Source organism: Gossypium hirsutum, chromosome D13, assembly GCF_007990345.1.
Source record: "Gossypium hirsutum isolate 1008001.06 chromosome D13, Gossypium_hirsutum_v2.1, whole genome shotgun sequence".
NCBI classification, from domain to species: domain Eukaryota; kingdom Viridiplantae; phylum Streptophyta; class Magnoliopsida; order Malvales; family Malvaceae; genus Gossypium; species Gossypium hirsutum.
Genome location: NC_053449.1, coordinates 15,746,790 through 15,818,878, shown reverse-complemented (window position 1 = coordinate 15,818,878; position 72,089 = coordinate 15,746,790). Strand labels below are relative to the sequence as shown.

Genomic DNA, 72,089 nt, shown 5'->3' with positions numbered 1-72,089 from the left:
ATGAAAAAAGATAGAAAATTTCACACTACAAGGGTCACACGGCCATGTGACCAGACCGTGTCACTCACACGGCCACATGCCCATGTCTCAAGCCGTGTAACTATCAAAATAGGGACACACGGTTGTGTCCTAACCTATGTCCATGCCCGTGTAACTCTCTGACTTGGGTGACATGCTCGTGTGCCAGGCCGTGTGCTAGGCCGTGTAACTGCCTGACTTGCAACCCTTTGAAACCTACAGGGGACACACGGTTGTGTGTTACACACTGTTGAGACGCATGCCCTTGTCTTTGGCCGTGTGGACAAGAAATAGGCCAAATTCAAACCATTTCTTTGACCCTAATCAAGCACACACCCATAAGCCATTTGCACATACAATCAAGCCTTTAAAACATGCCTAAAACATGCATAATAAGACCAATTCAATAGGCCATTTATCCATACAACCAATATGCCAAAAGGCACCTCAATCGCAAATCATCAAATCAACCTAAACATAAACATATTTGTCCATAAATAAACTGTACACAACTACCTATTTCTGTACCAAAACTTACCACAATGATCCCATGCCCAATTACATACAAACAAACCAAATTGGTCATCCAAAACATGCCTTCAGTTGACCATTTCAACACCAACCATCAAAACATCAACATACCAAAGGTTCACCAACCATAATACCATATTTACAAGCCAAACATCATAATTGTTTCATCAAACACAATTCACCTATACATGCCATTATAACCATGACCTAAAACATCAAAATCTGCCAATATAGTCACTAGATAGTGTGATAGGTATCCAACGAGCTTCCAAACCGATCGAGCTTCCAATAATCTAAACAACATAGGAAAGAAAAATGATGTAAGCACACAATGCTTAATAAGTTCGTAAATTATGAACATAGCTTACCATTTCCATGCATAATTATAAAAATAGAGATGAACCAATTCAACATAGCTTGGCACAAGCCTAAGCATCATCAACAACACTAGTTAGTGATTAAACACATAACTTAGCAATATCATCACATGGTAAAGTATAGAACATGAGCATAACATTACTTAAATCATACTTTCCATGGTCATGAATAATCATAATTTGAATCATCAACAATTCATACCTTTTCATGAGCTCTTAACTTAGCTTTTGGTACACTTACCATTCTTTCCCCTTTCATACCCATTGAGCCACTTAGAATAATATCGGATACGTGGGAAGCTCACACAAAGTGTGTTAAACACATGGTCGAAACCATTCCTTTCCTTTCCTTTACATAGATGCTCACTCGAGCCATAAATAGGTTTGCTCACACAAGCTGATGATCGAAATATAGCTACACGATGCCGCTCACACAAGCTGTCGAGTATTCACAACAAATTTCAAAACTCAGCCATCGGTAGAATATTTAGGACCATCACCCGAAACATGGTAACCGTAATGACATGTCATTTGTATCCTACATATTTCTAAGGTTCAAACGGGGCTCGATAGTCGTCATAACGTTGTTGGATTTCCATTGTAAAATAATATGATGAATAAAATAATAGCATTTAAATCAACAACATTAAAATGCTATTTAAACATACAACTTACCTCAATCACAAAAATGACGAAATATGATAGACTAATCCGATACTTTATATTTCCCTCGATATAGATCCGTACGAGGCTTAACTTGAACTAAATAAGAAAATTCAATCCATTCAATATTCATTCTATTCAATTCAGTTCAAAATACATACTTTTGCAAATTTACACTTTAACCCCTAATATTTTAACTTCTTTATAATTTAGTCCTTAAGCTCATAAATTGAAATTCATGCAATTTCATCCACATACTAAGCTAGAAAAATTCACTATAATCCCATGGAAATTCATACAAATCATTATTTCACAATTTCAGCATGAACTTTACATATTTTACAAATAAATCCCTAATTGAAATTTTCAACAAAAATCACTTTACAAAAGTTGTTTATATAACATTAAAGATTCATTTCCCTCCATCAAACATCAAGAATCATATGAACACATTCATGGAAAAACCTTAACCGTTTAACAATATTTTAAATTAGTCCCTGGGCTAGCTAGATTAAGCTACAACGACTTCAAAAACATAAAAATCATTAAAAACAGGATGAAAATTCACTCACACGCACAAGGAAGACTTGGTTGAACCTTCAAGCACTCTCTAATGGTGTTTTACACCCTAATTTTTGGTGGAAGATGGACAAAACAAAGATGATACCTTTTGGCTAAATTATTTTTACTTAAATAATTTATTAAATTACTTTTTTCACCTTTGTTTAATAATTTAAACTTCACCCATTTAATGTCCATCTTTGTCCACTATTTAACTTAATGGTCTAATTTCCATATAAATCCCTTAACCATTTAATTTCATGGCCATTTGGTACTTTTAACTTATAGAACTCTAATTTTGCATCTTTTATGATTTAGTCTTTTTCACAAAATTAAATATGCAAATGATAAAATTTCTTAACGAAATTTTTATACGAACTTGCTAACATTTCGTAGACACTAAAATAATAATAAAATAAAATTCTCACATCAGATTTGTGGTCCCAAAACCACTGTTCTGATTTCACTAAAAATGAGTTGTTACAATGATGCTTTTGTGATATGTTATGGTTGTGGGATTGTGGTGTTTAATCAAGGTTTTAAATTGATAAAGTGTGAATTTATGGTTGCCATTAATGATAGGTGTTGATCTAAGCATATAAAATTTATGTTTTTGGTCACACGGTTGACCACATGGTCGTGTGTCATACACAGGTTAGTGACACGATTGTATACCTCTTATATTTAGGAATTATTAAGTTGACACGATTTTAGATTGTTTCATGCGCTGGCTACAAGCCCATGTGAATACTGAAATTTTGGTATGCTAGTATGTTACACGGTCATAGTTGGTTACACGGCCCATTCATACAATCGTGTGACATTTGTTTTATTTTTGCACTTTGATCCACATGGTCTCAACTTGTCCCACGGCCATGTGGCCCTTGTTTTGCACTTTTGCCTCTCTTTTCTGAAATGTTTCAATTTCATCCTTGATTGATTCCGAGTTGATTTTAGAGCTTTCGTAAGCTCGATTTAAGCCTGACCTTGTTTGCAAAGCATGATTGGTGTGAATGTATGAGATTTAAAGATTGTTTTAATCAATTTTTTATTTAAAATCTCATGTTCATGTTCTGTTAATTACTGTAGATTCCTGTAACTCGATTTTAGTTACGGGGACGGGTGAGGGGTGTTACACGAAAATAATAGAAAATCAATTCACTCTCAATTATTCGACATGACGAGGTTTGGATGCCTTTTATTAGAACCGTAAAACTCTTATATAAAACTTAATAAAATAAGATATATCATGTCATATCATCAAGAATAAAAAACCAGATACAAAACCATGCCCAAATCCATTGATATGTTGAAATCTTCAAGTCTTATGGTTTTGATATTTCAAATTAACATACAAGTATTTTAGAGGAGGTAACTCTCTCTTTTCTGCAAATGGGGTGTTGAAAAACTTACGTATCTATAATATATAACTTTTTCCCATTAATTTGAATTCTTAATCAGTCCATCATCAATGAAACCCAATAAACCTTAACCATATTATATCGCCTCTAGTTTGAGCTAACATTTTATGATAGTAAATAATAACAAGTAATTATTCTTATTATATATATGTGACATCCATATTATCCAACAGGGTACAATGATGGTTACATGTACACACACGTTACACATATTAGTAAGGAGAGTACTACATACACATTCAAGTTGTAATACCCCAAACCCAGTCTAGACATTATGGCCGAATCTGGCAATGTCACATGGAAAGAGATTTGAAGAAAAGATTGTCGAGTTAAAACTGTTACAGTAAGTTAGGTTTTATTTAATTCGAAAAAAAACTAGTTGATTTGCTTTAAAACTTGTCTATTAGCGGAAGCTTTTATAACCAATTAATTTAAGGAAAATTGTTTCTATTTACGAAAAACCTTAGTTTTTAGAAAAAAATCGTGTTTTGTGGAGATTTAAAAAAATTCTATAAAAACTGTATAAAGTCCCAAATTTAAAGCCAACCAGTCCATAGTCCAGAAGACACATTAAAAACCCCAAATAAGTAATAAATTCTAGGCATTAACGGAAAATAATATAAAATTTACGTGTGGCCACCGTCGAGTCCTCTGCTGCACCGACCTGTCAAGTCTGGGGATTACCTGTACAGATGAAACAGAGAAATGGTGAGTTTTCGTAAACTCAATGTGTAATCCCCACAGAAAACATGCATAAAGATATTCAACAGAATTCAGTTAGATAAAGTCTAGGGCCCGTGCCCGTCACAGAATCAATTTGGGCCTTAGCCTAATCAGATACAGTCTCAGAAATACATTAGGGCCTTGGGCCATGTCAGATATAGAATGCAGATACAGTAAATTAAAATCCTACCCACCAGCCTCTACACACCATTTCTATCTAACCCTACACACCATGTGAGGATTAAATCAACCCACTCATCCCTGCATACCATGCTGTACCGAAATGTGGCACATAATCAGAAAGTTGCAGCTAAGCTGCCAGATAACAGACTTAATAGCCTTTCAGACACTTTCTCCAAATATCATCAACCCACCCCGATGCAATGCAACATCCAAAATATATCATGCCATTATGTAATTAATAATACATACATTCACATATCATAAGTCATGCTCGGTATAGAAATCATACAGACAGATCACACATATAGGGGTCTAAGTAAAGCTTACCGACCCTACAGTAGGTCCACAGTCGACTTGGGCGACCCGTGCAACCTTACAGAACTTTTTAGAAAAATGGGCTCACACGCCCATGTGGCCCGCTCAACCCAAATTGGCCTTGACCACGTGATCCATTTTTAATGTAACCCGTACTAGTTAATTATTCATATATGTTTTCACTATTTACTTATATGTTCCTTCAAAGTTGTCTACTTGAGTCACTGTTACTAAATTATTTATATCTTCAGCTAAAGAATTCTGAATTAAGATCCGCTTGATTTATTTGAAATTAGACTCAAATACCTTTCTATTATAAAATTTTCAGAATTTTTGGTTTATCCAATAAGTACAGTAAAATCTTCAAACTTACCCCTGTTCTGCTGTCTAACAGCTTCGACCTTTCTTTGCTAAAAATTAATTATCTCTTAGTAAAAAATTTGGATGATGTTACCATTTGTTTCTATTGAATATATACTCATTAATAATTTAAACATGTAAATTTTAACCCCTAGTTATTTTTCTCCAATTTTTTATGATTTTCCAAAGCCAGAACAGGGAAACCCGAATTCATTCTGACATTGTCTCACAAAACTTATTATACCTCATGATTTATAATTCCATTACTTACATCGTTTCTTCTATAAGAAACTAAAATCAATAAACTTTAATTTCATATTTTTTTTATCCTGAATTCAATTTGCACAATTTATGGCAATTTTTCAAAGTTAGTCTACTGCTGTTGTCCAAACACCAAGCAATTTTGGCTTTTCACTGAGTCTCTTTTTTTGCGTTTCGGGTACACACCTGGTTTTGTTTGATGCTAAAATAGTCCCTGAGCACTCCAATTCCTTAATCAAGATACTCAACATCAATTTAACAGATTTACAAGTGAATTGACAACCAAGAATGAACAGAAACCCAACTTACCACCAACGATAACCCTCCATTTAACTATTGTTAAGAAGAGAACACTGAATTCACTAGTCTGAGCCTCCTAGAGAAAAAACATTACCACTTTAGTCGTTAAGAGATTCATGACAGAAATGAAGAGAAACACATATCGAAACTAAACGGGCACTAACCGCATGCGAAAATGAAGGAAAATAGATAGATTAAGGAAAAATCAAGAAGAAGAAAAAGAAGAGAAAGATGGAAAAACTTAGAGAATTTCGGTAAGAGCAGAAGGAGAATAATAGACGGCAGATTTTTTTTTTTGGAAAAGAGAGTCAAAATTAGGTTATGGGAAAAACATAAAAAAATCCCAATAACCCCCCAAAATCCCTTAATATTCACAATAACCCAATAACCGACCTGTCAAGCCTAGGGATTACCTGTACAGATTAAACAGAGGAAGGGTGAGTTTTCACAAACTCAATGTGTAATCCCCACAGAAAACATGCATACAGATAATCAATAAAATTCAGTTAGATACAGTCTGGGGCCCGTGCCCATCATAGAACTAGTTTGGGCCTTAGCCCATTCAGATACAGTCTCAGAAATACATTAGGGCCTTGGCCCATATCAGATATAGAATGCAGATACAGTAAATCAAAATCCTACCCACTAGCCCCTACACACCATCACCGTCCAACCCTACACACCATGTAGGGATTAAATCAACCCACCCATCCCTACACACCATGCTATACAGAAATGCGGCACATAATCAAAAGGTTGTAGCTGAGCTGCCAGATAACAGGCTTAATAGCCTTTTAAACACTTATGCAATTAAGGGTCTATTTGTTTGGTGGAAAATATTTTTCGGAAAACATTTTATGAAATTTCCGGTGTTTGTTTTGTGTAAAATGAATTCTCATAGGAAAACATTTTACAAACACGGGTAAAATCAAAAGCAAATTTTGGAAATTGTCTTACCGATTTCTAATCCGTAAGACATTTTCCCTCTTCTCTTCTAAGCAGTGGTTCGACCGTCGGTCTTACCTCTGTATTTTGAAGAAACCCTAAAAAATTAAGGTCCACAGTCGAGAAAAATTCATCTCTGATCTCCTCGAGGTATCTGCATATTTCTCTAATGTCCCATCTCTAATCGATTACTCTTATGTTTTCCTTCCTTTTCTCTCTATTTTTTGTTTCATGTAATACATAATTTTTTAAATAATAAAAAAGAAAAATCGAAGCCCTTCGTTTTTCAACTTTGTCCTAACCGATCAATTTGAGCTATAGTTTTGTGTTATGATGTGGATATTGAGTGTTGGGTTTAAATGATTGCTTGATCTTAGCTTAGACTCACACTAACTTTAGACGCAATTGTTAGTGTTTACTGGTTTACTGGTTTCATGTAAAGCATGGTTGTCTAGTAAACAAGAATCATGATGCTTATAGGTATATTTAACTTGTGCATCAGTGACTATAGCTTCTACAGATTTCTTGCCTTCACCTTGACTGAGTAGCTACAGTGGAATCTAAATCAGCATAGGTACTGTGCTCCCAAGATTCTGGTTTGCTAGTAGTCCTTTTTTATCCATTAACTCCAAAATTCTAGTGATATGCTCTTGATTTTCCATAAAGTTAGCATCTTTATGGTTGTTAGATTCCTTAAGTGTGTCCAGTTGAATCTAGAATGGGTATTGAGTCTAGTTCCTTCTGCCATTTCTTTGTATTTCTTGTGCTTTTCCAGCTTCTATGGCTAAATCTTGACTAGCTCTAAAACCAAATTTTTACTTAATCAATAATTGAGAAGAGAGGCCAGAGAAAAAAAATAAAATTTGAGTCTGTTCAGTCATAATCTCTTAATACAGAAACTATACATATATAATATCTAACAATAATTCCTTGCTAATAGTTGCCTGATTTCTGATTTGCTTGATGAGCTTGCCTACACAATTTTGCCACAGGTATTTGACTTTTTTGAGTTGGCATTTGTTGCAAGGTTAATAGTGTGCTTCAGAAATTGTCCTTCAACGCTATGTTTATACATTAGGAATCTGCCAGTTTTTCTATGTACGTCTTCTGTCCTAGCAATAGAATTGCTCTTCCTTAGAGAGTTAAGAGCAGATGACTTATATATGATGAAGGACAAGACCATGCTAGTTCAATTGGAAGTGTCAATAAAATTTTGGATATATGTTGCTGGCATTTTGTACAGGGATATGTTGGTCATTTCTTTTACTTCAATACTTTAACATTTGATCCTACATTTTATCATATTAAAGGGATAATGATGTGGAATATATCTTGCTTATTGAAGGATTATATTTTGGACATGTTTCATTAGTTTCATATTATATTTTATTGGGTTCAATTGTAAATTTCAGTATCAAGGAAACTTTTAGTGAATTTAGAGTTATAATTGGTGTTTGATTTTTATATTAAATATTAACGTTTAAGGTGAATCAGTATAGATACTGTGCTCCCAGGATTCTTGTTTGCTAGAAGTCTTTTTTTATCCATTAACTCCAAAATTCTACTGATATGCTCTTGATTTTCCACAAAGTTAGCATCTTTCTGGTTGTAGAATTTCCAACTGCACATTTCTTGCTATAGTTCTCAAATATCCAAATACATAATGGGTTTATTTTCTCATTAATTGCCTATTATCACATTAAATTCATATCCTCTATAGTAAATCTTTTGAACTAGGCCATTCCACTTTATGCACCTTTATTATGATTATTTCAAGTAGCAGATTTATGTGGGAAAAAGAAAGAAAGAGGCCACATTATTACTGATTTTGAATCTTTGTTGAAAAAAGGTTGAACAAAACCTATATGTTGTTGTTGGTCTATAATTGTAATAGTCCTAAAGCAATGGGTCGTCCCCTCATTCAATTTTTTAGCTCAATAAAACCATCCTCACTCCTTTAATTCTTCTTCCCTTTTTTTCCTTTTTCGACTACCCATCGAGTAAGTGAGGCTTTTCATAGAAATTGGACCCCAATTCCTTCATGGCAAATCATTAGACATGGTCAAACATTGGCTAGTATGAACATTCTTAGAAGGTTTTGTAGTTATTTTACAGGTACTAGAAAATGTGACACACGTAAATTAGTATCATGAATAAACAGTCGAGCATTAATTCAATTTTGAAATTACTAGAAAATTAAAAAATTGTTGTTTCTACAAAGCTATATTTTTTATGACATTTTAATTAAAGTTTCATTAATTCTTACATAAGTTTTTTCTATACACAATATGAGTGTATTATAATCTAACACTATTATACCTTTTTAATTGACTATGTGTTATGAGTTGATCCAACACTAATTTAATTAAACAAGGATTTAAAATCAAATAAATATTAAATTAACGGTTATCCATAAAAAATAAACTCTAAATAATAATTGTCATTTTTCAATTGAGTTGTTGTTAATTCCAGATAGTAATTTATTCTTAAATTTGAAAAGTATAAGTAGACAAATGAAATATGATTTTATAGCTGTACATTTCATGCTGTAGTTCCTTTCCTTACGTCCATCTCATCACTCTTGCTTCTACTAGTAGCCTCAGCTAATACTTTCATAACAGTTGAGTACCGACTGCTGACACTGAAAAATTTTGTCAAAAATAAATTTAAATGTTAACATATACAATCCTGTCGTTGATTGTGGCTCTTTTCCCATCAGCTTGATATGTATGTATGCAATTTAGTCATGGTAACTTTTATATGTGATCTTATGAAAATCTTGCATCTTTTTTATAGTGATCAAATATTTGTGTGGTATTATTTTGTGTAGATGGATCGTAATCAATATCAAAATGCAATTGTCAGAGTCGTGGCTTCAGTTTTAGCTTTTGGGGCTCTTTGGATTAAAAAATTAAAAACTATGAAGGAAATTGGTTCTCACCCTCGTGTGAATCAAGATTATGAAAGAGAAAATTATATTAATAGTAGTTGATATAGTGGTGACCAGCATTGTATTGATGTGATAAGGATGAGACCGATCACCTTTTTTAATTTGTGTGATATTCTTAGGAGGAATAAATTGATACAATCATCTAAACCTGTCAATATTAGGGAGCAAGTAGTTATATTTTTATATATAATTGGTCATAATGTAAGGTTTTGAGTGATTGGATCTAGATATTATAGATCAACTACGATAGTTCACCGTTACTTTAGCGTTGTATGGAGAGCTATTTTGAAATTGTATAAACTAGTTATTAGATTACCCGATGAGTCAACTTGTAGTGAAATCAGAAACAATCCAAGGTTTTATCCTTATTTTAAAGATTGTATTGGAGCATTAGATGGAACTCATATTCGTGCATCTGTTCCACTTAGCATTCAATGAAGATTTCGTAGCCGTAAAGGGAGGACGACACCAAATGTATTGGCTGCCATTACATTTGATTTGAAATTTTCTTATGTTCTAGCTGGTTAGGAAGGTAGTGCACATATTCTCGTATTTTAAGTGATGCACTTTCACGCCTAGGAGGATTAAGAATTCTAGACGGTAATAATTATCATTAAATACCAAATAGTTTTAGTAAGCTCATAATTTATTAGTATTAATTATGTTTTGTAAAATTGTAGGTAAATATTATCATATTGATGCTAGATATGGCATCTAAAATGGATATATTACCCCATATCATGGTGTCCGATATCATTTAAAAGAGTTTAGTGCTCAAGGGCCTGAAAATGCAAAGGAACTCTTTAATCTTCATCATTCATCATTCATCATTACGAATCACTGTTGAACGTGTTTTTGGGATTTTGAAGAAACAGTTTTGTGTATTAGATGTTGAACCATTTTGGAATATTCAAACTCAAGTAGATATAGTTTTGGCTTGTTGTATCATTCATAATCATATAATGGGAGTTGATCCTAGTGATTTACATAATCAAGGATTATACGAGGAGTCTGAGTCTGATTTGATAATATCAACTCTTACGGAGCGAGAAGAAAGAGAAGAAGCAAGAGAATGGTCTGGTAAGATAGAAGAAATTGCACAAACTATGTGGACTGATTATATGGCTAGAAATATTAGGTAGGTTTAGGGCTTAGGGTTATTGTTTCTATATTATGTATGTTTTAGTATTAAAATTGTCTTTTTTTTTGTTAATGTTGGTTGGATAATGATATTGAAATTTTAGTTTGTTGGATTTTGAAATTATTATGTCTTGAATTCGTTAGATATTGATTATGTTTTAAGCTTGTTAGATATTGAATTTATTATGTTTTAAGCTTGTTGGATATTGAAATGATTGACAATGACAATTATTAATGTAGAATGGGTAAGGGCAACAAAGAAGGGACCTCCAAGCAATTCAGGTGGACAAAACCAATGGAATATGTTTTTCTTGAAATTCTAGCAGAGGAGGCCTAGAAAGGAAATAAGCCTTCTAATACTTTCAAAGCAGTATCTATTAATCGAGTTGTCGAAGCTATTTCTGAAATATTCCAATTCCAATGCGATGCGAAGCATGTGGAAAATCATTTGAAGACTGTAAAAAACCAGTGGCAAATTATATGCAAAATTCGAGGTAAAAGTGGTTTTGGATGGGATGATAACATGAAAATGATCACGTGTGATAGAGTGACATATGATGCAGCAATAATGGTAATATATGTATATATATGTTAAGTATATTTCAATTGTTTTTTACTTGTTATTCTAATTGTGTATAATATCCAACAGGCACACAAGAAGTATGAACCATTTTTGAATAAAAGCATTGATCATTATGATGAAATGGCTTTGGCTGTTGGCAAAGATATGGCAACAGGGAGTTTTGCCAGAACATTTGCTGACATATATTTGGATGATAGTAACCAAGATTCAGTGCCTGTAGACTGCGACAATGAAGAGGCTGAAGAGGTAAGAACAAATGTATCTTCATCTAGCACATCCAAACGTAAAAGAAAAAATGTTCAAGATAGTGCCGTTGATGAACAAATTAAATTTGTGGGTGAACAACTTGGCAAAATTGCCCAATACTTTGGAACAATTTACTGCGGATAAGACACCACAGCTTTACCAACAAGTGATGTTGATGGAGGAAGAAGGATTTGATGATGACTTCTTGTGTTCTGTGTTTGATTATCTAGTGAGTCATGAATCCTAGGCCAAAGCTTTTTTAGTTAAAAGTAAGAAGCATAAAAAAATTTGGCTTCAAAAATTTTCTCAAGGTTGAAGATATTGATACTTTTATGTGGTGTAATATTAGTTATTCACTTGGACAATGTTCTTACTATGTGGTTTACTACTAATTATGCATTTGGATAATATTATTAATTTCTAGTATTAATTGTGGTTTGGAAGCTAATTTATAATTATTCAATCCTTGTTTTTTTTAACACAATTACAAATAATTTATTTGTCTTTGGTTGTTTTCAATTTATGACGGTTAATATTGTAGCTTAATTATTGAGTATTATTATATATTTAATTTGATTTATTTATAAATAAATCATTGCAATATATGTAAAAACAATTTAAAATATAAAAAATTATTAATATGTATATTAATATATGTAAAAAAAAACTTTTTCGAAAAATATTTTAAGGAAATCTGCCAAACAACAGAAAATATTTTACACAGATTCATTCAAATACCAGAAAATATTTACAGTAAATCAGTTTCCAGAAAAGTAAATCATTTTTCAAAAATTATTTTCCAGAAAATATTTTACTGGCAAACAAATATACCCTAATAGTACATACATTCAGATATCATAAGTCAGGCTCGGTATAGAAATCAAACAGACAGATCACACATACAGGGATCTAAATAAAGCTTACCGACCCTACAGTAGGGCCACAGTCGACTTGAGCGACCCGTGCAACCTTACAGAACTTTTAAGAAAAATGGGCTAACACACTTATGTAGCCCACTCGGCTCAAATTGGCCTTGGCCACGTGATCCATTTTTAATGTAATTCGTGCTAGTTAATTATTCATATATGTTTTCACTATTTACTTATATGTTCCTTCAAAGCGAGTCACTGTTACTAAATTATTTATATCTTCAGCTACAGAAATTTGAATTAAGATCTGCTTAATGTCTTTGAAACTAGACTAAAATACCTTTCTATCATAAAATTTTCAGAATTTTTGGTTTAGCCAATAAGTACAGCAAAATCTTCAAACTTACCCCTATTCTGTTGTTTGACAGCTTCGACCTTTCTTTGCTAAAAATTAATTATCTCTTAGTAAAAAATTTTAATGATATTAAAATTTATTTCTATTGAAAATAGACTCATTAATAATTTAAACATGTAAATTTTAACCCCTAATTATTTTTCTCCAATTTTTTATGATTTTCCAAAGCCAGAACAGGGAAACTCGAATTCATTCTGACCTTGTCTCACAAAACTTATTATACCTCACAATTTACAATTTCATTACTTACATACTTTCTTCTATAAGAAACTAGACCCAATAATCTTTAATTCCATATTTTTTTCATCTTCCAATTAGATTTCCACAATTTATGGCGATTTTTCAAAGTTAGCCTACTGCTGCTGTCCAAACACCAAGCAATTTCGACTTTTCGCCGAATCCTTTTTTTTTTGCGTTTCGGGTACACACCTGGTTTTGTTTGATGCTAAAACAGTTCCTGAGCACTCCAAATCCTATAATCAAGATACTCAACATTAATTTAATGGATTTACAAGCGAATTGACAACCAAGAACTAACAGAAACCCAACTTACCACCAACGATAACCCTCCGTTTAACTATTGTTAAGACAAGAACACTGAATTCACCAATCCGAGCCTCCCCCTATGCCTAAATCGTAGAGAAAAAACATTACCACTTCAATCGTTAAGAAATTTATGATAGAAACGAATAGAAACACTTACCGAAACTAAGCGAGCACTAACTGTATGCGAAAAAGAAGGAAAATAAATGGATTAAGGAAAAATCAAGAAGAAGAAAAAGAAGAGAAAGATGGAAAAACTTAGAGAATTTCGGCAAGAGAAGAGGGAGAAGAATAGACGGCATAATTTTTTTTTTGAAAAGAGAGTCAAAATTCAGTTATGGAAAAAAATAAAATAAAATCCCAATAACCCCCAAAATCCCTTAATCTTCTCTCCTAATTCCCACTACACATCCACTACTCAGAATCCCCCTATTACACAACTCTATCCTGAAATCTGAGCAAAAAAAAAATAATACCCTTGTCTGCATAAGAATTCAAACACTAGACCTCCACCATAATAACACACCATTTAACCACCAAACCAGCAGGCCCATTCTGATGTAATTTACCCAACAATCAAATAAAAGCCTACTAAACAAGAGTAAGGCCTAATTCATTCAAAATACCAAAATTTGCCCTAGCGAAAGCTTAAACTTAGGACCGCTCAAACACTCTCAAAACACAGAACCACTAAAGCTGACAGATATTCGTGTTATATTTTCAAAATAACGAAATTAGAAATTTTGGGGCGTTACACAAGTGCAAGTGCATTGTTTGTTCAATGAGGAGAGAAAAAGCAAGCACTTGTCTTTTAGAGAAAGCTTAAGAAGTGAACTTCTTAGCAGTATCCATATCTAAGCCTTAAATACTCTCTACGGCATCCAAATAGTATAGCAAACTCAAGAATCTTGTCAATCTTACGAAGTATAGCTCCATAGTCTTCCCAACCTGGAATGTTGTTCCCAAAGTTTTCTCCACAACCTTCCCAATATGAAATTTGTTCCTAATATTAACTCCACAACCTTCCCATTATGGAAGGTTGCTTTCATTGATAACTCCACAATATTTTCTTAGTTGTATATCCTTTCAATTATTCTTTAAGTAATCCATAGTACTGCATGCCAAGGAACACTTCATGTTAAACACTGCTTTGTCAAATAGTGTTGTTATGGAGGAGTGATCCTACAAGGAATGATATTTTCTAACACTCTATTAACAGAAGCGTGAATAACAAAATAAAAATGGCTAGAACTTTTCAGTGGCAGAGCATAATGGAGACCTATGCCCCCCTAAAATGGTAAATCTTTAATTTAGGCCCTTTATAATTTACAAAAGTTTAAATTAGTAATGTTAAAATTGCACTTTGACCCCCCCAAAATGATAAAAATTTGATTTAACCTTTTAAAAATTATAAAGATTTAGGCTATTAAAATGATGAAATTTTATTTTTACTATCGTAAAAATATACAATTTAATTTTGCCCCCCAAAAAAATTTCAAGCTCTGATAGTGGAACTTCTAATACCTTTTATATAAATTTTAACAATTTCCATAATTCATTTTTGTGAATTTTTTTTTCCAAACATACATATCATCTAGTAAAAATTGCTTATCTTTTTATAGAAAACTCAAAATTCTATTTTGTTAATCTTGTTAGAAAGTAAGCTCTAAAATATTTCCAATCATATGAGATTTAATAGGTTAATACAAATTATTTATTTGATTCAGAACGGTAGATTATACTTTTCCTTTAAAATAGAATTTATCATCTTGTTATTATATATTCATACAATTTAAAATTCTTCATCTATCAACCTTTAAATTCAATAAAGAATCATTCTTATTATTACCCCTTGATCGATGATAGGACAAATCCAATAACTTTACCAATCAATAAAGCACAATCATTAAAATTTCCATAATTTTTTTTATGTTCTATCATAAATAATTTTCACCCAAATTCTCTTAATTTATCAAAATAATTGCATTGAAAATAAAAAAAAATGAGATTTTTTTTATCTTACCCTATGTTTGGATTGAGATAGAATGAAGAAAGGAAAGTAAAACAAGGGAAAAGAATATCATTTCTCTTATTTGGATAGAGTTTTTAAGGGAAATCTAAGGAAGTTGAGTATCTCATAGCTTTCCTTCAAAATACTTTATTTATATTTACTCCAAATTGGAGGGCAAGTTAGGAAAAGGAAAGTAGATAATTTTTAAGATAAATTATTTTTTACATATCATTTTATGTAAATATTTATAAAAAAAATTATATTTGAAAAATGTTATGATTTCTATTAAGTGAATGTTGATTATAATCAACCTTTCATTTTCCTATTTATGTATTAGAAAATGAGGAGTTTAATCTTCCTAAATATATAGGAGTATGCTACTTGTATTGATGATGAAAAAGAAGAGAAATACAATAGAAATCCCCCTTATTCTCATATATTATTATTATGTTCTTTACATTATTATATAACACGTTATCGGCACGAGCTTGCTCGATAGTATTCAATATTTCGTTGGAGAATAAGTAATCTAGACGTACAATGTCCTTGTTGAAGCAACAATCCTAATATATGTGATTTTCTATGTGTACTTGAAAGATTTTGAGATTTCAATATTCTTAATGAAAAAAATTAAAAATGATGCTCTTTTTTTTTTTTCATTTAAGTATGAATTTATGTTTTATCTATTCCACGTTATGCTTGTTTATGATCTAAGACTCTGAATAAGATTGAAGTATCAACAATATTTTTGCTTAAATATGTACATATTTCATAACATATGTCATTGATATGATAACTACGTTACCTATTAGATTATTTCTAATAGAGTCATACATGATTTGTGAGTATAAACGAATTTGACTTTTTATATAGACAAAGCAAAACCATTATTTTTGTCCAACATTATCTACATGAAAGATTAAAAGTGGAATATCTAATTGCGAAAGATACTCTTCACTCTTGAATTGCGTAATAATTTGAAAGAATGATTTGACCATTAGAAAATGATAATACTTTTTAAAGATTGATATGATTGAAATATTTTATGTGCTCCTGTAGCAGCAGCAATATTGTGAAAAAGGGCTTTAAAGAGTATTTTAAAATGATCTCACCCATTCTAGTGAGAAAAGCCACATTCCCTGAAGTGAATGTAACAATACATAATAATTATGAAAAATCAAAATATAGAGATTGTGGTTGCTGTTGTAATTGAGAATATGGTTGGAGACGTACTAATAATTGATATCATGGTGGTTATAATAGTGGTACTTCTACCCACTAGAAAAAGAATAATAAGGAAAAAAATAAGAAAATGGTGGATAAAATATTCGAAGGTTATTGAAAATTCGTGTTACCAATGTGGTATGAAAATGCATTGGTCACGTACCTGTCGAATGTTTAAGCATCTAGTAAAATTTTATCAAAGCATCCATTAAGAAAAAGGGAAACAATATTGAGACAAATTTTGTTATCCCAAAAATGATAAATGGAGGATAATTTTTCGGCAAAAGATGAAAATTTTCAATATGATGCTAAAGCTCACCATGCATATAAGGATGATTAATATGTTCTTAGTTTGTGTCAAAATTTTGTTAGGATCCAAGCATTGAAGTTTAATTGCTTGATTTAAGAATCATTAGAATAAATGTCTACTTGATATTTGCTTAGGGATGATCTCTTTCTCTTCATTACAAAAGGATGCTTATAATCACTACTTCTCATCCATAGTAACCTAAGTCCGTCTAATCAACTTATTTTAATATTTGATTTGATTTCTATTAAAAATTTAATTCATATAATTATTTATTCGTAAATGTATTAATTTATAAAACTCTTCACGCATTTACGTGGAGATAAATGTTTTTACTTTTTTATTGGTTCATTTTTAATAGAATTGATTGGTTTAATTTTAATTTTGATTAAGATATATGATTATTGCGAAATGGGAGTAAAAGTATTTACTTGTCATGAACTTTGAGATTTCCACCCTGTCTGGATAGTTTCATGATTGAGGTAAAAGTTAGAAAATGACATTTATAGTTGTAAAAGTTAATTTAATCTGACCTTATAATATTTTGTATTTTGTTGTGTTATGATATATATAAAATATATATTATCTAACCATAGTGAATTTATTAATAACATGAATTTATTATTTATTATGTTTAATATATGTTTTATTTATATTTATTTATTTTATTTTTATGTGAATAAATAAAGTTTTTGAAGATCAGAACTTTCTATCATTCATGTTGAAAAGAAGTGCAAAAGTGTCTATTATTTTAAAATAAATTAAGCATTTATTAAGGTTATATAATAAAATGATTACATGCTCCTTAAGAGCTAATATTGCATCAAACTATAAAAAGCTCTTTAAGAGCTAATGTTTTACCTCCTTGTGATGAAAAATTTTGTAAAACATAATATTATTTTTCAGATAAAGAAGATATATATTAAAGGAAATCTTTATGTGTTTTACATTAAAACCATGGTTAGAAATAACATGAGATACTTATGTTTTTGTATTATAAATATTCTTCGAATGAATACATTACACATATATGATTGACATATGAGATAATGAAAAGAAGTTCATAGTGTTGGTATGACTGGTTAGACTATCCCGAGTCAATGATGATGCAAAATAATTTGATGAAAATTTATATGATTTTATTGAAGATTTAAAAGTTATATTTTAATAATTGTCATCAATACTAGTTCTTTAAAGAAAATATTAAACTAACACCAGCTAAAGTTAGAAGTCGTTTGCATTTTTAAATGATAACCAAATAATATACGAGCTCATGTATCACATGTGTGCAACTCGAAGTTTGCGATATTATTTCTTGAAATAATTTGATTGTACACAATCTCTATAGTATGTAATTTGTGCTAACAACGTTGGTGTATTATATCCCAAACTTGATTTTCGTAGTTTTAATTGGGATAATATTAAGTTGTCTATGCTTATATATATGTTATACTTAATGCTTAGTAAGATTATGCCTCATTTAATTGCTTAACCATTAATATAATAATAGCTTTGCAATAAGCATGTAATTTTATTTGCATCAAGTCAACATGAAAGAAATATTTGTCTCATGAGAAATGACTTTCATTTATAAGCTAATAGATTTCATCTTAGAATATTTGGATGTACAATATCTATTTTATGTTCCACCATAACGCATTAAGATGGATCATCAAGTATGAAGTTGATAAATTTTAGAATTTTCATTAGATGTGAAAAAGTTGAAGGAGATGTATTTATAATTTTAAAGATGTATTTTCATGTTACAAATTTTCTTAGTATTAAGGGGAGACAAATTGGTTAAATAATTATGTTATCATTTTTTCTGTGATCTTCACTAATATTATGTGCACAAAGTTTGAAGGATAGAATTATTTGCTAGACATGTTTAGTGATGACATTTAGAGATTGCATATACTAGCTGATATATATACCAACTAAAATGCATCAAATAATTATATTTCTCGAAAAGAAAATGTGATAAAAAAATAACTCTTGAGCATGCTATAAGCATGGTAAACCAGTCAATTTCATAAAATGAAAATTTCTTGAAAGAAAGGAAAAAGAAATAAAGATGGTTACATACTAAAGGAGGCGGGTACTCATGAAGAGATCCAGGATATAATTTTTGATAAAATCCCAGAAAAGGTTCAGGTACCTGAAATTATGAATATAATGGGATATCCCAATCAGTTATGTCATAACTAAATGGAGTTGACAAAAGGAAATTGTTGTCGACAACGATAATACATAGAACACTTAAATATTATGGAAAAGTGAGGATCTTGAATGAAAATATATTTGAAAGCATGGATATGGGAACAACTCATAAAAAAAAAGACACTTCTATTATAACTTATGAAATGTATCTCGTACTTGAAGTCCAAACACCTGGAAGGTATAAAGCCAAGGGGAGTACATGTTAGCATAATAACAAGTAGCATAATAGCAAGTCATAATATATAAAATTGACTTGTAACAAGAATGTTTGCAAGACACTTATTTTTGGTTGTGAAAAATTATTAATTAGTGGTGAATGCAAACACCAAATAAAGTTATTTATTTACATATAGTGGATTTGTATTCAGTTGATATAAATTATTTGATAATATTGATGCCTGAAGCATAAAACACGAGTTTCATGAGAAAATCATTAAATGTGAATATGGTTTTGTTTAGGAGTTTTTATTAATTAATGTGTTTATACATATAGGTTATTATCATCATTGTTGATATTAATGTATTAAATATTATTGGAGTTCCTAAAGAATTTCCAAGAGAAATAATTATTCGATAGATAAATTTTATAATGAAAGTATATTAAAAATGAAAATTTATCTCAGTGTGAAGATCAAGTGTTCAATAAGGACAAATTGTTACATAGTGATATTATAAAGAATTGTTATTGAGTATCCAATAGTGTTTATATAATCAAAATTAATTAGGCTAATTTTTCATGTAGATTGAATATATTGAAAAGGAATACAAATGATCAAACTATAGTGTTATAAAACGATGGTCCTAAAGTACCATTTCTTTATGTACCCAATGCACTCATTGTATTAGTAATAGTGAATGATACAATACATCATGCTTTATAAAGTTGTTGGCGACATCTAAAGCATGAGAATGCAATTGAATTTTATTGTTATATTGATACGCATCAACACAATTTGTTGTATATGTTAATTTATTATTGATAAATAATATTGAATGACTCAATATTGAGTTATAAAATGATGTTCAAATAAGGGGAGCAAAATCTACACTGTTGTAACACCTCTCACCCAATGCAAAGAATAATCGAGAATTCAATTAGGCACTCCCTACCATTATATTTGAAAATTTAACTTTCAGTATTGAATTGCGTCGTTTCAAAGATCTTAAGTGATGTTTACATGAGGGGGAGTAAATTCAAACTACATTTTTCTTTTAAGATTGTGGCATAATGTGTATTAAAGAATTATGTATTCTTTTTTACTTCACTAGGCTTTTGTCGGACAAGATTTTTCTTAGTAAGGTTTTTAATGAGACATATCCTTTATACAATGAACATCCAATGGGGTGTTATGAATGTTATTAAGTGAAGTTCATTGTAATCAACCTTTCACCTTTTGTTTTCCTTAACTCCTCACCTTTCATCTTCTTGTAACCCCTTACCTATTTATATATTAGAAAAAGAGGAGTTTAATCTCTCTCTCTCTCTCTCTCTATATATATATATATAGCTTTCTCTCTCAAGTTTTCTTTCTCTTTTTTGCTTCAAGTGAAATTAATATTTTTTTCTAGTGATTTTTTTGCTTGTCTTTTCTTTTAGAATAGTAAAATAAAAAAAAGTACATTTTATTTATTTATTATTTTTAAAATATTAATTAAATACAAAATATTAATTCTTAAGCTCGTTTAATGTATTAAATAATTAGTCTTTCATTAACACTCATATATTTGATAAAAAATTTTAAAAATAATAATAAGGGGCAAAATACCAAAAAAAGCTAATTTTTTTTAAATTTACCGAAATGGGTCTGGTATTTTATTATTTACCGGAATGGACCCTTTTTCCCTAAATCGCGTCCACGTCAGCGGATGTCAGGGGACGTGTCAGCAAATCGCGTCCACGTCAGTGCGGTTTGCTGATGTGGCAGCAAATTGGGTCCACGTAAGCACGGTTTGTGTCCACGTTAGCAAAGTGCGCTGACGTAGACGCGATTTGCTGCTACGTAGCGTTCCCCTAGGGATGCGATTTCGCCATGTTTCACATGTTAGGATTTTTAGGGTTTCTGGAGAAAAAAATAAACAAATAAGGGATTAGGGTTTAGGGTTTCGTAATTAAATTAATTAAAATTTATTCAAAATTAGATTATGTTTCGTGTTTATGGGTTTTTAAGATAAAATCAAAGCAGGATGATTTATCAAAAGGATTTTTAAAGTCGTGCCCACGTGTACGCGCTTTTGCTACAGTAGGTCCTGGAAAAATAATTTCGAGTTGACGTTTCTGAGCAAATAGTTTAAAAATGCTTCAAGCAGGATACTTTATGAGAAGAATTTGTGAAATTGTGCCCTCGTGGACGCGCTTTTGCTACAGTTGGTCCTGGAAGAAATAATTTCGAGTTGATGTTTCTGAGCAAATAGTTTAAAAAACCGTTTCAAGCAGGATGCTTTATGAGAAGAATTTGTGAAATCGCGCCCACGTGGACGCGCTTTTGCTACAGTAAGTCCTGAAAAAATAATTTTGAGTTGACATTTCTGAGCAAATAGTATAAAACAACGCTGCAAGCAAGATGCTATTTGAGAAGAATTTGTGAAATCGTGCCCTCGCGGACGCGCTTTTGCTACATTAGGTCTTGGAAAAATAATTTCGACTTGACGTTTCTGAGCAAATAGTATAAAATCGCTTCTAGCAAGATGCTTTATGAAAAGAATTTGTGAAATCGCACCCATGTGGACGCGCTTTTGCTACAGTAGCATGTTTGGGCTGAAGCTATGAATGAGGTAAAAAATGTTCTCAGAATGCATAAGTCACAGCAGAAACAATTTAGAGAGGCTAAGAAGGTTAGAGTTTCAAATATGAGTGAACGTATTAGTGCTGTTATTTACTACGATGGTGAGGTTTGCCACATCGAGAATGGTGTTATTTTTTTGTCGGAGAATACGGTGCGACTGGTTTTTTAACCAGAATATAGATTTGACAGAACTTCGTAAAAGAATTAGGCGTAAAATTTTTGGAACGACGCCAATGAAAGTTCTGTCTATTACGTATTGATTCTGTTCTTCTGTTGATCTGGTGAAATATGACTCATTCGACATAAAAGGTGCTCGTAACTTAGAGGCAATGGTGCAGACTCATCTTGCTAGTGAAGCACCTTATATTGAGTTACATGTATCGCCAAATAATGTACTTGCGACTGGTGTTCGAGATGTATACACGACTCCTGGCCGACATTCGGTTAATGGGTTACAAAACACGAAACAGCCCATGTTTGGTAGCGGTGTTGAATGCACATCCCCCGCAAAACACTCTGTCGGTGGATGGGACATATACGTCGGTGCCTCGATGTTTGATGCTGGAAATATGTACTGAGGAACAACATCAAGTTCTAGTGGTTGGCAATCTACATCCAATTGGGGATGTTATGAAATGCCCAGAAGAAGGGATGATGTACTCCCTACGACGTCAATCGGTGAGGGGACCTCGTATGCTGCAGATGATTGTGGGTTAGAAGATGACTCCGATGTGGATCCACCTCGAGAGCCCGGGCTCGATGGTGCAGAAGTTGGCTTATTTTTTGAACCGAAACCTATTCCAACAGAACCTGAAGATGCTGAAAGGAGTTCAGATGAAGAAGAAAATCTACGATTTAGAGCATACTCACCTCCAACCCACATGCATAATGTTGATCTGTCTGCAGATGATGAGTTAGAGTTTTCAGATATACCACACCGGTTGTGTGATCGTACAAGTTCAGGGCTAGATTCGGGTGAATTTGAATTTGGTAATCAGTTTACCAACAATGATAGTTTTATTGGTGCTTTGAAACAACATAGCATCAAAAACGGTGTTAACTACCACGTCGTTAAATCCAAATCTGATAAGTTTGAGGCGAAGTGTGCAGTGCAAGACGGCACATGTTCATGGAAAATCTACTCCTCGTTAAGGAAAAAGACAGGGTTGTGGGAGATTAAAAAGTACAAAGGCCCACATATATGTGCTACAGGTACAATATTGATGGTTTTTTAATAATACTTTTATTATGTAATGTTGCATTATTTAATTTACTCCGTTTATAGGTGTTTCACAATATCATCCCAAGATGAATTCAGCTATGTTAGCTAGCTTGATACTGCCCACGGTAAAAGCAGATCCCAGGACTTCAGTGCCGGTGTTAATTACCAATATCCATAGCCAAATGGGGTACACGCCCTCTTACCGCAAGGCTTGGATAGCTAAGCAAAAGGCGTTGGAGAAGATGCATAGTGGGTGGGACGCCTCATATAATGAAATATGGCAGTGGTGTCAAGTGCTAGAGAGATACGTCCCAGGTGTCATCACAGACCTTGAAACGGAACATGCATACTACAACGGTCGATTGCTACATGGATGCCAAGTGTTCAAATGCTTGTTTTGGACCTTTAAGCAATGCCGAGACGCATTTCCATACTACAAGCCATTGGTACAAATTTCTATTTTATTACATCAAATAATATCAAAATATTCAAAATATTTGTACAAATAAATTTAAATATAAAAATCAATGTTTGTGCCCGCCGGATTTAGAGCCACATGGCGGCCGTCGACGGTTACGAACTGGATTCCTCCTTTGTCCAGCTTTCGGCGGCGGTTGTAGTTCCTCCGACGAGGATTTTGGTTCTTCTGGTAGGGCATCTGGTTGTCGGAGTTGGGACGATAAGCCACCTTGATAGAATAGTGAATGTGGAGGTGTTTGCATCACCAACGGTGACAGTGTTTGAAACCCATACGGTGGTGGGGATTGGTAAAAAGAAGAGCTCTCCGACGGCCTCTCTTGCGATCCCTCGTGCGTCGCTGGCCTATACATCGGTGGTCCACTTGGCGTAACAAGAAATGGAGTTGAACCGGGCCATTGGCTCCAACCTGCCATAGTACTCGGAAAAGAAAACATATAAGGGTTATGATACATAAAAGGGCTAGGAAACTCACTTGGCATGATCTGAAAAGGCGGTTGCGTGGGTATCATTGGTTGAACTGCTGGGTCGGGTGACTGTGTCGGTGCTCACGTTGGGCCTGGTGATTGAATGGCCGCTGATGATGGGCCGGGTGAATGTTTGGGCCTCGTTGAGGGGTTAGCGTCGTCATCCTGTCGTCTTGGATTTAAAGACATGTGTCTTTCCCTTTGGACACATAATTGCCGCTGCCTCTCCTCTGGCGATAGTAAATACGGCTTGCCATGGATCCTAAACCATGGCATGCATTTCAGCACGCACGCTAACTCCGGAATGATGATCGGTTCCCCAGTAGGTACATAATCTTACCGATCTTCCCACATTTGAATGTACTCAGATCAGAATCTCGGCTAATCCATATTCAATTACCGGAGGTCGATTTTGTGGTGATCGTCAAACACCTCAGGTTCTACGGGAATCGGTTTTCTACATCCAAATTGTCGTAACACCCTATCTGACTGATGCATCTTCACGGTCGCGTAGTTGATCAACGCGACTTTCGCGTGCCAAGCGTTTGGATTTTGTAAGAACTCATCTGGAATTACTGTCCGAATTGCCGGATCCTCGTATGGTGTCCATTGAAACTATATGAACATGATAGAAATATTAGTTATATACATAATGCTAAATACTAAATACTAAATACCAATTGACTAGTGAATGATGGAAATATCAATTTTATTTAATACTTACATGTGCTTCCGACTGTTGGTTTAATAGAAGTCGTATATCTTAAAGAGAGGTAGGTAATCGAGCATGACTTGTCGGATGGTTCCACCTAATTAAATAAATTTTTAGCATACTTTTATTTTTAAAAATCTACATAATAATTATAAAATCTAATATAAAATTTACCTCGTTAAGAGTGGGAATGTATATGGGTGGTCCACTCGAGGACGTAGAAATAGAAAGCGAAATCGTGCCCAATACTGCAGTAGTGACAGGCAACCTCCAATTTTTGCTTTCCTCGGTCGCGTCGCCCCGCACATCTCCCGATATAACGTTGCCAAGACAGTTGACCCCCAACTCAATTCACCAGCTGCTCTAAAATCAACGAGTTTCAGCAGCCATCTTAGATATATGCGGCTCCGTGACGAGTCCGGCATCAGATAACCTCCAATTAACTGAAGAATGTATGCCCGAGCATATCGGATTCTTTCTATTTCGGTTGAATCTTCATCTGGATCCGGGAATGTGTCTCGTAACCAGCCCATCTCGATCTTACCTCCGTCCATTTTCTCCAGAATAGCGCCCAAAAGCTCGTAGCACACCGCTCCCCAATCGCTAGATTGGGCAGACCCGGTGACTGGGTGCCCGTCCACCGGCAATCCCAATTGCAGACTGACATCTTCCAAAGTGATTGTGCACTCACCACATGGAAGATGGAATGTGTGCGTCTCGGGTCTCCACCTCTCGATCAACGTACTGATTAGTTTCGGGTCCACCTTACATCCCCGGCCTACCGTCGCCACGTGCCAAAAACCCACTTCCCGCGGGTAGTTCTCTACCAACGGTGATGGAGGAGCATGCATATTCCGGATATTGCATTCCAATATCTGATCTACAGACTTTTATAACAAATAATAAATTAATAATTATCTAAAAATGCATAAATAAAAAATTCTTAAATAATATTTAAAAATTAAATTTAACGCTTACCATTTTCATTTGTTCCACCGATATGTGCTGCTTATCAAGACGAGTTAATTCTCCAGCCATTGCTGAAATCGTACAAATTTTTACGGTTTAAAAAAATTTAAAAAAAATAATTTTTTTAAAATTATTTAAAAATAGGGATTTAAGAGAAATTTAATAGGAACTTGAGAGCAAATTGAGATTAAATATGGATTTGAGAGAAATTTGGAAGGAATTTGAGAGCAAATTGAGAGGAAATTGAGAGGAAATTGAGAGGAAATTTGAGAGGATTAGTTTGTGAAAAAAAAAGGGTGGGGGTATTTATAGTTTTTTTTGGACCGTTGGGGGGGGCAACGGTCAAAAAATGACCGTTGCACTGTTCACGCGCGGGGCAAATCGCATCCCCATGAGCACGCTACACGTCAGCAAATCGCGTCCACATCAGCGCGCTTTGCTGACGTGGACACAAACCGCGCTTACGTGGACGCGATTTGCTGCCACGTCAGCAAACCGCGCTGACGTGGACGCGATTTGCTGACACGTCCCCTGACATCGCGCTGACGTGGACGCGATTTAGGAGAAAAGGGCCCATTCCGGTAAATAATAAAATACCGGGCCTATTTTGATAAATTTAAAAAAATTTAGACTTTTAATGGTAAATTGCCCAATAATAAGTAGATTTCATTGAGCTAGAAAATACCTATACAAATCAATGAGTTAAAGTATGTGTTGAATCGTATTGGCCCAACTCAAAACCCAATCCTAGACAATCCCTTAAAATGGGAAAATACAACAAAACTTCAAACTCCAACGGTTTTGAAACAAGAGATTTCCTTCAGTTTTGGAAGTTAATTGCAAAGTGGAGGAATTGCTCTGTTTTTTCGGGGTGCCTACCATCTGTTTGATCAAAGATCGAGAAGACAACAAATAAATGGCGACCAAAGTTCAAAAAAATGGAACTCTCACTCGTTCAATTTTCTCCATTTCCAAACATTCCTGCCTTACACACAAACCTTTATTTGTTTGTTTGTTCTATTTCTTGGGTTTGTGTGTAAATTTTGTTACTCTCCATTTTCGTTCAATTCGAAGTTTTTCTCAGGTACCCTTTAGTTCAATTTGCTTCTACTTGGGTTTTTTTTTTTTTTGTGTGTGTGTGTATTAATTTGAATGTGATATAATTTTTAGTTGATCTCTGGGTCTTTTTTTATGCCATATAATCTGAACTGGGTGACATTTCCAATTAGTTAACTTTCATTTCTTTAATCGTTGTAGTTAATTTACTTATCCCAGTTTTCTTCTATAAACATGTTTGTTTGTTCACATTAATCGAACAATTGCGTGTTTTTTCAGATACCATTTGTTGAAGAATCAACAGCTTATAGGTCCCTGAAAAGACAAGTTTACACTTGACAAAATGTTTGGGTTTATGAAACCAAAGCAGAAAGGGGACTCACCAGCTGACTCTGACACAATGACACCTGCTCGAAGGACTACTTCTGAGCCGGCAATGTTGGTCCCAGAGTCAATCGAAGATGACAATGTGGGAAGAAAAAAGCAAAGCTCAGCATCCACTAGGGCATCACCAGCAAGAAACAATAGAGACAAATACAAGGACGATTTCCGTGACTCCGGCGGACTAGAAAACCAGACCATGGAAGACCTTGAGGGGTATGCTGTCTACAAGGCCGAGGAGACAACAAGTACTGTCAACAACTGCTTGAAGATTGCTGAGAACATCAGATCGGATGCTACAAAGACTCTTGATACTTTGCATGCACAAGGAGAGCAAATTGAAAGGACCCACCAAATGGCTGTTAATATTGACAAGGATTTGAATAAGGTAACTCTTCTGTTTACCCTGTCTTTTGCTTGGTAATTTGTGTATTTGACATGATGAAGGAACTGTGTATCATCTGTTCATTATATGGGTTTTTTAAGTTAATGAGATTATTTGAGACTCACAAGTAGAATTGCTATGGCTTAAAGCTTGTCCTTACAAGGAAAGTGTAAAATTTTGATGCTTATAAGCTATCTACAAGGTTGGCTTTAGGTAAACAGGTTTGTTACAGGTGGATCATTTAGACATATTTCCATGTTTCTGGTCTTTTGGATCATATAATGTTATTTGGTTTTCTTTTATTGAAAGGCAACCCACTACTAGAAAACTTTTTTCTTATTATTTTTGTATGATAAATTCCTTTAAACTGGATTTTGTTTTGCTAATATCAGGGTGAGAAGCTTTTAAATAATCTAGGGGGCATGTTTTCTATGCCCTGGAAACCGAAGAAAACCAAAGAAATTACCGGGCCTGTGATCACTTCAGGTTTTCTTCCGATACAATTTCTTGCCTCCTCTCTCAGTGCATTCGGTATCCAGGTTTTAACTGAAATATGGATTAAGGCTTGTTCATTGCATTGGTTTGGCAGATGATAACAAGAAAGGCAAAGCCGCCACAAAGGAGCAGAGAGAGAAGTTGGGTGTGGCTCCTGTACCTAAGTCTAAGGCTGGAAGTAAGACACCTACGCCGGAGCCAACCGACGCCATACAGAAAGTTGAGGTTAGTATCATGATTGGCATACAAATTTTAGTAAAATTTGACGATTGTGCTAAGATTAATTGGTTGTCTAACTCCAGCTTGAGAAGCAAAAGCAAGATGATGGACTTTCAGATTTAAGTGATATCTTGGGTGATCTAAAGGGCATGGCTCTTGATATGGGAAGTGAACTTGATAGGTCTGTTATTTTGCTCTTATCATTATCTGCTTTACACTACTTGAAAATCTGCATTCCTTTTGACCCTTTTCTTGATGGGATTACCTCTTAGTCTCTTTTTAAGTTTTGTTTTGAGGAATTTCAAATCAACAAAAGTCTTTTGCCATTGAATCAGTGTTGGTTTCATGCTTGTGGTTCTTTAGTATTGTTTACATGCATGCCTTGTCTTATATTATTTTTCCATGATTTGGTGGTTGCAGACAAAACAAAGCTCTTGATCATCTGGGTGAAGATATTGATGAACTGAATTCTCGAGTGAAAGGTGCCAATCAACGTGCACGTCATTTGCTTAAGTAAAAAAAGTTGCAGAACTTACCAAATTTACTTTCACATACCTGTATTTTAACAAGTTTTAACTATTTTTTTTGTTCTTTATATTTGGTTTTCTATCCTGCCCAACATTTGTCATTACTGATATACTCGTTTTACGTGGAATATAACAAAGTTTTTGCCTATAATCTTTATCATTGGTTCGGTTGCATTTCACTACAAGACATGAATGCATAACTTGTAATTCTAATTGAACTCACATACCCTTGACTCTAATCCTAATCTATTTTCGGCTGCAAACGACATCTATGTTTACTCATGCTCTTCATTTCTTAAGACATACATTAAAAGATGATTCTCTAAATATATGGAATACACGTATCAAACCCATATTCCTATATCCAGTTTTCACCCGAGTCGATTAACATTTTGAAAGTAACAAGGTTGGCTGATTTCTCAGACATGGACTTGCAGTAACAATGAAACTACATTAAAATGGCATGGTTGGTCCACGGTGAGGTAAACATAATTTATTTTTTTATTTATTTTTTTGTAAAATTTGTGCCTCATTACAATATGCATACAATTTGCATCTTAATTCATACGGGACGGAAAATTCATATATGTTCACATGAAATAAATGTGTCAAAGAGACTGCTTTGTTAATTCACAAGCTATTTAGAGTCGGCAAAACAGGTTCGAATTGGAAAGTTCATCCATATTGATCCAAACAAATCCGAGAAAGTTCGAGCATATAATAGATTAAAGCTCGAGAAAATTCAAGCCCCACAAAACATGTGCCCGAGAAAGCTTGAGTTTGTAAGAATTTAAGTCCAAGACCGATCTGGCCGAACCCAAGATAAATCCGATCGAATGCCTAAAAAAGCCCAAATTCATAACTGAACAGTCACATCAAATCTTAATAATTAATATAATTATATGATATTACTTAGGATAAAAATCAAAGATCAATAAATGATAATTATTTATTTTATGAAAATTTATTCATAAGCATTACATATTCATATTAAAATTTTATTGATAGAAAAAAAAAGTAATTAATAATAAATTTTTATGTTCAATTATAAAGTGAAAAATGGTAGAAATTAAAATAATGTATCAAAAAAATTATCAAATTGTACTTATTTATCACATTGCCAAAAATTCTAAAAAAAATAATATTGAAATTTTAAATTTCAAAATATAAAAATCAATTAAATAAATTGTTGAATTTTTTTTATCTAATAATGTTAATTGATTTGTTACTGTAATATTGAAATTAATTAAATTAAACTCTTTCTAAATTTTAATATTTTATTTTATGTTTTTATATTGTTCTTAATAAAATCAACTCGATAACTCATATTTAATACTGTTTGTGAAACTTAAAGTGCTTTTGATTAAATAATCTTGAATCTTCCATAATAAACTAAAAGTAAAGAAAAATCATTGAAATTAATTAAATTCTGGGTAAAGAAGTTATGAAAAAATTCTGGGTTTTGTTTGACATGAAATATAACATTAATTAATTTTATTTAATTGTAAGGATTTTATTTGCTTTTAGTTTAGTATGAAAGACTCAAGATCATATAATTAAAAAAAAATTGGGTTTCATGCATAATTATTAAAAATTATTTATTTAAGTTTATTTTAATTTGGAAACCTAAAATAAAATTTTAAGATTTAAAAGAAACTAAATTAGTTAATTTAGTTAATTTCTATATTATAGTAACAAATTAGAAATTTAATAACTTATTTAATTGATTTTGATGTTTTAAAATTTAAATTTTCAACATTGGAAAAAAAATTTAGAACTTTCGGCAAGGGGGTAAACAAGTACATTTTGACAATTTTTAAAGCATTATTTTAGTTTCTACCATTTTTTCACTTCAATCCTTAATTTTTTTTACCCCAATGAATATTACAAAGAAGGATATTTTTTGGGTGACCAAAATAAAATCAACCTAGAGGATAGATGGCCAAAATGAAAGTGTGAACATTGTGAGGTTTGTACAAGTTAACTATCGTTAGAGATTTAACAATTGGAGGACTAAAATGTAAGCGACCTAAAAGTTGAGTGACAAAATTGCAAGGGTTTCATTATGGGTGACCAAAATAAAAACGTTTTAAAAGTTGGGTTACCAACTAGGTAGTTTACCTTAATAAATATATATAATTAATGAACTCCTGTGATTGGCTTGGTAGCCAAGGGTTGTTCATCTTACAACTTGCCTAGGTTCGAACTCCCGCGAAAGAAGTGGTAGACTTTTATTTGGACAACTCCCTTTGGGAGTTTTTTTTTTTTCGTGGTAGGTAAAATAAACAAATAAAACTAACTACATAATGTTCCTCTATGTAAGACTGTCACTCAAATGGGCTGTAGGAAAAAGTGCTAACACCTCCCTTGGAATCTCCTCAAATGCCTTTAATCCTTGGTTTGTTCTCAAAGCCATTTTGGCCAAGCAGTCAGCAATTTTGTTGCATTCTCTATGAATATACTAAATGACTTAAGATCTTACGTTCACCAACAAGTGTTGAATACGTCTAAGGAGGGCAGAGTTCGAACTTGTCTAAGAAGAATCCTAAATGGCTTTGACCACCTCCATACTATCAGATTGAATTCTCACACCATCGTAGCTCATGTTTTGGATGAGGGTCAAACCATCAAGTATACCCCCATAATTCAGCATAAAAAATTAAACACTTACCCAAGTTTTTGTTGTACCCTATAATCTACTATCCATTGTCATTCCTTACAACTCCCCAAGTTGTAGCATTTTTAGAGGCAATTTGAGTCGCCCCGTCGGTGCAAAGGCTGATCCAACTAGACGGTGCTTGGGATACTGAAATTTGTTCCTTCTGATGCGGTCGTTGAAAGCACCAAAAATATCCTATCCCTAATAAATAATGAAAAAGAATAGTAAAAGGGAAGTAGGGTCAAATCCTCAGGGACTAGATTTGCATAATATCTTGTTCCGTAAAATCCCGGTAGAATCTTGCCCAAGAAAACCTACGTGCCTGGAAAAAAAATAAAAATAACAATATTAAAGGTTTAGATCTGGAAACGAAAAATAAAATAAAAACAGAATTAAGAATATTGAATTGAAAATGCGAGAAATTAAAAATAGAGTTAAGAGAAAGGATATTCTTATGGGAGATTCCAGCCTCCAGTTGTCTTGTTCCGCCTTGGGTTCAATCATCGGCTTTTAGATGATCCTTCCCAAACCGAATAAGTCAGTTATAGTAGAAAAGGACGCCTACGACTACCAGCTCTAAGGATTTAGACCTACGATTTAGTGGAACCTGACTCTAGCCGACAATCACTTCTGTAGGATCGTCTTATGCTAGATCAACGCTTCTCAATGGCGAATCCCACACCATTTTGTCTCTTGGACTTGCCAACCTCTGACGCAGCAAGCTAACGAACCGACTATGCAACCTTCCCAAAACATACAAAGCGGTCGTCTTTGCATACGTTGAAAAGCTTACTTCTTAAGGGACATGGACAGAAGCGTCAGCCCCGTAGTGCGGAGAAATGATGAATGCTCAGCGAGGAGGCTAAGTACGGACTCTAAGCCTCAAGAACCCTTTTTGGGGAATATCGACAACCTTCGGCTAGATGGGTTTAGTGGCTCATGGTTGTGGTGGAAAAGAAAATAAATATAATAAAAATGAAGATTTTATTGAAAGAAAATATGAGAAGAATAAAAGCCTAGACTTAGTCTAATCCTACTTAAATTCCCAAAAGATAAATACATTTAATTGAAGATAAATAAAGATAAATAAAATAAAATCCTAAAATTAAATAATCCTTAATAATTATCTTAATATTAATTATCCTAATATACTTAAAATAGAGTCTGATAGAATAAAATCTCTTCTTTTTGCATTTCAACCCTTGTGTCCTCCATGCTTGCACTTTTGGCACCAACTTTTCCTTATGTCGCACATTGGCCCATTTCATCTCTAAATTCACACTTTTGGCCCTTAATTTTGCTTTTGCCTAAAATTTAGTCCCTATGAGATAAAAGATCATAAATAGCTCAAATTCGCAGGATCATACTCAGAATAAATACATAATTAATACATAAAAATACGTTATTCTAGAGTGTTATCAAATTCCCCTTACTTAGCCCATGCTTGCCCTCAAGTGTGATTCCTATCTACTGTGAAAGTTAGATTCTGCCATAAAAGAAATACCACTCCAAAGTTTTATAAAAATCAGTCAAAAATACATATGAAAAATAAAAGAAATACCACTCCAAAGTTTTCCAATTAACACACATAAAAATTAGAATCGACTTGAATTTTTTAATGAAAATTAGGTAAATTACCAAACCTACCAAGACACCCTATTTGTTTCATCCTTTAGTCCCCGAATTATATTTTTTTCTTTTTTTCTTTTTTATTTATTTTGATTTATATTTATTTATTATTTATATTTTTTATGCTTTAGGAATATACTGAACCTTTTGTCGCGAAGAGAGATGACAGCCAAGCACCCTACCCCGGTTACTCAGCCCAGTAGACTCCTAATTATATTTTTTTCTTAAGAACACATCGAACCTTTTGACGCGAAGAGAGATAACAGCCAAGCACCTCACCCCGGTTACTCAGCCCAACATGTTCTTAAAAATTAATTCCGGTTAGCAAAGTTTTACCTAACATGTCACACAACCTTTTGACGCGAAATAGGATGACAACCCAAGCACCCTACCCCGGTTACTCAGTCAGTCACGTTTTTAAGCTGCACTTATAACCACAGAAACATTAAACGACATTTTATTAATAACTTTTTTATGAGGACTTTAGAGAAAAACAATCAAGTGTCAAAAATAAGTTTCAGTAATTACCTTAATAGCCATAAACATATTTTAGCATGCAAACATATTGAGTGTCCACTTTGTATTAAACTTGATCAATTTTACGAAAAGTAAGATAAAGTTAACTCTATGAATCACAATTATTTTTAGCCTAATAAGAATAAAACAGTGGAGATGGCAGCAATTATGGAAAATCCATAATTTCCTTAGAAAACAAGAATCATGCTTATAGGTCAAACAGTAGGCAATTCTTGGTAAAAATCTTGGGCATGAAAAGAGGCATGAGATTCTAAATAAATATGGACAAAATAGAGCCTCAAGTAGTAACACCAGCCAAAAATAATCATAGCAATAGCAACAACAGAAAATTACAGTAATAACGAAGAGTACCAAAATTTGATGCGGTCATTGAAAGCACCAAAAATATCCTATCCCTAATAAATAATGAAAAAGAATAGTAAAAGGGAAGTAGGGTCAAATCCTCAGGGACTGGATTTGCACAATGTCTTGTTCCATGAAATCCCAGGCAGAATCTTGCCCAAGAAAACCTACGTTCCTAGAAAAAAATAAGAAAATAACAGAATTAAAGGTTTGGATCTGGAAACGAAAAATAAAATAAAAATAGAATGTTGAATGTTGAATCGAAGATTCGAGAAATTAAAAATAGAGTTGAGAGAAAGGAAATTCTTATGGGAGATTCCAGCCTCTAGTTGTCTCGTTCCGCCTTGTGTTCAATCCTCAGCTTTTAGATGATCCTTCCCAAATCGAATAAGCTAGTTATAGTGGAAGAGGATGCCTACGACCACCAGCTCCAAAGGTTTAAACTTACGATTTAGTGGAACCTGACTCTAGCCAACAATCGCTTCTGTGGAATCGTCTTATACTAGATCAGCGCTTCTCAATGGTGAATCCCACGCCATTTTGTCTCTTTGGCTCGCCAGCCTCTGACGCAGTAAGCTAACGAACCGACCGTGTAACCTTCCCAAAACATACAAAGCGGTCGCCTTTGCATACGTTGAAAAGCTTACTTCTTAAGGGACATGGACGGAAGTGTCAGCCCCGTAGTGTGGAGAAAAGATGAATACTCAGCGAGGAGGCTAAGTACGGACTCTAAGCCTCAAGAATCCTTTTTGGGGAATATCGACAACCTTCGGCTAGATGGGTTTAGTGGCTCATGGTTGTGGTGGAAAAGAAAATAAATATAATAAAAATGGAGATTTTATTGAAAGGAAATATGAGAAGAAAAAAGCCTAGACTTTTGGGGAGAGAGTGGTTACAAAAAAAGATAGATCTCTTTTGAGCCACTTCACCCCCTATTTATAGTGCTACGGGAGATAGTCTAATCCTACTTAAATTCTCAAAATATAAATACATTTAATTGAAGATAAATAAAGATAAATAAAATAAAATCGTAAAATTAAATAATCCTTAATAATTATCTTAATATTAATTATCCTAATATAATTAAAATAGAGTCTGATAGAATAAAATCTCTTCTTTTTGCATTTCAACCCTTGTGTCCTCCATGCTTGCACTTTTGGCACCAACTTTTCCTTGTGTCGCACATTGACCCATTTTATCTCTAAATTCACGCTTTTGGCCCTTAATTTTGCTTTTGCCTCAAATTTAGTCCCTATGAGATAAAAGATCATAAATAGCTCAAACTAGCAGGATCATACTCAGAATAAATACATAATTAATACATAAAAATACGTTATTCTAGAGTGTTATCACCTTCCGCCTAGAAACTTCTTCCTTGTGAAAAGAAAAAAAATTGGTTTGCCCATATATATGAAATCTTAACTATCTCTCATGTGTTCCATGAAACCCCCTGAAAAAGAAAAAGGTTTCGATTTTTCCAAATTTGCCAGGTTAGTAGCCAAATAAACATGACCAAGTTACCTCACCGTCAACTGATCTAGCAGGACTCTGCAAATTAACCTTTAACCACTAGATAATATCTCATTCGAAGAAGCACCCACTTATTTCATTTGGAAGAGCTTACATCCAAATTTCTTTAATTGTCGAATAGTCTCTGATAATACGTAGAATATCTTCAGAATGATAACCACATGTACCATAAGAGCTATCATACCCTATTCCCCTTTTAACACGCTCCACGTTAGTCAGCAACTTTTAATTTAAGACAAGCCATAAGAAGAACCTAACTCTTTGGGGTCCCTAAAATTTTCATGGAAGATTCCACTATGTATCTTTCGGTCTCCAATCTCTTTCCTGAATGCACCAATAAGCACTCTTTATAGAGAAAATACCATTTGAAGTCTTAGTCCAAAAAAATTATTGTCAGGGCTTACTAACGGGTGAGGTGGGGGAATACTCACAATACACCTAACAATTTCTTTTGGCAGCCAAATACGAAAAAGATCCAAATTCCAATAACCCTCCACATTTACCATTTCACTAAGCATGTAATCTAAGTTGATATTACTATGGCTCAGAATATGATCAATCAAAGGGCCCACATCCAGAATCCACGGATCTCTCCAACATCTAATATTGTTACCATTACCAACTGACCAACACAAATTTTCTCGAATTAAGGGCCAAACCTTCTAAATAGCTCTCCAAAAACTGGAACAATTTCCCCATGAGATCTTATTAGGAAGAGCCACTTTCATACCATATTTGGACCTAAGAACTCGAACCCATAAAGCATCCTTTTTGGAAATTAAACTGTCCTATCTTCATCATGAATGAAGTATTCTGGTCTCTCAAGTGCCTAATGCCAAGTCCTCCACAAGATCAAGGTTGACAAACAGATGGGAGTATTATTTTCTACGCATGTGGTAATATTTAGTCACTCCTATTACTTATTTTTTTTTAAAAAAAAAAAGGGAAGGACAAATTTTCTTTTATTTTGAAGGTTTTATTTTGTACAAGAGGTTTTACTCATATTTCTGATATTAAGTTTAAATTTGTACTAACTATTCTTTATTTTATGTCTAACTATTGTAATACATATGTAATAAATATGTTTTTTTTTCTTAATGTTTTTACATTAGTAACCAAATAAGACACTAATGTTATATTTATGGCAAATGATTAAACATGATTTATTATGCATTACTAATAAATTTAGTTTTAAACCATATTTCTTTTAATAAAATATTATCTACAACGATATAAAATAAATTTTTTTAAAAATTATTTAACAAATAAACGATTGTTAAGTTTATACCCATCAATGTCAAGATAAGTTTGATATATTTTAGGATTCTAATATTCATTAAAATTTTGTTTAAAAAATTTCAATAAACTAGCGTCCTTAGAATTCAACCTGGGATGCCGCTCATCTAACTTGTGGATCCGCATGAAGAGAAATTTTAAAAATCATCAAATCTAGATTCGAAAAGAGTAACGTTGTAGCTACTTCAAAACATACAAACATTATGCGCAAAGAAATCTATAAATTCTATAGCGGCCAAAGATGAAAGATAAGGGAATTTACGGGAAATTTTTATTTATTTAATGTTTTACATTTCGGTTTTTTTATTTATAAATTCATAATTAATTATGATTAATCTGATTTATTTTATTTGTATCTACCTATGAAGAAGAAGGAAGTTTTCAAGTGATAATTCATGAGATTGGTAATAACAACAGCAACAATAGTGATTCGAAAGACTACAACGTTAATGAATCTTGAAGCAGTTCTCTAGGAGACTCTTATACTATAATCGAATTTTTCCAGGTTTGTATTCTTTTGCCTTTTTATGCTGTCACTATTTTAAAATTTGAGCTTTAAACCAAAAACATTAAATTATTCTTAAGGTTTGTAGTTTTGTTAAATAATAATTTATTTTATTTATGATTTTCTTATTTTATGAGAACCTGTTGGAAATTAATTGCTTAATATGATTTGATTGTCTTTACAATTATCAAAATTAATGAAATATTAAACCTTTATTCGTATAAAACTTGGTCCTTGTTCATTTTTACAATAGACAACTACTCATGGAAAAGTGGAGGAAACTTGAGATTCTTGATAAATATGATTATATATGCATATAATTGCTTATATACTATTCTAATGTTATTTTGATTGATATGTTTCAGAGTTAGGGCTCTTAATGACATTGATATTATGTTAATTTTTATTATTTTTATTCAAACAAGTATTTGCGATATAAAGTTTCTTTAAATAAAAGGAATTTTTTACACATATTGAAGCCCATCATATTGAATCTCATTCACTGAAGTGAATACAAGCATAATAAATTTAAAGGGCATAATTATAAATATGATAAGTGATTCACAACTAGAAGTTGAGGAGAAATAATTTATGTTCTCAATGTCATGTACCTATAGTATGTGACAATAAATATTATTTCTCTAGAATAGTTAATTATTTGGCAACACAAAATTAGTTAAAAACTCCAGGAAAGCTAATATATCAATATTTGAAGGAACAAAATTAGTGATGGTTAATCCATAATCCTCTGGCGACATTTACTGTAATGGATCTCATATTGAGATTGTGATAAATAATAGAACAACAAGAGTTATCAATATAACCCTTCAAAGAAGAGAGACAATTTATGAAAAGTCATTGGTTATGTACATGTCGTGCATCTGAAAATTTTATTATTCAATTAGTACTTCTTAAAGGAAAAGAAACATATGTCCAGCAAACAATACAACAATGCATACTATCCTTAGGGATAAGAAGCATTTTTCCTATTTGGTAATGAACAAACCAATCTTTGGTGGTATAAAATTGATTTAAGGCTCTAGAAGAGCTAATATATTGTTGCCTATGTTCAATATGGTAATGGAACATGTTAATATTTCATAGTAAAAAATTAATTCAAGGCTCCAAAAGAGCTAATACATTGTTATCCAAAGAAATAAAGTGATAATTAATGCATTATGTTTTAAACGGTCTCAAAGAAATTATTATGTTTTAAAAGATATATGTTGTAATGTATATCATATTGAGACTATGGATGATGAGACAAATCTATCATATTAGGTAAGAATTTTGTATTGAAAAATTATCTTATTTATCTCTAGTTTGTACTATGTATATCTTATTTATCTCTAGTCCAAATATACTAATTAGTTGGCATGATTGGTTAGATCATCCCGATCAATAATGATGCGAAAATATTAGAGTTTACATGGTTATTCATTAAAGAACCTAAATATTCTTAATTTTAAATATTTTCAAGCGTGGTTTGTTTTCAAAAAAGATGAACTATTAGAACCTCACTAGCAAAACCTAAGATTGAATCTCTTGCATATCTGAAAGAAATATAGGCTCATTTATCTAACAAGTGGATATTTTGATATAATTTTTGGTAGATGCATCTACAATATAATCACATGTGAGTTATCAAGTCGCAACTTGTTGTTTGCAAGATTAATTGTTTAATGATTTGTTTCATAACAAAAATTTTAGATTATGCAATCGAGACAATTTTTACTAATGTTGGTGAGAGCTTTCAATGATTATCAAATGTTAGATTGTCAGTGCGAGTAACAACCCAAAAGTCTGCATTTTATACGTATAAAATGGTTTAGCAAAAGTTATAAAGTAAATGCCTCCAGTTAGTAGCCAAATCATATCTTTTGAGAACGAAACTTTTTGTATATATGTATAAGGATATGATATTATTACATGAATCGACACTTGTATGCATCATGCTAATAAGTTATGATAAATACTCTCCATTACAATTGGTTTTTGGTTAGGAGCCAAATACAACTCATTTTAGAAGTTTTGAATGTGTAGTATATGTTCAAGTTGCTCCACCACAATGCAGAAATGAGTATTCAAAAAAAGTTAGGAATATATATTAATTATGAATCTCATTATATTATTAGATGTTTTAAACGAATTCGAGATTCAATTATGATATTGTTTGTATTTTGATTTGATAATTTTCCCAACATTAGGGGGAGAGAACTGATAGCTGGATGGAATAATTAATTGAATGAATTATCATTATCTATATCCTCATAGAAAATAATTTGAACTAGAAGTTCAAAAGATAATTCACTTTATTGTAAGTTAACTGTCAAATGTATTTACTAACCTAATATGAATAACCAAGTTTTATGTACCAACAGATGTCTTGAAGTCTCAGTAGGACAACCTTGTTAGGAAAAATGAAAGTATTTCATGCTTAAAACATGGTAGATTGATTGGTTCTAAAAATGAAAATTCTTGTAAAAGAAAATAATAAATCAAGATGGTCATATAATGGAGGCGAATGCTCCTAGAGAGACATAAGACATAACTAATTATTAAAACTCCAGAAGAGATTCGGGTACCTGAAGATGAAAGTAATGAAAATAAAGAGATATCAATAAGTTATGTCAATACGAGAAAATATAGAATCAAGAAATGAAAAGTTGTCGACAAAGATTTTGCATGTAATATTGTTGTTGAAATAATAAAAGAAAATGATGATCTTGAATAAAATTGTTGAGACATATAGATGTAGAATTAAATTCATAAAGTTTTTAGACCATTAGTCCAAATGTCAAAAGTTTCACACTAAGTACTAGCATTGATCATGAGAAAATATAATATTATTTTATAGTGGATGGAATAACGTTTAGATATTTTATTAGTCTGGCAATTTACGAAAATTTGACATGAGTCTAATGGTTGTTGTTACAACCTTTATATGAATCACTATATAGTGAAGTTAATATTAAAGTCCTTGAAGGATTTAGAATGCTAAAAGCAAACAGAAATTATTAGGAAATTGTTCAACACAGTTGCATAAATACTTATATGGATTAAATTGATTTGAACATACGTGGTAAATTCTATTCAGTGAATATTAATTGAAGGAAGATTATAAAATGATCCAAAATACATATATGTATTTTATAGAAGGACCATGATCAAAGTTGACTATGATTATTGTTGTAACTCTTAGAGAGGTCAAAATATATTTCCTCAAAAATCTTCCTAACTCATGACTTCTAGAAGAATGATGATATAAATATTTATCAAATTTGCTCAAGTGATCATTTGAAAATCTGATATTCAAGATTGAATACATAAAATATGAGAGATTATGTTATGTTGTCACAAGGGAAAATAAATATATGTTGTATTCTTTTTCCATTAATCGAGATTGTCTCATTGGGTTTTCCTAGTAAAGTTTTTTATAAGGTAGCATGTTATGCGTATTATAGATATATGTACTCTTTTTTCTTCACTAAGAATTTTTTTCCTACGGGTTTTTTTTAATCTTAGTAAGGTTTTAATGATGCACATTATTGGACATCTAAATTTTATTATTAAGTGGATGTCCGTCAAGATCAAAATAAGTTTGATGAAGTATAGGACTTTAATATTCATTAGAAGTAGAATTTTATTTCATTTATACTACTTATATCTATAAATATAGACTTTGGAGAAATATTGTGAATATCTCTATTGATCAATAAAAATATTTACGCTTCTTTTACTCTCCTATTTCTTGTTCTTTTACTCTCTTTATTATTTATTTCATAACAATATCAAAATAGAATATATTAATAAAAAAATATTATGAAATTCATAAAGTCATACAAATATATAAATTCAATTCTTAATACAATTACATAAAACCAAATTATAGTAGGTCCAACTCCCAAGTTCCAAGCATGACCAACATCCAAAATTTGGACCTATAAATTATTATAAATTTTGTATATATTTTTTTTAAAAAATCATAAAAAAATGAACTATTTTAAAAGTGGAATATTAACATATTTCTCCCTTCATAACTTGATCGATTTAAATTCAATATCTCAACATTTCTTTCCAATTCCAATGATCGATCTTCTTCTTCATCTAATATAAAAAATATAAATAACTATTAATGCATACATATAACTATTAATATGTTATATAATATGATATTGCATTATATAATATAGTAGAAGACTTTCAAATGTCGAAGAGTACAAGGACTTATAAAATGTTTGAACCAATATAATAATGAACAATAATATATAATAATTAATATATTATCTATTAGTATTATAGTATGTTACATAGTATTACATAAGATAATAATATATTTTAAAACTATTAATTGGTCCAAAATTATAACTGAATTTACCAACCCATTTGCTTGAATAGGCTCGATTTGGTTGGTTAAGTTGGTTTTAGTAGCTAACTATAATTGACGAATTCTATTTTAGCAATCGAACTCAATTTGATTTTTTTTAATCGAGTCGAATTGAGTAAAAAAATTTCGAGTCTAGTTGAGTCGAGTTAACGAATCTTATTATTTATACTTAATGTTGCATTTACATGGACCGATTATTTAACTAGTAGATAAAATACAAGCTTTTAGAATAATTTTGAGTAAAGGAAAAAGGGAAAGTGGAGCAATTCGGGAAGGAAAGTAAGACTACTGGGTAAACATTTATAAAAACAACGTAGTTTTGCCTTTTAACTTGATAGTTTTGATTTTTAACTTTAGATAAAGTAAACATTTATCAAAACGACGTAGTTTTACCTTTTCTTATTTGGATTTTCGAATAACTCGAATTAAGTGTGAGCGTTCGGCTGCATCGAGTGAAATTGTTCGAGTTAAATTAGAAAAATTAATAATGTCAAATTAAAATCTTGTTATAATATAACTATTTCCATGTTAGAGCACATAAATTGAAACCATATGTATTTGAAAACTTTTTGAAAGCATAATAATAATAATAATAATAATAAGATATTTTAGTATGATAAACTTGAATGATTAATCACTTATTTAGATTCCAAAATTATTATTTTATAATATTTTTAAAAATTTAAAAATTTAACTTTTTTATATATTTTTTAGATTTTTAAATATATATATAATTTTTTTTAAAATACAAATTTTAGAATTTTTATAAATATTTTGAATTTTAAAAATTATTTTTAATTTTTGAAAATTATTTTGATTGTTTTGTAATTTTTGTTAAGAGAGAGACCAATTTGCTCATTTTCAAAATTGATAGGGATCAAAAGGGTATTTATACTAATATATTATTCGAATTATTCGAGTTATTCGAATTGTAAAAATTCAACTCGACTCGAACTCGAAATCTAAAATTTCTTATTCGAGTTGACTCGAAGAAATCGAGTAACTCGATTTGATTAACTCGAAATTTAAAGGGAGTTCCCAAATATCTCTTACATTTAATGGACTACGACATAGATAGTAATGCTTTTGGCTCAGTTTAGTTTACTGTAATCTACTTTTTCTTAGAAAAAAAGAAAAAGAAAAAGAATTAATGGCTCTAAAGACCGAAGAAGTCTAAAGTTAGAAATTTACGTAATTGTACAGTATTTTTAAAATTAACATGCAACCACATGTAAAACAATATCCTATGTGAAAAATGAAATAACATATAAAAGAATTTCCCAATGAGATGATAAGGAAATAATATAAAACTTTCGTTCAAAATATTATGCGAAAACATTGATACAAATAGTTCAAGAAATATGTACAGAAGTACGGATGAAAATAAAAACACAAACTGGAACCCTAATTTTTTTATGTGAATACGTTGATACAAATATTCCAAGGAAGATGTACAGGAGATACAAATTTGGAGAAACATTAAGGCACCATACCCTGCAAATAGCATGAAAGCACCATTATGTCACTGCAAATAGGTTTTGATAATTTGAAGCACACAGTAGCTGTTCATCGCTCCTCGGTTTTCAAGGAAGTCCAGCCCCTTTCTGTTGCAATTTGTCTCCTAGCATGTGAAACGAAACCCAGAACATAGCCAACAAAACCACCAAGCACTAAGACACTACCACCCCAGACATAGTGTGAAAATGAGCACCGTGTCACATCATCAACCTTATGGACTGCTCCGACTTTACCATTGTTATCATCACCACCATTGAGAACTTGCCCAGATGCCAAAATCTCAACCATGTCATGCACCTCCCCGTCATGGTTTCCTACGAACGATAGTGTAAGTTTCTCTTTTGTAGCAATTAATCTAGTGTACCCAAACTCGCCTGTGCGGTACAAAGACCTCTTGGGTTGTGGGTAGACGGGATCGTGTGGATGGTCTGGTCGAGGTTCCCATGTTGGTTGCCAGTCTTGTCCTGCCATCCCAATCACAACATGAACTGGTAATGCCTCCCAATCCTTCCCCTTCTGCCCCATGCTTCCACATGTGAAATTCTTCAATGGACAAAACCTCTCGTACCGATGAACATGGCCCCATAATGCAAGGTTCACATTGTTATTCACAAATAAAGGTTCCAAATGCTCAAGCATTTTCTCTCTCAATGCGGCGTCCCTACTTTCGAAACTTGTAGTGTACATAGGTCTATGCCCTTGAACTACAACAAAAGGGGTCTTCATCCGATCAACCGACTCTAGATCATGCTTCAGAAAGTCATATTGGCTGCTTCCCTGAAGGAAATTGGTTTCGGTTGACATGTACACAAAATGAACTGGCCCCATATCAAATGAGTAGTAAAGGTTTCGGGTAGCTGGAGCATGGGTTCCAGTTGGTTCTGAAGAGTTGCCAGGCATATTGAATCTAAGGCTGTAGGGAACCCCACATTCACCACCTCCGTCAGTTCCATAAATTGAATTGGCCCAGTCAGGTTTCCAAGGCTGTGAAGGCCAATCATATTCATGATTGCCAATGCACACATGATACGGTACCTTGGAGGCAACAGGCTCAATTAAATTGAAAAATTCATCCCACAACCATGAATAGCCTCTTGCATAGCTGATATCCCCGATATGGGAAATGAAAGTAGGCTTATCTCCAAGAGCTTCAAGGTCACGCAGGATCCACTTAATGGTTGATATGCTTTCATCTTGTGTGCGACTAAAGGTTAAGTAGGGTGTAGCAGTCCCCATGTCTCCAAATAGGAAGGCTATTGTTTCGTTTGAACTTTTGTCCCATGACACAAAGCTACGTGTCGTGCTCCAACCTTTAGACTCACTTCCAACCTGTTAGAATGTGCAAACCAGAGCTAAATTAACCATGAAAGTTTAATTGAAAGTACAACAATGTCTTGAGCGAAAAAAATGCTTCAATACCTTTCCTTAGTCCTGCCATGTAACAAGGAAACAACGTGTACTTGAAGTTAACATGATAAAAAATAGATGAATCAGACTCAACATATCATATGAATTAACTTGAATTGGTAACTAGCCACCTACTGATAGTGTCACTAAGTAGGCAAAGGATACTAATTCCACCTCAGAAAGGAAGGAAAGGTCTTTTTGGATATATATATATATAAAAGCAGATATGCTACACATCCTATCCTATCAAACATGTTTGGGAAGAAAGCAATAGCTCCATGACAAGAGGTATTAGTGCCACTCATAACTGCCCGAGTCCACATTGAAAAGGAAAAGAAAATCTTTAAATGCATAAGTGTGTGCACTACACAGCTTATCGACAAAAAGAAAACTTTGAGCAGATACACAATATGCTGCAGGCCAATGGTCCCATGACCATAGCACTAGATCAAAGATTCAAACTTCAAACCTAGGTCCACCCTCTCCTTCATCATGACTAAGCTCTTTCTATAACAACATTTATTATAAATGTCATGCTTGTCATAAAACTAATTTTTTATGTTTTATTTTACTCTTCATCTATGACAACAATAAGCATAAAGCATATCTACTTCAAATATTATTATGGTTATAGATGTAACATGATAAAAAGGAAATTGTAATTCAAGACAAGGAGCTCAGCATTTTAGCACAACCATTTGAATGAGGAAGGCGTTTTTTAGTTGGAACAAAATGTAGTTCAAAACATCTCCAAATTTAGCATTTAATTACCTGATAATAGTATTTCACCCCACCCTTTAAACCCGACATGACAGCGTCAAATATCCAACCAGGATCTCTCCAACCAACGCTCTCATTGGCCGGCGCGTGACACATGTCTTCCCTCTCGTACCTCCCCACACGTGCCACCGCCACGTCACCTTCCCACTCTCCTTCCTTCTCTCCGTACCTCACCTGCCTCTCCTCTGGGTCCTCCGCAACGAACATCACCCGCATCTCCCCTTCCCGACCGGTCAACGCCAAGTGGATCTGCTCCGGCCCACGACCCAATTCGAAACCCACCGTCTCGGATTCCGCCAACAAGTGCTTCGTGCCCGGGAGGGGATTATGATCCTGGTCGTGGATTTCCGGGTTGACCTCGGATTCGGTCCAGCGGAAGATCCGGAAGGTGTAGTTAGAGCGGAGGAAGGTGAGGGGGAGAGAAATGGAGCCCGCTCCAGATTCCCAAGTTGAGGAAGAAGATGAAAGGAACTTGTAACCGATGAAGTTGTGATGGGGGGAGTCGGGGGGCGAGTAGAGGCCGAGCCAGTCGAGCTTGGACGGTGACTCGATGCCGGACCATTGGATGTGAACCGAATCACCCGATTTAGAAAGAGTTTTGGGGTTGACGGTGAGGATGGGTTCGGATGGGACTTGAGAGATTAAAGAAAGGAAGAAGAAGAGCAAGATCAAATTCATGGCGGGTAACGGAAGTTAATCAAGTTGAGGATTGCAATAAAAGAGAAAGAAACTAGTATGGGCCTTTTTTGGGGAAAGAGAGAAAAGTATGGGCTTTGAATAAAGGATGAGGAAGATTCTAATTGCGTGCCACATTTGTCCATATACTCATATAAAAAACATGTAATAATATCATAATTGGTCTCTAAAAGTTTATCAAATTTTCAATTTAGTCCATTTATATTTAAAAATATTATGTTATTTTTAAAATTTAAAATCATATTGTTTAAAATATTTAAATTTATTATTTTAGTATGCTAGTTATCTTTTAAAAATTTAGAAAGTGAGTGTTGAATATTTTTTTAAGACATAATATATTATCTTTTTAAATATTAAAAACTTGAGAGTGGAATTATAAATTTATATTTTTGTATTATTGAAAAGAAAGTATCAATATTAAAACTAGTTTGTAGGTTTAAAAGGAATTTTATAACGTTGCCCTTCATTTTATAATCTGGTTGAGTCTAGTCCTGTTCAGGTCGAGAGTGATATTCTGATGATTTCAGGATTTAAACTCAATCAAAATTCCTAAGAAAGAAGTTTACTTCAATTTTTTTATAATTTTAAATTTTCATATATTAAAATAATTGTATTTAATTTTTTTAATTTAAAAATAACATACTGTTTTTAAATAAAATTTTGAAATTTTGATATATGAGGATTGGGAGAAGGAAGGAACCTCTAGAATATGAGAGAAGTGAAAGTCGGGATATGAAGGTGTCAACTTTGAAGTAGGTATATATTATAACAAAAAGTCCGTTTTGATCAACGAATAGATAAATTATGTTCTTTCAATCTTACATGTATTAATACTACATCAATTTAATTTGATATAAATTTAATTTTTGTTATTAGTAAGTATAATTTATGACACCGTTTAGTTGTTGTTGTTAAAAGTGGGGCGGTGAATTTTTTTTATACGATTATTAGTTTAATGTTGTTTAAATCATATCAGATCAATTGAATCAGGAATTAATTAGGGTACTAATTAGAAGATGGTTTTTGAACCGTTTGATTCAAGAATCATTACTAATCAACATCCTCCTGCAAATTATGTGTGGAAATATATTTATAGATAAGTCTTTAGTTAAAATAGTAACATTAAAAACTTAAATATTATGGTATTTTAAGTTTAAATCTTACCATAGTAAGGGTGTACGGGAGACAGCAACTGAAGTTGTGGGTTTTATTAAGGCCTACGACACTGAGATTTCTACTACAAAGGAAAGGCTAGAGAGTTCATGTGATGGTAGAATATTAACCTGGGAACCACCTGACAATGACACCATAAAAATCAATTTTGATGCCTCCTTTAATCAATCAACAAACTTCTCTACCACAGGAATCATTGCACGAAACAAAGATGGACTAATAATGGACTAATAATGAAATAAAAATATTGCAGATCCAATTATGGCTGAGGCAAGGGCGTGTCTGCAAGCTGTTATTTTGGCGGAAGAAATGGGATTCCAGGATGTATGCTTTGAAGGGGACGCGCTAACCATAATACGCAAACTGAGAGCCACGGATGAAGATAAATCGTGCGTTCGCAGCTTGATTAAAGAGATTAAGGAAAAAGGACGTAGATTTAGAAGACTTGAGTTTTAAGCATATACCGAGGGAAGCTAATAAAGTGGCTCATGCAATGGCGAAATATGGAGAACGTTACGAGCATCCTCGATTTTGGATTGAGGAAGCACCGCATGCAGTAGAATTTCTGGTAAATCAAGAAAGGAGAGTTAACAGTCGCACTGGTATAAGAGAAAGGTCGAGTCCGGGTTAGAGGTGATGGTGTGCCCGAAGAACTCGTGTTTTGAAGAGAGACTGTAAAATTAAGAAGGTAAGATTTTGGAAGATAAGAGGTCTCTTGAATGGCTGATAAGGGAGTTTTGCTGTTTGATGAAGAAGAGAGGAGATGAAGGGTTCATAAGTTTGTTCATAAAGTTTTGTTTTCTCAAGGCACCGTTTCGGTAGCCAATCATTTTTGTTTCTTTTTGCTACTTTTAAGACTGTATTTATTTTCATCTTCTCTCTTCATAATCTAAATATCAGGTTCAAAAAAAAAAATCTTACCATAGTAATATTTTATAAAAATATATAAAAGTAAAAAACACCATTATATTAATATTTGTTATTTTATAAAAATAATAGACTTTTAGTCATGTTTCAACTAAACGAATGTTCTATTGACGAATGATAACTCGATCAAAAGCTTAAATAATAATATAAAGATGAATACTTACTAATTATAATTTATTTAAATAATAATAATTAAAATTTACACAATGAAACTTAAGATTAATTATAATTTTTTAAGTAAGACTTGTTTGACTAAAAATTAAGGCTTTGGTTAGTTACAGGAAACACATGCCATTTTAGTTTTCTTGAAAATGGAAAACATTGAAGAAACGTGTTTGGTTAAAAATTTTAAAAATGATTCTTAGAAAATGAAAATTAGAAAACAATAAAAAGGTTATTTTCACTAAAAATGCGTTTGTAAAAGTGAATGATGAAAATAAGAGTTTACAACTTTGAATTAATTGACTTTGGTTATGTAACAAAATAATTTTTACTGGTATCGAAAATTTTAATTTTAGGGTCGAATTTTCTTAATTCGAGTTGGCTAAAAATTAGGATTGAATAATTAAGTGTTGAATACAGGATTGTAAAGTCGAATTATTATGTGTTATTATATTAAATTGGTTAATAAAAATAATATATGGACTAAATTGATAAGTGACTAAAATAAAAAGAAATTGATTTTTAAACTCATAAGTGCCTTAAAACGCAATTTAACTAAGGTCATAGTAGCAATTAAACCATTTTAAATGTTATGATAATTCTTAATCAAAGGTTGAGTCATCACATACCACTAAGTGTCATAAAGGTTAATGAAATAATAGATTAATGGATAATTAAGTTAATTAATTTGTTAATCCATCATATAAATACTTGATGTGGGAGAGAGTAACACCCTATACTCAGCCCGATTCCTAAGCTTGAGTAACATGACGCTACATCAAACATCGAACTCATAAATATTTACGTAGTCTCAAATACATACAACCATTGTCACTTTCAAATATATAGAGGAGTAATTAGTCTTAAACACCTTACACAACATTTTAAACAACTTAACATACCTTAGTCAACATTATAAATAACTTAAAAACATGCTTAGGGACCATTTGATAAAATTATAAAGAACCCATACAAGTATCAATACGCCATCACAGGTATCGATATTTTGGAAGATAAGTATCGATGCCAGTAAGAAAATCGATACCAAACTAGCATTCTGTCAAATTTTAACAAAAGAATTTTATCAATACATGGGCAAATGTATTGATATTTTCACATCGAGTATCGATACCAAATTAAGCTACTGACTTCACAAAGATACAATACAACTCCGAGGTATCGATATTTATGTCCCAAGTATCAATACCTCTACTCAAATTTACAAAAATACAGTAAAACAGAGTATTAACATGCTCAACTTATCTCTATTCTAACATGCATTAATCATCATAGTATCAAGCATCAAATTTACCCAAAACACAGCCTAACGCAACATCTTTTCCTTGTCGATCCAAATCATGGTGATAACAATTAAAATTAGTAATAATTACCAAGCAAAAATTCTAGAAGTTCACAATCATACTAAACGAGCAAAAACATAATAATAGCCAGCCAAAAGTTCTAGCCAAATTGCCTCTATTTCCATAGTTCAACGAATAATGATAATATCACCTACTTAAATACTAAAGCCTAACTTGGACCACTTCCTTGGAATTGCACCGCTCACATCGCAAACGCTAAATATCTGCAATGGTTAAAAATAGTGGGTGAGCTTAAACAAGTTTAGTGAATGTCAGAATAACCACAAAGTATACACACATCAAAGGTTAAATAAGAGCATACTACAACACATTCACAACCATATTCTAACTAAGTCAGAATAACCTATTTACGCTTCATTTAATCATAAAACTAGCATATACTCTCACATGTGATTACACTCAACTCGTATATATATAATTCATTTAAGGATAATTCATCAAGACAAAATAATGTACTCAAGCTTTAATGACTCACAAGTCTAGCTTATATATTCACAAGAGTTTGCACACAACATTTTCATGTACTAATCAATTAATGATAATTAGGCAACTTGGAAACATGAAACATAAAAGTGGGCTCTATCACCACACATTGGATACACGGATCTCCATCACACCAATGACTCAAAGAGTCTAACATATCCCATAAGTGTAGCATAAAGCTAAACACTCTCCAACACACCAACATATCCCAGTGAATGGAGCTTAGCTCGACATTCCCTTATCCCTCCAATCTACCTCGGGGCCTCAATGCCCAAATCACAAAACTCAAGGGTGAGTACTCACAATCTTATGGCATGTCAACTATATCCAACGATTTCACGAGATCGCAAAAACCAAAGTATCTGTAAATACACACATTTAATTATTGTTCTTATGCACTTAATATCTATTCATAAACATTAATTCACATCAATTCACATCACAATTTGTACACATAGAACAATTATCAGATTCACATTGCACAATTATCAGATTCACATCTAATTACACTTTAAGTGCCACAACTATACTCATTGAGCCATCACATATCCGTTCACATATGAATGCTTTAAAAATCATATATCACATACCACATACCAATATTAACTTACTTTACCTGTCACATTAGCATCACATACCACAATTCAATACATATGTACTTATCGTTTTCTACACACTTTCACTGCACATTTATATCACTAACACAACATCATCACTATCATTTGACATGTTTAATATGTCCACAACTAACACATTCAGAAGAGCTATCACAATATATATCACATTTCACATTATCACAACTTAACACTCAGTCCATTGTACACAATCACATACTTTCCAAATTAAATGAGGGGTATAAGAAAGCTTACACTCGGAACTTAGGATAAGTGTTTAGGCTATTTCTAAGCTCCCAATTAACAGTATGAATTGTGTCTACAAGCAGCAATTTCAAACACTCACCGTTCGCGCTTTCGCCTAATTACCGAAAGCCTAAATTAGCTTTTTTTTCTTTCCTTTTGCCTTGCTTGTCGAAGGCTCTAATGGTTCCAAATCTTCACCAAAATTAACCATACAACAAACATAATTAAATTACAGCTATAAACACACCTAAACAATCAAAAACGCGGGTCTAAGGTTTCTTCCTCTTGGAATTGAAATTTTCGACTAGCAACCTCGAAACTCAAATATCTTAATCTCTACTCATTCTCATTGCCTAAAATCAATTTCAATCATGTAATTACTTACCTAAGAATGATTCTCAACCTTCATACCACACAAAACTAAACGGTTTCATGGTTTCAAAATTTTGATATACAATGACCATCTTTTATAAAAACTTAACAAAACCTTGAAAATTTTTAACGTAACTTTAAAGAGAGTATAAAAACCTTCTAATCACTTTAAAACAAGTTGAAAAACACTTTGAAACATCAATTTCATTAAAAATCATGAATTTCACCATTAACGTTCTAAATTTTTACATTTATTCAAAACTTTTGATTCAATGAATAAAAACTCAGTTTAAAAGGCTAGATATCATCAAAAAAATAATAGGAAAATGAAGCATTACCTTGGTTAGGGAAAAATGAAAGTTTGGTGCAAATTCAAGAAAACCCACAAGTTGCACAATAGTAAAATAAATTGTGTTTTTTTATGTTTTTTACGGAATTCTAAGGAGGTTTTAATGCTAAGAAGATCATAAAAAAAGAAGAGATTGGAGCTTTTGAAGATTGGAATTGGAGGATGAAAGTTGGGATTTCTCCTTCCTAATGGGCGACACAAGAAAAATATGAAGAATGTTTCTCTTCTTTTTTTGTAAACGTCAAAAGTAAGGTAAAAAAACGGGGGAAATAGACTGATTTTAAAACTTGGTATATTTGCTTTAAAACTACTCTTAAATTAACCCTTTTACAAAATAGTTCTCTTTTTTAAAGTTAGAAGTTTTTTCTATATTATTTTTATAAATCAATTTAATTTCCTAAAAGTCATAGACGAAGACATTTCCAGTTTATCAAACCTTAAATTTGCGAACACATTTTAAGCTAAAATCCCTAAATTACCTTCAAAACTTCTAAGCTTAATTTTAGGTTGTGACGAAGAGAAGGTTATATTCTTCATTCTCACTTGCCATCCAAATTGAATAAAGAAGAATCCTTTTTATAAGTTTTCACCATAATTGTACCTAGGAAAATTTTGGTGAGTTTTCCATCATTTTTTATTGAATTTTTTTATAGGTAAATGGTGGTAAGGACCCATTTTTTTATTTAATGAATTAGTAAGTTATTATGTGAATTACCATTGATGGAAACTTGAGAAAATTGAAGGTAAAATTTTTAAATTCATGCATGTTATTGTTAATTGAGAATGATAGAATAGGTAAAAATTGAAGTAAAAGTGTTAAATTTAAGCTTGAAATAAACTTAGATTATATAGATTTATTATGTATAATTAGGGACTTATTTGCAAGTAATGAAAATTCTGAGGTTTGAAAATAAATAATGGTTGTAGAATGCCCTTGTACTATATTTATTAAGTCAGATTTAAATCCGATTGGGTAAATCGTAAGTTACAGTCATTTAGAATATTAGGGCTTATAGGGACTAAAATGAATAAAATGCATTCATGTTTATGTTGCTTTAATTTGTGTTCGAATTATGTGAATTAATTATATGGAATGTTGTGTATGTTTAATATGAGTTCTTTTGGCAACGTAATGTGATATCACACATTCAGATTCGACAATTGGGTCGGGTGTGGGGTGTCATATTTAGTGGTATCAGAACTAGAGTTTAGTCGATTCTTGGGCTAAACTGAGTATTGTGATTGAGATCTAAAGGTACATTTCATTGTCAATATGGAGTCCGAGTTGAGTTTGGATGCTAATATGTTATTGTTTGATTTTCTACATATAAATTAATCATGTCTGAAGAATCGAGAAATGAAATAGGTGATGAGATAGAGGTTAGAGATCCTCAAGTTGAGTGAAGAGATGTTTATGACCGTGATACACCTGGTGGAAATCAAATAGGTGCACGACAAGTTGGAAATCGTACCTGTAACGACCCGATTTCCAATGGTGTCAAAAAATGCAATTTTAGAACCCCGTTTCCATAAACCGAGTCCCTAAAAATCAAATAAGAGTAACAGCCTATTTTTAGTGAAATTGGAACAGTTATTTTAGAACCACAAATCTGAGTCAGAAAGAAAAAAATTGTTTAAATATTATTGCATGATCTGCATCATGATAGGAATAACGTATGAAAATTTTGTTAAGAAAATTTTACCGATTCCAAGTTTAATTGCTAAAAAGGACCAAATTGCATAAAACGCAAAACTTAAACTCTAGTAGCTATAGGTATTAAATAACTATGGATTTAAAACTTGAGGTCCTTATATGGCAATTAGACCATTAAATGGAGTTAGTAGATAATTATAATGACTCATCCATGGAAATTCAAGAAAAGAAAAGGATGAAATTGGAATGTTGAAAAATTAAAAGATGATAAGTTAATTAATTGAATAAAATAATTTTATTTCATCATCTTTCCCAAATTTTCTATGGAAATCCTAGCTAAGAGAAAATTCATCAAGCAAGCTTAATTAGGTAAGCAATTTTGTCCCGTTTTTAGTAATTTTTATATTTTTGATATCATAATAACTTAATCTAGTTAATTTGGGGATTAATTTGAAATTTTATCAAAGTATTAAAATTTTGCCATGAATGAGTATGTTGAAATTTTAAAATTCATGGTAGAAAATGAAAGGTTATTGATAGATAAACAACTTTTGTTAAGGAAATTTTCATGAAATTGTGATTTTAGGACTAAATTGAAAAGATGTAAAATTCATGGAAAATTTTTAAATTTTTTGAAATACATGGATTGTAAATATTATATGAAAAATTTGGCTAGGCATGGAATAAGGATTAAATTGTATGAATTTCATTTTCTGAGCCTAGGGACGAAATTGGAATTAATCAAAAGTATAGGGGCAAAATGGTACTTTTTCCTAAGATGTAAGTTGGATTGAATTGAATATGAAATATGTTAAATTTATTTTAATTATATAGATCCAGAAAGATCAAATAAGGAGTTAGATCGAGGAAAAAAAGTGTCGGATTACTAGATTTTCATATACGAGCAAGTGACGAGGTAAGTTCGTGTAACTAAATTGTGTGTATATTTAGATGATTGAATTGAATGTTGTACTTATGAATTGTGTAACTGATATATGTATGAAATTTACTACATATCCAACAAAGCTTGATAAATGTTAAATCCTATTTGAATAATGAAATTCGATGGATACAGGATTTCCGGTATTGGTTGTGACCCTGCATATGTTGCATACACACCATAGCTCAAAAGAGCATCCTATTATAATCCCTCTCGAGCTTCTTGTTATATGATTCCTGCGAGCATCCCCATCGGTATTGATCATGCATGTATTGCGGACATACCGCAACTCTTTGTAAGCATCATGTTATATGATCGGTATTGATCCTGCATGTGTTGTGGACATACCGCAGCTCTTTGTGAGCGTCCTGATATATGATTGGTATTGATCCTACATGTATTGCAGACATACCACAGCTCTTTATGAGCGTCTTGATATATGGCTCTTTATGAGCTACCTGTTATGGCTCGCTTGAACTTCCTGATATATGGTTATCCGAAGCTTCCTGATAATAGCTCTTCGGAGCTACCCGTTAAACTCACATGAACTTTCTATTTCAAACTCTTATGTGTTTTCTGTTATAGTCTGGATAAGCTTCCTGTTATACGGCTCACACGAGCTTCCTATTATATGACTCGAGAAAGTGTTTCTTGATTATGTGTTTTAATGAGTACCCCTGAATATGAATTGATGGATTACAGTTTTGTACACTTTAAGTGTACTACATGTGTGTCCACCGATATTTCAAATAAATTCAACGAGTAAAGTTCTGACATGGGCTAAACTGAACTTGAGATGATTTGTTATGAAAATGTACATGTTATATGGAAATATGATAAGAAAAGTATATATATATATAAGTTATTACATGATGAGCTCATTCATGTTTCTTGACAATTGTGTGAATTATAATGACTAACATGTTTGATGAAGTTGGGTGTTTAGGCTATTAGCCAAATTTCTTGGATGCATTTTGTATGTTTACTTTAATGGAAATGAATGGCAAGTTAAATTTTCAGTTATACGAACTTACTAAGCATTAAATGCTTACTCAGTTTTATTTTCTCTGTTTTATAGTACTCGGAAGCTCGTAAAGGTTGGAAGCGGGTCAGAGTAAGATCATACTATCCTTCATCTCATTTTGGTATAATTAGTGAAATTACTTTTGGTATAATGGCATGTATAAGCTAAGTTAGGTCAAATGATGAAATGTTTTGGTTGTAATTAGTCATTGGAATGGCTAATGATGGCATAATTTGAAGTATATAAGTATGAGACTATGTATTGTTTGGTATATCTGTGTGCTTGGATTTATTGGATTGATGTACTAGGTATAAATATGCTTGAATGAATATTTGATCATTAGGGTAAGTTGGATGTTTGAGTAAATTTCATGATATATCATGTATAAGACTTAGATTTTGGCTTGGTTTGAGTCCTATGAATTAACTTGTGAATATGTTAAAATGTTAATGTAGGTAGAAGATAAATTTGGGTGAAAAATAAGGCTTGGAAATGGCCTTATTTTGTCCACATAGGACATAGGCGTGTGTCTCAGTCGTGTGTGACACACAGCCTAGCATATGGGTGTGTGTTTCGACTGTGTGTCCCCTGCATCTTAAAAATTAAAAAGCAGAATACTTCGAATTACTCACACGGGTAGAGACATGGGCGTGTGTCTCAATCGTGTGTGTCACACGACCTAGCACATAGGCGTGTGACTTGGTCATGTGAACCCTGCACCTTAATTATGCAAGTCAGTATGCTCATATGGCCTAGCACACGGGCGTGTGGCTCGACCGTGTGACCAAATCAGTATACCTCTTAAATTGGACACGGTCTAGGACACGGGTTTGTCACTTGGCCGTGTGAGCCACACGGCCTAGTCACACGGGCGTGTAACCCCTGCACCTAACAAAAATATTGAAATTTTGTGAAAAATTCCTTGATTTCTCAGTTTAGTCCCGACTTATTTCTAATGCATAAATTGGGCCTCGAGGGTCCATTTGAGGGGAAATATGATAGAATATGTTTAGTCTCAAATATGATTAGTAAATTATATGAATTAACTGTATATGTTCTGTAAATTTCAGTAATTCTCTGTAACCCTGTTTTGGCGATGGACACAGGTTAAGGGTGTTACAATAAGGATATTTACGAAATTAGTATATAGATGAATTAAAATTGAGTTGAGTAATTTAACTGAAATTGTGGTTAATTAAAGCCCATGGACTAAATTGTAAAAGTTAAGTCACTATAGTTTTTTAATTATCTTTCTATTTTGAACAATCTATTTCATATTTATATTTCTCAATAGATTAATTTAATATTCTCCTTTTATTTCATTATTTCAACAATAATATTGCATGCAAAACCATTGTCGACCAATTTTATTATCAGTTCCATATTTTCTCGAATTGACATAACGTATCGAGATCTCTTATTTTCACTAATTTAATCTTTAGTTACAGGTACCTAAATCTCTTTTGGAGTTTTAGTTATTAGTTATGTCTTGAGTCTCTTTTGGAGTACCCGCCTCCACTATATGACCATTTAGAAGAATTTTTATCTTTAGAACTGATCAATCTATTATTTATTCTAACTGGTTGTCCTACTTGGGCTTTGATTCAAAATATTAGATGTTATATAACACTTGGTTATTCTCGTTAAGTTTGTGAGTACACCTAACAACTAACTTGTAATAAAGTGAGTTATCCTTTTTGAACTTCTGGTTTAAATTACTCTCTATAAGGATCTAGATAATGATAACTCATTACAATCAGTTATTTCATTCAGTTATTATTTTTGCCCCCTAATATCAGGAAAACTATCAAATCAAAATAGTAATCACAAATCATGTCATAATTGAATCTTCAAAACATTCAAAACATCTAATAATACAATGAGACTTATAATTAATATATATTCCCAACTATTCACTCATCTTTGTGCGTTGTGGTAGAGCAATTGGAACATATATGTAACACCCCAAACCCGGCCTATACATTACGGTCGGATCTGACGTGTCACATTGAAGTGTCTTTCGAAAGATTAAACTCGTTGTTAAAAATTTGTTTCTAAGTTTAAAAACCTCTTAATTGTTATTTAACAAAGCATCTGGCCAAAACGTTTACCTTGTTGTCTGCTGTTGTTATAGTAAGTTGATCTAAAACCGCGGAAGCTAGTGAAACTCTATTGTTTAAGTCTCGTGTCTTTGAAATTTGTAATTATTTTGAAAATCCATCTTCTTCTAAGCTAGTAGTTTAAAATAAGTAAGCAAAAGCCCAATTAAAATTTTAAACCAACTTAAAGACCTTATTACAAAAACAAAACCCAACATAAACATTAAATTCAAATAAAAGCAAGTGAAGAACAGCTGTAGTTGTGTGGCCACCTCCGAGTCCCTCGCAGCACCAAATCACCTAAGACTGAGGATTACATGCACGGTTAAAAGGAAAGAGTGAGTTTACGAAACTCAATGTGTAATCCCCTACCGGTCAATCAGTATACAACAAATAGTGACAGTCTGGGCCTGAGCCCTATTCAGTAACAGTACAGTGTGGGCTTTAGCCTAGTACAATATCAGTACAGTGTAATAATATAACCATCCCAATCCAGCCAACACACCTCTCTGTACCACCAACACACTATGTGGGGATAAAATCAACCCACCCAGCCAACACACCAATATCGCAGCAAAGCTGCCAGTAATAGTATCGCAACAAAACTCTCAATAACAGTATCGCAGCAAAACTGCCAGTAACAGTATCGCAGCAAAGCTACCAGTAACAGTATACTTCCTCCATAACAGTATCCCAACCCCATGCGGTACGTCATGTCATAAATCATATGTGATGCAGAATGTCATACTCAATCATAGTCATACATATCATAGAGCAAATTAGTTATACATAACATAAGGCCATATCAGTCATTTCATCTCCTAGGGGTATAATAGTCATTTTACCCTATGGGGGTATTTCGGTCATTTTACCTTATGAGGGTATTCCGATCATTTTACCTTATAGGGGTATTCCAGTCATTTTACCTTATGGAGGTATTTCGGTCATTTTACCCTATGGGGGTATTCCGGTCATTTTACCCTGTAGGGGTATTTTGATCATTTTACCCTGTAAGGTTATTTCGATCATTTTACCTTGTGGGGGTAATTTGGTCATTTTACCCTGTGGGGATAATTCGGTTATTTTACCCTGTGGGGTATTCGGTCATTTTACCCTGTGGGGGTAATTCGGTCATTTATTGACCTCTCAAAAGGTCCGCAGTCGCCTCGAGTGACTCAGGTAACCTAAATGGTCATAACAGTGTAAATGGGCCCAAGGCCCAATACTCGGCCCAAGTGGGTCCACACGCTTATGCAGCCCGCTCAGCCCAAATTTCGCCACGGCTATAAGATCTACTTAGCCCCATCCAGTATTTCCCACAAATCGTAGATTTCATCCGTGTAGGGCCCTCAAGCCCAATGAGCCCACATGGCCCATTTCGGCCCAACGTGGCCCATTACGGCCTAAGCCCATGGAAATGCTCATGGAGGCCTCTACAGTTTATCGCTCATGATTCGTAGGTTTGGCTTTCAGCACGAGCGATCGCACGCTCGTGTGGTCTCAACACCGTATTTCGGCTTTTCGACTTTTGCCGTTCTACAGTTACAGTGGGGTAGTTACACATCTGTTGCGATTTGCAAATTCCCTTTGTTCCAAACACTCTTATTCCGAAAATCAATTATCATCGCACCCTTGGTTCCCAGGCAATGTGCCAATCAACCTCGACCACCACCAGGTAGGAATGGAAGCAATGCAGGTTGGAGAAAGCGACGAAAACCTTGAAAACCTCGACGATCTTCCATCGAGAACAAGGAACAAATGAGATGATATATATCTCTCCACAACAACAACCTCCCCAAATCCCAATATTCTCTCCTCAAATCTCTCCAAATATCCCTCCTCAATTCTCTCTATGACCAGTTCAAACTCCATTTAGCAATATTTCAATCCAACTCTACCACCCACACGAATTAGGGGGTGTGGATTGTACATTGGGTCTAAGGTTCGAGTGGTGACGCATCAAAAAGGGAGTATTTATTTTGTTGCGTCACCACTCAAACCTTAGACCCCATTTACACTCCACACGCCCCTTACCACTAGACTAACAACTCCTTTGTATCATAAAACAAACACTATTATTTATAAGGCCTATATGGCAATGTCCAGATTCATTTAAAAGCAAAACTAAAAATTATGCAGAAGCCAAGACTTGAACCGAGGCTCCTCAAACACTCCCAAACACACCCAAATCTCTTAAGCACTGAAACAGACATTCATTTATGTCACTTCCTTGCACAACTAAATATTTATGTGCAGTCTCCTATCTGTTCCCTTGTTCAAAACCTATTTCTTTTAGGCCCAAAATTCAGGGTGTTACAATATACACACACACGAAAATTCAAATATGGGAAATATTTATCTCTTGACTAAAAATCAATTATAATGGGGAGTATTTATAACTTATTGACTTGATGTGTACAATATGTAAATCAACATAATCTTATGTTGAAATAGGAATTTTAGTTATCATAAGTAATGGTTTAGATATTAAAAAGAGGCGTTCAATCAATAATTTCTCTAAACTATTAGACGCATAAATAACAAACTTTTACAAAAAAATTTCAAACTCATATACAACAATCAATAAGAGACTGGGATATAAACTCATCAGCATTAGTAAGAAGGATTCCCTTAATTGCATAATCTGAAATTAATCATCTGAACAAGCACTCTTGCAAATGACAGGTTACAAATTAATAACACATATGTAATTATTTTGCAGATGCATCTACCAAAATCAATAATATTAAAATCATCCACATGGTGGATGAATGGGCCCATATTCATTTCAGAAATGCAAGACATTAAATCTCAACTTTAGCAATGAGTTTCTAATAATCAATTTTCAATGAGAACAAGCAACAAATGAGAATTTTCTTTAAATTAAAGAATCTTCTGATTCTTTAATGAATGTCCATATGAATTCTCAATCAATTTTCGCATCATATATGATTCAGAATAGTCTAACCGGTCACGCAAAGTAGTAAATGTATTTGTATCAGCAAACTTCTATTTTACTTTAACATGCATTTCAATTATACTAATAATGTCAATATAAATTGTGACAAATTGATACTTTTACTGTCATTCATTTTACTTTGTATCCATATATAAGTACTATCATGGCATTTACTACTGAAAATGTCTAAATTAATGTGAAGTTTATAATTCCACTAAGTCAACAACATAAATATAATTTCTAAACAATTATATGTAATATTCGCTTTAGGGAATATGCCAAAATCTTTAAATATCTTGTAACGCCCCAAAACCAAAATCTTTAAATATCTTGTAACGCCTCAAAACCCGGGCTAGGAGTTTAGACCAAATTTTGGAGGTCATATTGATCACCGAAGTGATTTGAAATAATTTTACAAAACGAGTTGTTAAAATCTTATTCGAACACAATTACTAAAATCAAACTAAACCATTTAGCCCTTCTAGGATTCAAAACAGAGAATTCAAGTCATGTTGAAAGTGCTCGGAAATAAAGTTCCGAAGTTTCTAAAAATCAAAACAAAACTTTTTACGAAAATCCAAAATTAGATTGTACCACAGTCTTTATAGATGTTTATAGTCCAAAACAGTTCACAAATTTAAAAATCTGAACAGTCTTTTTATTAGACCGACTTAAAACATGTCACTCCGAGACCTCCGGCATGCTAAGTCTAGCTACAGAAAACGAGGGTACCTGCAAAGGAATAAACTAAGGGGGTGAGCTACACGAGCTCAATGTGAGATTGAAAACGATAGATAAATGAACACCAAAATGTCAAAATAAAAAAATAAAACTCAATAACAATCCGATATACGAATAGTCTTCACAAACAGATCAAACGTATCAGCACTGAAACACATCGATCTATAAACAGTTAGTCTCGCAATCAGATAGACAGACAGAATGTGGAATGAATGCAACAAGTACTAAAAACCCACCCAACCAGCCAAACACCTCTCCGTCCCCCAATCACACCCCAAAAAGAGCTATTTAAGCTCATCCAACCATACACACCACATAGGACCTCGAAAGACGCCCATCCAACCCTACACACCAAGTATGTGGACTAAGTCACTCCAATGTTAATATGCAGCAGAGCTGACATATATGTCGTATTGTGCATTGCGGTAAACTGCTGTACAGACATGTTGCAGTTGAAATTGCCAAAACAGATCAGACTCCTTTCTCTTCGCAACCAAACCCAAAAAGATTAATGCAAAATGTACACCATTTGAAGATAGACTTACAGAAATAGAGTACGGAATCAGAAATGCACACATTCAAATACCCAAAATCAAAATCAAATATAACATAACATCAATTAACACTCAACCGAATCGCTTAATTAGAGCTATGAATGTGAATAACACACAAGTCTAGGCCGAACAAAGTCCCAACCACCCTTACAAAGACCTAGCTAATGGTCGGAACACATAGAATCATAATCGGATCAAAAATAGACACAATACAAAATTTGGTGACATAAGGCCACACGGCCGTATGGAAGTGCCCAGGCTGTGTGGGGGTCCACACGCCCATGTGAAGGTCGCACACACCCATGTGGAGGGACACACGCCCGTGTGAGCAGCCTGTGTAACTCACTATCCAAAAGTGCTAAAAATAAAAAACAGATGAGACACGGCTGCATGGAGATCACACACGCCCGTGTGGGGACACATTAAAAAATATACAAAATATGTCAAATTTCACAAAAACAAATCAGAAATTCAATAACAAAAAGGGAGATTTTTCGAACACACACCTTAGACGCGATAGCAAACACCAGAATCATTCGATTCGCTCCTCCAAACGAATTCAAAAACCTCAATTAACATACAAATTAATGAAATTTTCAATTCAATAACAAAACAGAAAACAAAAGAGACATTATCAAAACCCCCAAAAGCAAAACCTACCTTCTTCTTTCCTGATTTACCAAACACCCGAGAACAAAACTCCCTTGACAACCGACAACAACGATAAAATGGAAGAAGCAAAGAATCAAAAGAAACTGAATATTTTTTTTTAGGAAGAAAGAAAATTGAGAAGTCACAGAGAATAAAATGGAGAAGAGAGGAAGAACGTGCAACTCTCTTTTTTTTCTTTTTGGGATTTTTTTTTCTATTTTCAAAATAAAAATAAATTAAAATAGCTAAAACTAATAAATATTTTAGCAACTAAAAAAATCTAAAATAAAAGTACTCCCATAAACACACACAAAGATTTGAACCTAGAACCCAAAGGTAAATTAACACACAACAAACCACCAGACCAGCAGGCCCATTCTAACATAAAACACAGCAACAAACTCAATTTTCCGATCTAGCCACTAACCCTACCTACAAATCTCAAAAGTTCTAACCCCAAATTCTGGGGTGTCACATATCTAAAAAGAAATGATTATAAAATTTATTATATTTATTACAGACATTCACTTAAAGGAATTTGCAAAAAGTAATTCAGACAATAATTTAAACATATATAATATTTCTGACCAATAAGATTATATAGATACCATTTGCTTCAAGAAATGATAAATTAATATAAATCATTGAACATTCTGTACGAGGAATAAACATTTGACAATATTTTGAATCATTCATCTTCTTCTTCTCTATTTGTCAATAATGACAATAAGTTCAATTTTCATAATTGTTATGAATTGCTACATTCACTTTCGAGAATGGAGCAAAACTGGTGGAACAAATAACTCGTTATTTTTTTAGTCATAATGAGATATGAGAGCAATTCAAAATACTTTTAAAGCCCTTTTAACAAGAGTTTTGCATAATCAATTAACTACCAAGAATAACCGGCTAGGTCATGTATAAAAACAAGCCTAAATTAAATATATCACACCTTAAACATAAAAATATGACATAATGAATAACTAGCAATTTTTTCTTTCATAATCATCTTTATAAACATGCATGAAATTTAATTCAAAATCCAACCATTCATGCTCATAGAACTTTTCATTTACAATTGTTTATGTCATTTCTCTAAATAATTAACACATGGAATAATATAAACGTATGAATTACTACCTTTAACAATTTTTTAAACTAAATCAAATCCGGATAACCATTAAATTCATTGGTTTATTAATAGGAAGATAAATTCATGTTTTTAATGTATTTATTTTTAGCTAATTATCGAATAAGATGTTACTAAACTTGGTTTTTCTTATCAAGAATGAAGTTGGTGTGCTGAAATTCAAATTCATACCAAAAGGGGATAAATTAGAACAAAAAGCAAAGAAGATGGCTAGATTGAAAGGGTGAAGATTTAAAGTTGGTTGGATTAAGATTGAAGGGTTGAAAATTAAAAAATGGTTGGATAAAGATCAAACTATTTTTTATATTGTTAAAATTTCTATAATTAGTTTAAACTTGATCTTTAGTTTAATTTTGATTTTTAAATTTTGATTTATCTAGTGATAATGTTTAAGAAAAATCTAGCTAAGTTTTAGTATTAGAAGTATGCATAAATACCTGATGGCTATAACCAGTGGGCAAACTTGGCTTTGAATATAAAAAAATCCCTTTCTTTTTTTTCAAATTCTGCAAAGACATTTTGCATTCTGCCAATTTTTTTCCCAATTTCAATAATTTGGTTAATTTGCATTCCAAGCCCTTTCCCCTTTTCACTTTCCACTTTCCACAATTTCCATTAACAGCCACTTTCATACTCCATCTAGCATGATTTATTTCAAGATTAACTAAGTCCCTTTTAGCCTTAGTTCGATTATCGCTCCGACAAAGTAATTGTGAGATATGAACTCACACTAAGTACTTACTATCTCTCCTGTATATGGGATAGTAAAATTCGTCCCTTAAAGTTGATTCGATTTCAATTCAAAAAGCATGTGTTAGGTTAGAGTCGTTTGACGTACAATTGGGAAGTTGAGTCGGTCATATTGTATTCAAAATCCCGCGAACAAGTTGGTCTGTACAAGTGAAAAAAGCTAGTTGGATTCCGTCAAGGGAGATAGTGACCGAATTTAAACAACCCACACGGTTGAGGTCCTTGATTCGAGTTGGGTTTTTTAGATTGCAAGACTGTCGAAGTCTTAAATTACGGGCACGTGTCACGTGGTTAGAAATTCGACAAGGGTTGATTTGCAGGTCGTACCAGAACTGTCTACAAGAGGAAAAGCTGGTGGTTTGAAGTGTCCTCGATCACTATAACCAACTCATCGATTGGAAGAAAAAACCTTTTTTCAAGGATCGGTTCAAGTTAGGGGTGTACCGAGGCTAAGGCTAAGCTTTAAAATATTTTATTTACCCATTTATTTTATTTGCTTAAATTTATTTTTGCAATTTCGAATTTGTTTTCATTTTATTAGATTACATATTTATTTATTTTATTTTCTCTATCAACTTAACCCCCTTTTTATTTTTCAGCTTGCAATGCACAGGTAGCGAGCACGACTGTACCGCGACAATAATTTTGGTCACGAGAAAATGACAAAATTGGATAACCAGTCCCTATGGATTCGACCCTACTTTTCTATATTGTTATTTAGTGTTATTTTGTCGTGGGAAGTTATATTTGGTGGTTTCGACACCCATCATTTATTAACACAAATTTACATACTAAATATATTTTAATCAAATATATTATTTAATTATAAAACCTACTATAGCAACATACATAAATCAATTAATATTCATTTTTATGAACAAATGAGATGCTTAAAACAATATGTAACCCATGTAATCAAAACTTAAAAAGAAAACCATCTCAACTATTTAAATTATATATCAAGTTGATTTAAAGATGTACATTTTTTCTGCTATGAGTGTTGACAGTTTTTTTCCCTCTTTCCCTTTAATCAAAGGCAATTGATTAATAATACTCTCTCTCATAATTTGAATTAAATTTCAAGCATATTTAATAACAATAATTTAATCATAAAAAAATTTAATCATCCAAATATTATGGAAACTATAATTTAATAAAAGAATTTCAGTTTAAAAGAAACCTTAAAGTAATAATATATTTTTTTCATAAAATAATTTTACCAAAAATAATCAACAAAAGAGAAAAACATCACTTAAGGATTATATAAATTTCTTCGCATAAAAGGGCATAAAAAATTTAGAGATTTATGTGTACCTGAATGGTTAAAGACTCTAATGATTACCCATAGTGAACAGACCTCAATTGAAATAGCAACAGCTTTAAGAGACAATTGACAACAGTAAAATTTGGGATATTTTTGTGACTTATAGAGAAAAACAATTAAAAGAGAACCATGCTAATAACGTGTTATAAAATAAAAGATAGAATAAAAAACAAAGAGAATGGGAGAGCAAAGAGTGAGTGTATTTTATGATCAATCAAAATCATATACAATACTTCTAATTACTATTAGAGTACATCAAAACTTATCTTAGTCTTAATGGAGATCCACTTAACAAAATATTCATACCATAAAATAATATATATTATATGGGACACTAAGATAAATCCGAAGTACAATCAATGCAAGTTCGGATCCTGTCTGCTCCATGTTTCCCTATTTTCACCATTGATTTTTCAATGTTGGTTTACGTCCCTATGAACTCCCGACCTTTGCAACTGTCCCACTTACACCTTCAAAACTTCGCGACTGATTTGATGACAAATAATGGAATTTGCCCCCTTTCATCTATACCTACACTTCTTTTTCCTTCCCCCTTCAATCAATTTATATCATTTCATGTGCATCCTACCCTCAAATTTAAACCTTGAACCGCCTACCATGATTTCACAATCCCTTTCTTTAATCAAAAAGGGCTTTTCCCTTCATCTTAAAACAAACCATCCGCCATGTCCTGCTACCGCCTTTCCATCTCTGTACTTCTTTTCTTCCTCCTCCTCCTTCTTCGACCCTCCGCCCAAACTCCATCACCAAGAAACCACTGCCCATGGCAACGTTCTTCATGATCTCAACTTAGAATCCACAAATTCCGACATTTCTTACCACCGTGGCCCGAACAGGATGAAATTGATCCAAGATATGGTGTGGAGAAGAGACTTGTCCCCTCATGGCCTAACCCTCTTCACAACTAAGTAAAGAACTCAGCTGAACTCATACAATAAGCTGTACTATCATCATAGAGTAGCTAATTCCAAATACATGGTTCGAAGGGGAAGGATGCAGCGAGACTACAGTTAAAAAAAATGCAGCCACCGTGTAACGCCTTCGGCATCTGCGACAATGACATTGCAATCGTGTCCAGGACGAAGTCCACAACTGCCATTTCCCATTAATTTCATTATAAAATTGATTTTGGACTGCGAAGAACAGATTGCTAGGGTTTGGAGGGAAGGGAAGAGACCCCTCTAGGGAGCCATGCATGCATGTATGTAGCTTTGCCATATATAAATATGTTTAACGTAGTGACGTCATGCATGTTATGTAAATTAGGGATGAAGATTTCAAAGAGGTGACATTGGAATGCAACTAATTTTTTTTATCTCTTCTTTGTCAGAAAAACTTTCAAGTTGCAATATTTTTGTATATAGAATAGTGGGTTGAGTATATGCTTTATTTGTTTTTGTTGCTAAGGGTGTTTTTTTACAATTTCTCCTACTTTTTTGTAAAATGTGTTTTTATATGAGATGGTGGTTGATGCAGGAAGCCCGGCTTCTTCGATAAAGGTTTGCTAAAGAACCGACAGATTCCTTCACAATGTGGATGTGCGTTGCTGGAGTGAATGACAAGGTAAATCATATCCAACACAGCGCATGGTCTTCAAAAATATTGTTTTTGAAAAAATAGATTCATTAATTATTGATATTTTGTTGTTAGTAAATTTTAATTTAAACATTTTAGATCACAAATTCAAATATAATGTTATTTATTTGAATCAAATTTCAATAAAAAGATCATTATATAAATGAGGATTTGGATTCTGAAAGTGATCTTTTTTAGCATTGAAATTCAAAATTAAATATTTAAACTTCAATCATCCCGGTTCAATTCCAGCCCCTTCACATAAGGATGAGTTACTGTATTTCTTTATATCGGAGAAGCTTTCTTCGTAAGCTGAAAATATACCAACAAAACAAGATTCTTCTCAAACCTTATTTGCTTTTCAGGAAAGAATCCTTCTTAAAAATGCTTACAGTACATTAACATTTAACATCAAAAGCATGTAGACAGGTAATACGTTCCTTTATGAATATCCAAACCAACCTTTGCATGCAAAGCAAATTATCCAAAGCTTGCATGCTATTACCAAACCATCACAATTCTTCCTTTTCTCCAGCCTACCTTTCTGAATTATATCTCCTTTCAAATAAAAGCAGGCCCCTCCATTGCCCACCATTGATTCATTTCTCAATAAATAAAAAAGTTCCAAGCTTTATTCAAAGAAATTCATCCGAAACAATGGAGAATTTTACGAAGCAGATGAGGTAAATTCTATTTTCTTTTCGATGGTTTGATTATCATACACGGACAATAGAGTTTCTAATTTCACAAACAAGTCGAGAATTCATCATAAATCCTAAACGGCTTATTAAATTCCACTGTTCTGTTCGTTTCAGATATGGGAATGTAGGCATTGCACTAATTTTCTTCCATAGAACTTAATCCATAATAAATGCAGAAACCAAGAAAAACAAAAATAGCTGTGGCTGATGAGCTTGTTGTGTAAAAGAAAATTAAAACTATATATGTTCAGGGAACTTACTATTCACTGTGTATAAGATTTTGAAATCTTTAGGAATCTGCTTCCATTTGACTGATCGTTTATGCCAGGGGGAAATTTTCCGGTGCCGAACATGGGAAAACAGAGGAGTCGAGCAGTATTAGAAACCAACGGATGCCACCACAAAAAACTCGATCTTTCAAAGCAGGTAAAAGTTCTTAATGAGCAGATAATCTTAAAAGAACATGGAAATATTTTATACATTATCTATTTTCCCTTACCTTTTCAACCTGAAGGTGAACTTTAAATTATGTTCCTCTTTGTACAAAAAGTACATTCCTTCTGCATCATCGTTTTGGAGAGAAATCATGTACAAGTTGAGGCAACTATAACCGATGTTAATTTTGGATTTGGCAGAGAGAACTCAAAACTGGTTTGGAAAACCATTTTCTGGCAAAATGACGAGTTGGAATGATGACTCAAACCATAAACCAGAGCAAGTACTTGCAATTGCAGCTGCAGCGGCTACATATGTCATTAACTCGATTGCAGAACCAAGCATCCAGGACCAGAAGAAGACCAGTGCAGGTCTTGGACCCTCTTTGACCAGAGATAAGAGTAGAAAGGAAGATACGTCATTTTCAACATCGAAACCTGGCACAGTATCCAAACAATTCTCAGGTAGAGATCCAAAGCATGAGAAATTGAATTCTGATATCCATGTTGTAAGAGTATTATGAACTTCTAGTTTCTGCTGCTGTTTAACCAAAAGATATTAACAGGCGAGGATTCGACAAAAGGTTCAGGAAGTGCAGAAAGTAAAGTGGCAGTGCCCGATGGCACGGATGATAACGAAACTAAATCTGCTCCATCACTTAAAAGACCTCTTACTTTTGCAGATTACTTAGGCAACACTAGCATTACGAAACAAAGAAGTTCTCCTAAACCTGATATGCTTTCCAGTCAAACAGAAAGTGCAGCACCAAAACCTGATGTCTCCACCATAAAACCAGCAAGCAAAGCACCAAAACCTGATCATCCTGCCATTAAACCTGGAACTGCAGCAGGAAGACCTGAGGAGCCTCCTACCATAAAGCCAAGGCCAGAGACAGAGCAGACAAAAGCAGAGGATTGGGAGAAGGATGAGATGGCCAAGATCAAAGAACGGTAAATGGAGTATTTATTGTTAACTTATTAAGTAGTATCGAATAATAATAACCAATCAGCACCAACATAGTCAAACAGAAAGCAACTAAACTGCATTGAAACAACAAATGACATGCCAACATAAAATTGTCCACTTAAATTCAGAAGCAAATAATATCATATCATCCACTTCCTAACAGATAGATTACAGGTATAAGAAGTTGAATAGCACTATACTTGCCTGGGAGGAAAAGAAGAAGAAGAAAGCCAAGAACAAGCTGGACAGAACAGAGGTGAGACTTATTTTCCTTTCCTTAAATCAAACTAATTCTTAGAAACTAATAGCTTATTTCTTGGGGCATCAGAGTGGATTGGAGCGAAAGAGAGCACGGGCATTACTAAAATTTAAAAATGAAATGGAATATATCAAACAAGCTGTGGATGGAGCAAGAGCACAGGCAGAGGCGAGCCAGAAAAAAGATGAGCTTAAAGCAAAGGAAAAGGCAAATATAATTAGAAAAACAGGAGAGGTTCCAAGGGCATGCTTCTGCTGCTGAATGTAACAAATCATGTAGCATCCTGAGTTTTAAGTCACACTCCATCTTGTTCATTATGCACTCTCTACAGTAGAAAAACACCTTCATGTCTCCATTACATAGTAGATCTCAAGTAATGAGAGAAGAATAAGATAGTAATTAGAAAGCTGAACCATTCCAATTGTTAATGAGATGGAAGTACTAGATATGAGCCCAAGTAAAAGGCAGGATACCCCCCTTAACCTTTTCTCTTTGAAGTTACCATCAAGATGACAACTAAACCAAAAAATGAGGTTGTTTGTTCATTCTTGTATGATCAAAAACCAGTTAAAAGATAGTAACCAATGTGACAAAAGCTGCAATGAGAATTAAGCAACCAGCAAAACCATTTACCTGACTGCTGAATCAAGCTTGCAACAACACAAAGCAGCAAAAACAGAGAAATATCTATATCAAATTGCAGAAAAATTAATTATGACAATTAAGAGAGAGATAGAGAGAGGATATAACCACTACAAACTGCACATTATTTTCTTTTGGGAACTCAAGCTTGTACAACAGGTTAGCAGCCACTTCAATGGCATCTAATTCAAGGACAAGACCACAATTTCAAAAGAAAAAGCCTATGAGACATTTCAAGTCATACTCCATCATGAAAACAATATATTAATCTGAAAGCTTTTCATTAGAAACCATAAATCTCTTAGACCTTCGAAGTATGAAAGCAACATCTCATGAGGCTATTTCTCTTACCAACCTATTCAACATAGGGAATGCAAAGTACATCACCAACAAAGACGGGACAGCAAAAACAACCGTCACCAGTAAATAAAGTAATAAGATAACAACACTCCCTGGTATTGCAAAGAAAACAATCAAAAGGAGCATGATGACCAATGGGAACTTGGTTGTAAGGTGAACAAAGAAATACAACGACTTATAAAGTGAGAAACGATGATGCCTCTCCACGTTACTACTGCCAACATTATCTCCAGACCGAATTTGTTGAGAACCATGAGCATATAACTCCCTCCTAACAACACCACTGCTAGCTTGATTTCCAAGCATTAGATTACACTGATTATCCCCAGGCGAAGCTCTCCTCACAACACCATATCTATCACCATTCAAGCTCTCAATCATCCATAGAAGGAAGAAATTCTTGCTAGGGAACTTGAGGTTCCCTTTATAAAGGAGGCGGAGCGATAGCAAGTGGCACCATGGGCAAGAAACGAACAAAGGGATCTCGAATTGAGAAGTGGGGAGTTTCAAAACAGCAGGTTGAAGCCCCAAGATGCAGTTTTGGCAAAGGGTATGACCGCACCATAAAACATAAGGAACATTCTCAACGATGTTGAAAGATTCCCAACAAATGGGACATTCCAACCCTTCATCTCTACTACCATTAGAACATACATCATCGTCTGAAAACTCGGAACAAGCTCGACTCGACTCTTTTGAATTCTTTAACCCAATGCTTGCAATGGCGTTAGAAGCAAAACCCCACATACTGACAGAAAAAAAAAGTAAGAATGATAACAACAGAGAAAAACTGTAACCAAGTAACCAACTAATAAGTCGAAAAAAACCCACAATTTCATTTTCTATAAAAACACGAATTGAATCTCAGAAAACATGGGGGGGTTCAAAAAAAAGAACGACAGATAAACAGATGAAAACCAAGAAAAAAGAATTGGAACTTGTAGAAAAATGGAATCATAAAATTAAGGGTTCGTGAGAATGAAAATAAAAAAGAAGTAGAAAATTTTTACCTTAAAAGTTGGCTGAATTTTGAAGAGAAAAGGAAGGAGGGATCGTTGGGAGCAGAGAGAGAAAGAGATCGAAGTCTGATAAGAAAAGGATTAGAAGTCAAAACAAAAGTAGGACTTCGCTTTAGACGCCGCTCAAACGTCGTCGCTTTTGCATCCCCTCAAACCCTATCACTGGAACTTTATTAGTATTTTGATACATGTATTTATATTTTTGTATTAGGTAAAAGTTATATATTTTGATAATTAAATATTAAAAATTAATTTATTAATTTGATTTACATAAATAAATTTTATTTTACAACATATTCAAACTAACATTTAAGACTCAAGAAAAAGTTAAGATGATAGGACATGATTGATCTATCAATGATACGAACGGTATCAAATTTAAAAAGGGTAAACTATTAAAATAGTCATTTTT

The 72,089-nt window shown here is 33.0% G+C and overlaps 4 protein-coding genes across 6 annotated transcripts; 2 read left to right on the top strand and 2 right to left on the bottom strand.

The window, feature by feature from the left end:
* Positions 1–26,483: 26,483 nt before the first annotated feature.
* Positions 26,484–29,007, top strand: LOC107918987 (putative SNAP25 homologous protein SNAP30). The gene is made up of 6 exons (XM_016848535.2): positions 26,484–26,880; positions 27,132–27,621; positions 28,011–28,104; positions 28,208–28,338; positions 28,416–28,513; positions 28,753–29,007. Exons 2-6 carry the CDS (start codon positions 27,196–27,198, stop codon positions 28,847–28,849), a joined length of 846 nt encoding a protein of 281 aa, XP_016704024.1. The 5' UTR covers positions 26,484–26,880; positions 27,132–27,195; the 3' UTR covers positions 28,850–29,007.
* Positions 29,008–43,044: 14,037 nt separating this feature from the next.
* On the bottom strand, positions 43,045–46,279 carry LOC107920036 (probable inactive purple acid phosphatase 2). Its single transcript, XM_016849531.2, has 2 exons — positions 45,441–46,279; positions 43,045–44,591 (listed from the first exon to the last, which is right to left on the bottom strand). The coding sequence occupies exons 1-2, from the start codon at positions 46,125–46,127 to the stop codon at positions 43,311–43,313; spliced, it is 1,968 nt and encodes a 655-aa protein (XP_016705020.2). The 5' UTR covers positions 46,128–46,279; the 3' UTR covers positions 43,045–43,310.
* A 19,986-nt stretch (positions 46,280–66,265) lies between these two features.
* Positions 66,266–69,973, top strand: LOC107920579 (FYN-binding protein 1). 3 transcript variants are annotated; one of them, XM_016850354.2, is made up of 7 exons: positions 66,266–66,921; positions 67,197–67,283; positions 68,325–68,422; positions 68,632–68,895; positions 68,997–69,381; positions 69,572–69,653; positions 69,726–69,973. In XM_016850354.2, exons 2-7 carry the CDS (start codon positions 67,276–67,278, stop codon positions 69,915–69,917), a joined length of 1,029 nt encoding a protein of 342 aa, XP_016705843.1. In that variant the 5' UTR covers positions 66,266–66,921; positions 67,197–67,275; the 3' UTR covers positions 69,918–69,973. The 3 variants fall into 3 exon arrangements, with proteins under 3 accessions (XP_016705843.1, XP_016705840.1, XP_016705841.2); XM_016850351.2 differs by lacking the exons at positions 66,266–66,921; positions 67,197–67,283 and adding an exon at positions 67,621–67,978; XM_016850352.2 differs by lacking the exons at positions 66,266–66,921; positions 67,197–67,283; positions 69,726–69,973 and adding an exon at positions 67,821–67,978 and having other exon boundaries at positions 69,572–69,710.
* A 429-nt stretch (positions 69,974–70,402) lies between these two features.
* LOC107920580 (uncharacterized) lies at positions 70,403–71,814 on the bottom strand. The gene is made up of 2 exons (XM_016850355.2): positions 71,669–71,814; positions 70,403–71,406 (listed from the first exon to the last, which is right to left on the bottom strand). The coding sequence occupies exon 2, from the start codon at positions 71,403–71,405 to the stop codon at positions 70,629–70,631; it is 777 nt and encodes a 258-aa protein (XP_016705844.1). The 5' UTR covers position 71,406; positions 71,669–71,814; the 3' UTR covers positions 70,403–70,628.
* Positions 71,815–72,089: the final 275 nt, after the last annotated feature.

Coding starts and splice junctions, on each gene's coding strand:
- LOC107920579 (XM_016850351.2), top strand. CDS start 67,740: ATGAATATCCAAACCAACCTTTGCATGCAAAGCAAATTATCCAAAGCT. Junction 68,423..68,631: donor AACTCGATCTTTCAAAGCAG/GTAAAAGTTCTT, acceptor TGGATTTGGCAG/AGAGAACTCAAAACTGGTTT. Junction 68,896..68,996: donor AGTATCCAAACAATTCTCAG/GTAGAGATCCAA, acceptor AGATATTAACAG/GCGAGGATTCGACAAAAGGT.
- LOC107920580 (XM_016850355.2), bottom strand. CDS start 71,405: ATGTGGGGTTTTGCTTCTAACGCCATTGCAAGCATTGGGTTAAAGAAT.
- LOC107918987 (XM_016848535.2), top strand. CDS start 27,196: ATGTTTGGGTTTATGAAACCAAAGCAGAAAGGGGACTCACCAGCTGAC. Junction 27,622..28,010: donor TTGACAAGGATTTGAATAAG/GTAACTCTTCTG, acceptor TGCTAATATCAG/GGTGAGAAGCTTTTAAATAA. Junction 28,514..28,752: donor ATGGGAAGTGAACTTGATAG/GTCTGTTATTTT, acceptor TGGTGGTTGCAG/ACAAAACAAAGCTCTTGATC.
- LOC107920036 (XM_016849531.2), bottom strand. CDS start 46,127: ATGAATTTGATCTTGCTCTTCTTCTTCCTTTCTTTAATCTCTCAAGTC. Junction 44,592..45,440: donor GGGTGAAATACTATTATCAG/GTAATTAAATGC, acceptor ACATTCTAACAG/GTTGGAAGTGAGTCTAAAGG.